Source organism: Siniperca chuatsi, linkage group LG12 (assembly GCF_020085105.1).
Source record: "Siniperca chuatsi isolate FFG_IHB_CAS linkage group LG12, ASM2008510v1, whole genome shotgun sequence".
NCBI lineage: Eukaryota > Metazoa > Chordata > Actinopteri > Centrarchiformes > Sinipercidae > Siniperca > Siniperca chuatsi.
The window spans coordinates 19,605,047-19,676,806 of NC_058053.1; the positions used below are offsets into that span (position 1 = coordinate 19,605,047).

General features: G+C 40.4%; 3 protein-coding genes and 1 long non-coding RNA gene across 8 annotated transcripts; 3 read left to right on the plus strand and 1 right to left on the minus strand.

The window, feature by feature from the left end:
- Positions 1-203: 203 nt before the first annotated feature.
- On the plus strand, positions 204-2,355 carry jagn1a (jagunal homolog 1a). The gene is made up of 3 exons (XM_044218085.1): positions 204-343; positions 918-1,018; positions 1,136-2,355. The coding sequence occupies exons 2-3, from the start codon at positions 930-932 to the stop codon at positions 1,596-1,598; spliced, it is 552 nt and encodes a 183-aa protein (XP_044074020.1). The 5' UTR covers positions 204-343; positions 918-929; the 3' UTR covers positions 1,599-2,355.
- An 81-nt stretch (positions 2,356-2,436) lies between these two features.
- tfg (trafficking from ER to golgi regulator) lies at positions 2,437-16,889 on the plus strand. The gene is made up of 8 exons (XM_044218084.1): positions 2,437-2,589; positions 4,162-4,375; positions 4,653-4,736; positions 8,567-8,713; positions 9,553-9,720; positions 9,855-10,001; positions 15,452-15,544; positions 15,660-16,889. Exons 2-8 carry the CDS (start codon positions 4,192-4,194, stop codon positions 16,085-16,087), a joined length of 1,251 nt encoding a protein of 416 aa, XP_044074019.1. The 5' UTR covers positions 2,437-2,589; positions 4,162-4,191; the 3' UTR covers positions 16,088-16,889.
- Positions 16,890-17,764: 875 nt separating this feature from the next.
- Positions 17,765-52,249, minus strand: LOC122886121 (target of Nesh-SH3). 5 transcript variants are annotated; one of them, XM_044218077.1, is made up of 23 exons: positions 51,858-52,249; positions 42,800-42,979; positions 42,574-42,642; positions 42,299-42,431; positions 39,892-40,082; positions 36,180-36,223; positions 35,315-35,363; positions 34,070-34,135; positions 33,769-33,846; positions 29,428-31,269; positions 29,126-29,203; positions 28,528-28,716; positions 27,617-27,682; positions 24,898-24,972; positions 23,322-23,444; positions 22,842-22,931; positions 22,515-22,724; positions 21,754-21,859; positions 21,008-21,087; positions 20,363-20,392; positions 20,071-20,229; positions 18,982-19,104; positions 17,765-18,894 (listed from the first exon to the last, which is right to left on the minus strand). In XM_044218077.1, exons 1-23 carry the CDS (start codon positions 51,967-51,969, stop codon positions 18,779-18,781), a joined length of 4,209 nt encoding a protein of 1,402 aa, XP_044074012.1. In that variant the 5' UTR covers positions 51,970-52,249; the 3' UTR covers positions 17,765-18,778. The 5 variants fall into 5 exon arrangements, with proteins under 5 accessions (XP_044074012.1, XP_044074013.1, XP_044074014.1 ...); XM_044218078.1 differs by lacking the exon at positions 33,769-33,846; XM_044218079.1 differs by lacking the exons at positions 29,126-29,203; positions 29,428-31,269.
- A 5,122-nt stretch (positions 52,250-57,371) lies between these two features.
- LOC122885997 lies at positions 57,372-58,985 on the plus strand. The gene is made up of 3 exons (XR_006380225.1): positions 57,372-57,524; positions 58,140-58,184; positions 58,285-58,985. It is a non-coding gene; the product is annotated as an uncharacterized LOC122885997 (long non-coding RNA).
- The last annotated feature ends 12,775 nt before the right edge of the window (positions 58,986-71,760 follow it).

Genomic DNA, 71,760 nt, shown 5'->3' on the forward strand with positions numbered 1-71,760 from the left:
ATATGTACTTTCATTACTTCATTACTTTTACAGAACAGAGTATTTTCACACTGTGGTATTGCTATTTTTACTTAAGCAAAAGATCTGAATACTTCTTCCACCACTGATAAAGTTATTAATATTATTATTATGATAAAGGTGTCGTTCCAGTTCAAATCGTGAATGGGCGTCATGGTTACAGCTGGCTGTGCGCTGTGAGGAGAGATGCTGATGCTGAGGTAGGAGGTCTTTCAGTCGATATTGTACGCATGCGCAGAGCTGTTCACAACATCCATTTGTCACATCTTTTGTTAGTACAAATTCAAACAAGGAGCGCAGCCAAACGCTAAGGAAATACGCAGCGGTAAGCATCGTTAGCAATCAAAATGTTACATGGTGTAACACTCTATTGTAATTGCTAATGGTAAAACGACGCTAGCCCCAATATACAGTAGGCTACAGTAGCCTACGTATCTGTTTAAAGGTAATGCTGAATTAGGTTAGCTAGCAACAGCAGCTAACGCGCTAGCATGCTTCAAATCGGTACAACAGCCCAACTAATCTGCCCGAAATAAGTTATTTTCAATTAAAATAGTTGTTAGCATCTTGGTATCAGAATTAGACAACGGTCTGTCTTATTATGTTTGATTTCATGTCATTTACTTGATTTTCTCTCCGCTCTGATAGCATCTTTTTTGTGTTGTAAATTAAACATCTTTGAATATCTTGAAAACATTTAGGCTTTGGACTGCTGCCAGACAAGCGCCTTAAAGACATCACCTTGGGGTTCAGGAAATTGTGATGGGCATTTTTTACTATTTCCGGACATATTAACGATATTTAGACCAAACGATTCAATAATTAAAATAATATTAGTTGCAGCACTAGTTCTGTCAAGTTTTGGCTTCTGAAATAGGATTTCTTTTGTTTGTCAGTAGGTTTCCCTCAACATGACATCACGCGTTGGCCCCAGAGCTGCTGGTACCAATGGAAATGACTTTAAACACAGAGAGAGGGTGGCCCCACATTACCAAATGAGGCAAGTAACTTTTTTTTTTAACTATTTCTGATATTAGGCATTAAATATGAATGTTATGTCTGAATAGCAACAAAATCAACAAGGATCACTAATACACCTTGTTTATCTGTTTTACAGTGCTTCCCTGAAGTCAGAGGTGCGAAAATTAAACCTGGTCCACCTTTTCATCTGGCTGCTGGTAGCGGCACAAGTGGCTGTCAGCCACTTGAACCTGGTGTCACATGACACAGTGTCCATGCCGTACCAGTGGGAGTACCCCTACCTGCTCAGCCTCCTCCCTCTGCTCTGCAGCAGTCTGTCACTTCCAAAGAACAATATCAGTTACCTGGTCATATCCATGATCAGCGCAGGGCTGTTCTCTGTGGCACCTCTCATTTATGGTGGGATGGAGATGTTTCCTGTAGCACAACAGCTCTACCGCCATGGAAAGGCCTACCGTTTCATTTTTGGCGTCTCTGCAGTGACTGTTATGTACCTCATCATGGTGGTTGCTGTTCAAGTGCACGCCTGGCAGTTATATTACATGAAAAAGCTGTTAGACTCATGGTTCAATGCCACTCAGGAGAAGAAGAAGAAATAATGCAGTGAAGAAAACTGACTGGGCAAAACTGTGTTTTTATCTTAATTTATACACAAGTTATGAGTCTTATTCATGTCTACTTATTCAGTCATCATTAACATGTAACATCATACCTTTGACACCAGTGTTCCCTGACACATAGTTGTAAAATAGAGTAAGATGTACAATTTATGCAGGAACCTGTATTTTTTGTCACCATTATTTATTTAAAGCAGATAATAAGTTTCTAGCACACACAAACAGGAGTGGCATCAAAGCAACATCCATAAACATGGCATTCAATTACTTTGCACCCTCTTCATCACTCAGTCTAGACTGCAAGTTTTCTCCAAACAGAGAAATAGGTCATTTAGGACCAAGACATCATTGGCATCTCTCTAAAAATGTTGTCATGATTTGAACAGAATAGATGTAGAGGTGTTCATACTTGTTCATTCAAGTACAAAAGTGAAGGCATGAATGTTCCAACATGTACATTTTGCTTAGAAATTGCTACTGTATGTGTTAAAAGAAGAAGGTTTGCCTTTGCTGCAGACGTGCTGATGTTGTCACTTTCAGTAAGTCTACCTCTTATAATAGTATTTTTTCAGAATGCATCTAAACCATTAAAAGGGAAGGGTGGTAATCACAATAGCTCCCTGTACTGTTATGTTTTAAGGTATTCACATTTAGCATCCAAAAGCCAGTTTATTAAGCCTATGTACATGAATAAAATATGCATTGTAAACCAATTAAAAATAAAATGAATGCTCTTCAACTTGTTAAAATTGATGTTTGATAATCTTTACAATTAGATGAGTCAATCACAACGCACTTTGTTCCAGATGGTCTGCGGCTGCGTGCAATGAATGCCACGTACTGGTTGACGTTGACAGTTTGGAGGACACTTCCTGATGCTGGCACCCGGGTCTAGCTAGGCTAGCTAACAGATTTGATTTTCACGGTTTGCGGAAACCTGTGAAATACAGCGTGGTCAAGTCGTCTGATTCAGGTAAAAGACTGTCTTTTGTTTGGGGTCCAGCTTAAATATGATTTAGTTTTAACCACACGGCAGATTCTATGCTGTCCCTGCTTGAGTGGTGTGTTGCTAGCTAGCAAGCTAACCACTTAGGTTGCTAGCTAGCAACTGATATTACTTTCGCTACTCATGGAGCTAACGCTATGCTAGTTCGCCCAAACAGGTGTTGAGACTGATTCGAAAGAAGTTACTTACAAAAAGATCCGCTACCAATGTATTCTGATTTTAAGGAATTCAAAGTTGAGACATTAAAAAGTTAAGAATATGCTGGTTTACTTAGCTGTGAATGCCTATTAAAAGTAACGTTAGCTATTACAAGATACACGGGACACCGCTTTTGCCGACCGATTGCTATAAAGTGAAATTAAGGCAGGCTATTTTACTGCAACTCATGGAACTAACATTACTTATACAGTAAGTTAGGAGATTAACTATATTACTGCTTTTTACCCCGCATCTATAGTTTGTATTGTTGCCATTGATACGGCAATAAGGAAACGGCCTAGCAAACGTTAGCAGTCACTAGATTGCTGTTTATGGGCCACTGACAGATGACTCTGCGATTGAGCGTCTTTTACAATCAGCGTTAGCTAGACTTGCCATTTGACAATGCCACTTTAAACGTTTAATTCCGATGCACCAAACGTTAATTTGGTAGAGCCAATTTGGTAGAAATCAGTGTATTGTTGTCCCCATTTAACATGACTTTATGCTAAACGTTAGCTACCACACAATCCCTAGCATCTAGCCAATTATTCATCTGGCTTTGGCAGTCAAAGCCGTAGCATTTATGGAATTACATGCACATTTGTGTATAGTCCAGCTTAGAACATCAGCAGGTAAAGTCATAGTTAATCCAACTGGCGTCTACACGCGATCAGAGAGATACGTTAATTCATCACAGACTGTTGAGGCCAACTTATTTGAATGTATATAAGATGTAAATTACAGTTACACTGTAGGTCAAGGAGTTTCACCTCTGTAGCACACAAATGATTATTTTTCTAAAATATCCACTAAACATTGTTGAAAGCTTTGAGTGTCTTATCAAACTGGTTGAGATTTTGGGTCAAAGTCCTGTAAGGAGTTCTATAATAGCATATTCCTTGCCACCTCACTGGGTGATGTTTAACCCTTAGACTCTTCTGTGATATTGTTACTGCATAGGCATAGTCTTGATTGGATTGTTAGTATGATTTTTAGATTATAATCAGTATAAACTGACTTGAGAAATACATTTCAGTACCCTGCAGGGTGATAGCCTCAATGTTAAAGATTGAGGGAGACTGTTAAATCAAATCCTTAGTTAAGAGAAGCTCTGTCCCTCTCTTTGTAATTATCATGGCGCCTTTAAGGAAGACAATAAAGCTTAGTTACAATAAAGAGGAGCTGCTAATTTGAACGAAATCCCATTGACATTTTAATCATAAATAACGACTCACAGCAACCACTTCTCCTGAGAGAAAGAGAGAAGGAAAGCTAGGGCAATAGGCATGTTGCTTAGTTGGTTGTTTTTAAAACTACCTCTCCTCTGACCCTGTTTAGTGGTGGGAGCAGAAGAGGTCGGACGGCACCATGAACGGCCAGCTGGACCTGAGCGGGAAGCTCATCATCAAAGCCCAGTTGGGCGACGACATCAGACGCATCCCTATCCATAATGAAGACATTACTTATGATGAGCTAGTGCTGATGATGCAGCGTGTCTTCAGGGGAAAGCTGCAGAGTAATGACGAGGTTACCATTAAATACAAGGATGAAGGTGAGTCAGTACACAGGCCCTTTGTCCTAATTGGTCTCAGGGGTAAAAGTGTGAATGTTGACAATGAGTTTTTCTCAGGCCAGCTTATTTACTTTAAACTAGCATATAGTTACTGATACTAATTACTTGACCAGGTCACTTGGTTACTTGACCATGTAGTTCTAATACAGGGAATAAAGTCATGTTTTGGTGGGGGTTTCTTAGGTATCTTAAAATATTTTCTTTGGAAGAGATAATTTCCCTTCAATCATCTGGTTTCTGTTTTCCCTTTTGCTAGATGATGACCTCATCACCATCTTTGACAGCTCTGACCTCTCCTTCGCCATCCAGTGCAGTAGAATACTCAAATTGACTTTGTTTGGTAAGATATTACAGCATGTCCTTTCTGTTGCCCCTTCATTGACATACATAGCTATGCCTTGAGGAATCCAAGATGCTTGAAGTCTTAAATCATGTGATATCGTCATCATGATAAACTGTAGACCAAGATGTTTCACATTAGCTGTTACAGCAACCAGTCACTGGAGGGCAGTCCAACTTATGTTTCACACAACAAACCTCAGCTCTTCTCTGTCCAAATGAAAGTTGTCTGCACTCCCTTCTGACTAATTTGGGGTGGAATATCTGTGTTTCTTAGTGCCGGTTCAGCAAGCAAACAAAATGCAGTAGATGTATGTATTAACAAAAGCCCATTCAGTAGCCCTGTAGGTATGTGACCTCAGGTGTAGACTATAGAAAAATTAATTCCATTTCCCAAACAACCAGTTAGCCTCACCTGAACAGGTTGAGGCCTGTTTTTGTCAGTAGTAACAACATGTTGCATAAAGTTGTGTTGAAAATTCAGGGTTTTTATAGAAATTACACACAGTACTTGCACTTAATTAAATATTAATCAATACATTATTGACCAAGAGTATGATTTTGATCATTGCTTGAATAGGAATACTTAAAAAACAAGGCGAGCCTGGTAACTACATGACATATATGCAGCTTTATGGGTAAATGGTGTTTTCTGTCTGGTTTGATCACTAAATCTTAATAGAAACTGGATCTTTCAGCACATTCAGTTTATTTATTTAAGCTATTAGTGCATTTAAAAAAAAGGTGTTAAATATGCTGAGTTTTGGTAACTTACAGTATTTGTAGGCACGAAAGCAAAGAAGGCAGATACACAGGCTAAGTTAATGGTGAAGTAGACTCCATCCATCCAACCATCTATTAGCTATATCTGCTTATCCTTTAAAGGGTCACAGGGGGGCTGGGGCTGATCCCACTGATCTGACATGCCTGGGACAGTTTTCATAGGACAAAATACATGCCCATATAAGGTACACCACATGATCTGAATCTGTAAATGTCAAAATACAACTGATTATATTCCTGGTAGGCTATTTCTACATTACATGTGTTTTTGTTCATGAATTATTCTATTTCCTGTAATTGTTATTAATTTAAAGGCAGGACTATGTCTCAGTGTTTGGCTGTTGGATAGTCGACATTGTGTTTCATAGCTTTCTCCTTCTTGCCAGGAAATATTTGTAGTAGAGATTTACCAGTATGGGAATATAAGCATAAATAAAAGTCAAACTTTAAGATATTGAGTCTACAGAATTTGGCATCTTACAAATTTAATTATCTGATCTAGATTTGAAACTCAAAATGGCTCACACAAATTTAGAAATACCATAACACGCACTCACTTTACTCTAATCTGTAATGACAACAGGATGTTGTTTCCTGTGCTCTGCTCCCAGTCAGTCTGTCCCCCTGTTGCTGCTATTATTAGCCAGGGAACGGTAAGACTTTTCTTTTTCTTAAAAAAAAAATATATATATATATAAAAACTTCCTCCCAATCAAATTTGAGTCCTGGCTTGTTATTACATGTCATGACCTCACGTGGAACTGATATTCTCTAACGTGTCGACATTCAAAACGAGCGAGTAGCTGGAATCTCGTGGCAGCCAGAGTCTCTGCGCAGTGCCTCATGACCCCATGCATCTCTGTTCAGCATTATCCACTCAAACAGAGAAACTTGTGAGAGAAAGGAATGTCCGACGATCTCCATTCTCACATTCATTCTTTTGCAATGTAAATTTCACTCCTCCATCAAGTTGTAGTGGGAAAATAAGGGTTGAAAGAAGGTAGAGTGACCCGTGGGGTGCAAGTCACATAGGGTCGGAGATAGTGAAGAATGTTCTGTGTTTCCTTCAGATTGACAGTGTAATAATGGACCTATTGGTTTGATTGTTTTAATTTGATTTCATTAAGTAAACAGGACGAACCAGTGCCCTTTTGCCCAGCATTCCCCAGCTCCATTGTTAGTTAACTGCATAGCTGGCAGGGTGTGATGATGAAGCTCGCAGTCCCTCTGTCAGCCTGGCTGCTATTGTGAATGGCTTGTGGATTCAACCATGTGATAGAAGGTCTCTGTAATTTCAGGCTTGAGTGTGGAGCCAACAGAATTGGGACAGATCATCATTCATAATGTGCACGTACGTGTAGAATTAACAGCTTTTCCAGACCAATTAACTGCAGAATACAAACATTTTGCTTTTTTTTTTATTCTACATTAGCAGATGTTACTATGTAATACAGGCCTACTTTGTGTGGATGACCTTCTATTTAATTAATTTAATTTACCAGTGAATACCTTTCAGTCTAATAGAGTGAACAACACATAGTGTCCTTGGCTTTCCATGGGTGTATATAACCAACAATCATTTTGCCTCAATAGAAAGTTCACATGCCTCTGTGGTAGCAGTATACTGTATTGTCAGCTTTTAGTCCTCTACAAACACTTACACTTACTTACTGTATTTGATTTTCCTGCCGCTTTTGGTTTTGTTAACTATCTGCTGGGCTATTGACACATTTCTTTACAGTCTGACCCAGATATTCCTAGGAGCTCATGGCTATAACTCAGCTCTAGACTGTGATCTATGTCAATGAGCAGTTCAAGTTCAAGACAACATTGCTCCAAGTGGGAAATGATCGTAATTAATGAGATCCAGATTCAGTGATGTACAAAAATGTCCCATTAATAAAGGTATGGACTAGGGGATTGTTGTCTTCTGTAAAAGCAATCAGGAGTCAAGTTCAATCCGTCACCCTACTTGAGGTCTTACACACAAATTGAGTCGGCTGTGCAGTAGGGGTGTAACGGTACGTGTATTCATCCTGGACCCGTTCGGTATAGGACGTTCGATTCGGTATGCGACTTCCTCGGATCGGTACTCCATGTGACCCAAACTATTACTCTCAAAATAGTCTGTTTATGTCGACTACTCGCACCCGCGGACCAGAAATTCTAGAGCACAAGTTTTACCCGGAGCCTTTTGGCAATGCACCAGTTGCTGTCTGTCAGCTGTAGCAGGCTAGTCGGCTTAGCCCGGTTAATCATGCTCATGTAGTGTCGCTGCCTGCGAATGTTAAACACAAATGAGAGACCAGAGCTGGAGGATCCTCCCGTGACATTTAGATCCACTGTATGAGAGCATTACGGTTTCCCAATTAGTTACGATGGGCAACTATGAGTGTCAAACTGTATGCCGGCATTGTTCAGCTGAAGTTGGTTATGTCTGTGGAAACACTTCAAACATGTCATTTACAACGGTATCACCAGATTGTGTTGATTAGCAGAACGAGACAAAAACAGACTGGAAGCTGAGTCCCTCTCCCAACAGCGTTCAGGCAGCATCTCACTGCAGATTCAGACCATGCCAAATCAATAACTGATGCTATAGGAGTATTTATCACTGCAGATGTGCGAACATAATCGGTCGTAGAGAATTCCAGAATTTAAGCATATGGTCAAAGTGCTTGAGCCCCGCTACAATGTGCCTTCACAGGTGCATTTTAGTCTGTTCAGTGTGCAGTTGTTCAGGAATTGTCAACATCATACAATGGAGCATTACTGACATTTGTGTTATTTATTTGTAATTTATTTTTTCTTATTGACAATATGACAGTATTTGAGTACATTAATTGTTACAGTAAGAATCATGGCCAATGAGCCACTGTTTAATGTTTACATTTTTCAAAAATGGGAATTATGTGTACCATTACACACCCCTACTGTGCAGAGATGACGAAATGTTTGACTATGCTCAATCACATTCCCCAAACAAATAACAGGGATTTGTTTAATTTGTTTAATTTGCCCTCTCTCTTAATCTCTTATTATCTGCAGTGAATGGTCAGCCGCGGCCTTTGGAGTCTAGTCAGGTGAAGTACCTGCGCAGGGAGCTCATTGAGCTCAGAAATAAAGTCAACAACCTCCTGGATAGCCTGGAGCCCCCCACAGAGCCTGGTCTGGCTGCTACAGCACCGGACAGCGGTAAGCACCCCCACACACGTGCACACACACACATACGTGTTAGAGCTAGACTGACAAATCAGCCAATATTAGCTTATTGGAGATATATCTATATCAGTGTATATGTTGGCATGTAACAAGAAATTGCAGAACATTAGGTATCTTAATTCCCACTGATGGGTATTGTACAGCCTCCTTAACAAATAACACTTCCACATGGTCACTGCCAGAATCGCAAGATCTTTATCCCACAGGGACACTGGCACCAGACTGAGACAGTTTATAAGGGTCAGTCATTGTTGGAATAATTCAATAACTTTTTTTAATATGAAGATTTGTCTTCACACTACATTTGTAGCTTTAATAAAATGCTGCATACATACTGGTTCAGTCCAGTTTGATTGTGGTCACTCACACCCACACACATCTCAAGCAGAAACACGCCCTTCACTTGTCATCATAACTATAACCAAAGCATTTATGTGAGGAACATGTGCGGTTATATTACAGTATGATAGTAGGCAGCTGTTTTAAAACTTTGATTTGGCTGGAATCAAGGAATGAAACAAACAGGGGTATTCTGTAGTTTGCAATCTGGCACCATGTTGAGACAAACAGGTGGATTTGTTTTTTAAGTCAAATGCAGTATAATCAAGATCTTTTATGAGGCTTTGGCAGTTTTCATTTTTAAAACCCACAATTAGTAAATTGTATTACATGTTTGTTTTAATAGTGTCATAACAAATCTTTTTTTAGTCGACTCGGACTAGTGCAACATGTTGTATACATGCATTGCATTGTTGCCACGTTTCGTCTTCGTCTCTGCTGGTTCTTAAACATTTCTGTGGCTGTGTTTCCAGAATCAGTGGATGGACGTGAAGGCAAAGTGGTGGCAGCAGACCCCACAGTGAAACAGGCCACTCCAGTCAGTGCAGCCAGCATGTCAGCCTTCGACCCGTTAAAAAACCAGGACGAGGTCAGCAAGAATGTCATCTCTGCTTTTGGCCTCAGCGAGGACCAGGCCCCAGGTATTGCACACTGTCCAACTGCAAAACGTAGAAGACGCTATTTCTAAGTGTTTGTTCTGTTTCAGTGTGTAGCTGTCGTGTAAAGAATTCATATCCCCACTGTATGTCTGTCTCCCTCTGTGCCGTCTGAGTAGCTCCCCAAGCGGTTGCACCAGAGGAGCGCTCAGGAACCCCTGACAGCATTGCCTCCTCCTCGTCTGCAGCCCCTCAGCCAGGAGTGCCCCCCCAACCACAGGGTCCCTATCCTGGAGTACAGCAGGGACCCCCAGCTGGCATGGATGGTTAGACACATGCACACACAGCTACTTTATCACCTAGAAATCCCAAATACACACATGCCATATTTAATACAGTATAATTGGTAAACACACAAACACACACATACTCTGCAGCAGGTACATTCCCAGTTAGAAAGAATGCACAATGGGATAATATCCTAATGACCACACGGAGTTGGAGACCTTGCAGTATGGGTGGTTAAGCAATTACACTTTATTTTACAGTGGTGATGTTAAACAGGATTTTTTTCCAACATAGCTTCATAAAAATGTCACCCCCTGTTGAGTGAGTTTAAATGTGTTGCCATAAACTACCCATCCAAGCTCTTTTGTTTTCCAAAGAGTAGTTCTGCCTGGGATCATATAAACCTAAAGTAGGAAGCCCAAAAATATATCCCCTGGTGAGTTTTAGCTGGTATGATTTGATTTACAGGCCCGGTACTTAATCTTTAAAACATTCTGCATTAGTAGTATTGGTTCTTGCAGTACATGTAACAGTCCATCATACTCCCCTCTTAAGTTTTTGCCATAATTAAATTAAATTCCACTTACCTTCTTTTTAATTCTCATTGGATTACAGACATTATCCCTTTCACACTACCAGCTATTAGATTAGGTGAAATGTTAATGGAGTGGAAGAATATTGTTTTGATACGAGTAGAGCAAACTCAAAGAAACAGAGAAAGTGAAAGCAAATAAATTAAAGGAACAAATTGAGGAGGATGATCGGGTAAATATTCAGAATCTTTCTTTTGGTTGCAATTCACAGATTTACAGTTTACTGTATGTACCGTTCCTTGTTCCTTGCTTTTGGGAATCAGATCCACTCAGTTGTTAGAGTAGTTTCATGGAATGAGGAATGATCCTTGAGTCTCACCACTGTGGAATCTTAATTGACTCTGTGTAAACAAGAGTATCCATTGAACTAGGGTTTATCTTACTCAGCAGAGACCTTATCACAGCTCTCCCCTGTGTGAGACCTTTAACACGCACATGTTGGACCCAAACCCAAGGCCTAAGTAAAGATAAATTAACTAATGATCAGGCAGTGTGTTGGCAAAACAGACAAGACTTATTTTACTTAATTTTCTCAGCACAGTACCACTCTTGGATCCAGCTCAGGGCCAGTCTCGCATGTCCATTTCCTTTATCCAAGTATCTCACTTAACAATAGGGAATTCTCTGGCTTGTTTCTCTTTGTGTCTTTGTTGAGAAGAAAGGCCCAGGCAGGTCCAGCCACAGAAGTGAAGCATATTGTATTGTTTATCACATTGCTATAAGTGGATTGGATTGTTTTCAGCTTGTGGTTTGGCAGCTTAGCTGAATGAGGAGACCACTGGAGTAAAGGAGATGCCTTCTGTTGCACCCTGTGAGAGCTGTAACTTACTCTCAGAGCAGTCACACTGCTGACTCCTGACAACACCTGCACCACTGAAGATCAACACACATATGGTGTGACTACTTCCATTTAACTGGTGGTTTGTGGTTTGGCGTTGCAGAGCCTATCCGTAGGGCTCAATAACAGTTTAGCTGATCCAGAAGGAAGACTTATTCAGTCACTGGGTTAGCCAGTGACACACCAAGTTGCACACAAACAGCCAGCTCAACTGCAAGTTGTTTGTGGTTCTTTCTTTTCCTTCAATAACACGAGGACGAGGAGAAATAACTGACTTTCTTGCCTAATAAGTAACTTGTTCTTGCTGATTTGATGTTTGCTTCTGACTGGTTTTCCAGACTTTAATAGATGCAGTGATGCAGGGACACTTTCATTGAGGTCTGACGATCCGTCCATGCTCTGCATGGGTACACAAATTGTCAGCCTTTGCATTCTCCTAGTTAATCTTTCATTCACATCAATAATTTAAGCTTATATTTTTAACTAGGATGGTCAGTATTTAGATCAAGTAGCTTGTGAAAAATAAGGTGGCTACAGCTGAGTTGATAAGTATTGGATCGGACTCGGTATCGGCAGATATCCAGTATTAAAGGACTCGGTTCAAGGTTGGGCCCAAAAAAACTTGATAGGGACACCTGCAGATAAAAGGTTGAAATGTTCAGCTTCTGCTACTCCAAGTGGTAGCAGTACGAATACAGACTTCACCAAACCTACTGAAAAAAGAAATATAAGAGACCAGGCGTAAATGTTGACAATTGCAGGATCACTGTGTAAAAGTTATTGTAACAGTATCCCTTTTTATATAATTAATAATGTTAAATAACATCCAGTTTAATATCAGTTCAAACAAATGCATTTGGAACATGACGTGATGAAGGGGTACTTGAGCTAATTTGACAGGGTTGTGGTGGTACGTCAGACAAAAAACGTTTGGATGTAGGAGGCTAGATGTGCGGTATTTAATAGGCTGACCGCCCATTTGTGTAGTACTGAGATTCAACTGAAGCCACTGTGTGAGTAAGTATTAACCCTGGTAAAGTTCAGCAAGCCTTTCTTGCAGTTCCAGGGGAAGTTTTCTGTAACCGAAGCTATGGAGGGAGATGAGTTAAAAGATAATTTCCCCACAGAGATCAGTAAAGTATCGTCATTGTACACATTGGCAGCTCTTGCTAGATATCGTCTTGTAATCTTGTAGCAGGTTGTTAGATGCATCTCCAAGCCCAACATGGCAACAGACAGTTCATCCTCTCCTTATCCGTTCCTTACAGTTTCCCTCCTTCATCTCTTTTCTTACTTCCAAGGCTGCAGATGGTTGGCGCACAAAGACATCAAACTAGATCCTGCCCAGCCTCTTCTCCCTCAACCCTTTCCTCACTTTCTGTCCTTGCATTATTCCTGTCTCTGGTTGCAGACTGTTGGTCAGTATGACAGCCTCAAGGCCAATCAGAACAGCCAGTCGATGCACGAGAATTTATAAAAGGTAATACTTGAGATTGCCAAATGAGCATATGTGGCCTTTTAAAGCTAGCCTTAAGCTAACTTTGAATGCAAACTTAGGTTACTTGTTACCATAAGAATGCAGCTAACAAGATCCATAAGAAGATGATAAAGATTTCAACCTGTTGTCTGTCAGATGCTGAAAGACCCTTGGCAATAATTTACATCTGTGCAAAAAAAAAGAAACTGTAAACACGTGTATATAGCAACAGGTCAGACATTTGCGTGAGGCTGTTTATCAGATGGGCAGATGTGTGTTTGGTGTGAAATGTTTATTTAAAACTAGGACCTTGTTCTCACGACTCCTTCTTGAGGCATGCTTAGAGGTCAGCAGAACTACAGCCAAATGCTTCTTTGTTCCAATGAACATTGTTTTCCCAACTTGGGGGGTTTTCTCCTGAAGCAATGCAGCTCTGTCTTCAGTGAGCCCCCAGTCATTTCTTTGTCCCGTGAGCGCTTAGCAGGTTCATAGCTGACCTCTTGGCTGCACTGGAGTGAGATGAACTCCCCAAGCCAAAGGGGTCTAACAGCCGTGCATCCTTCCCATCACACTTACATAACACTCGTGATGGATTACAGACCGAGGAGAAACAGGAGAAGAAGCCAGTTTAACACACATGCCTTCTCATACACTAAAGACCATGGTGCTCATGTTAAAGGTGCTGTCAGTGAGATAACAGATGGTTGCCACATCACTTCAATACTTATAAAAAGACACTATTGAGGTACACTGTTTCTAGCTAAATATTTAGTTGTCAAGTGTCTCCCAGAACAATGCAAAGTAATTTGACTTGTTTTCTGACTGCTGGTTCATGGAGCTTCAGCGGCAAAGTCAATTTCTTTCAGGACAGTAAATTGTATATGTACTGTATGTGTTACTTTGAATGTTTTGACTTATTGGATACAAAATAAGATTAGATTAGATTATTAGATTAGGAGTTATTTCTTAATGCATTTCGGTTCTCTGACAGTACAGAATAATTTAATAGGAGTTTTTTTTTCAGCTTTGCTTTGTTCAGACTCTCAAAAATTGTCGCAGTATCAGCCCTCCCAAAGAGTGGAAAATCAGCAACAGTTTTACCAGCACTTGAAAAACCAATGAACCCTGGTGCAGCCCTCATTTACTATGCCTTCTCTCTTTGTGCTTTTCATGTGTCGTCACTCCAATTTATATGCCAGGCAGGAGATTTGGGAGTAAGATTTAGGCCTTGTTAAGGGAGAACACTAGTTTGCCAAGCCTTTGCATGTTTGCTGAACACTCAGGCATTCACTGGAAAACTTGATGAGCAAATTTAAAATAACAAGGGAAAAAAAGTTTGCATGTTTTTGAAACATAAAAAAGATGTGCAATGGCATCACTGTCAAGAAAGATATTACTGATTTCTCGTCATGCTACATGCAACATGATGCTCCAGGCTACAATTTAAGGCACATCATTGAGATGACTGGAGTTGTACAGATAATGGTGAACATCCTCCACATGTGCACGAATGCAGACTGGTGAAGTCATAGTTAATAAAAGTGCAACAGGAAATCACTGTCTGCAAACATAGACATGTCTGGTGGAGCAGAGGACATCTCCTTGTCCTGATGCAGGGAACTTTGCCTGAGACATTAATGTCTGTGTGCCTAATAGTATCTCGATAGTGGGTACAGCCTCATTTTTTTAATGATTGCATCTTTGTGTGTTTATTGCTACTTGGGCACCTGCATGCAGCTCTCTAGCTCTGAGCCAATTCTTACTGTAATGTCATAGCAAGATGTCTGTGGGTACCAAGCTTTTAGCAACAAATAGTTGTATCAAAGTGGTTGCAGCTGTTTTCATTGAAGCAGTTATGTGGTGTTCTGTCCAGATGCACAGGTGTTTCCATGAAGATACAGAGACCCCATTTATACTTATTTACTTAATGCATCTTGGATAGCTATCTGATATAAAAGCTAAGGGTAAATGCAACCAACAAGCATTTGAGATGAATTTGCTATCCGATTGCATTCTAGCCATATGTTGTCAAAAGGTGTAAATGCATCTGTCTCCAAGATGTACACGTAATCTTTACTTCTCTCAACTGTAACTACATTAGTAAGTGGTCTGTGGAAGAACCTCTACATGATCTGTCCTCTGTGATAATGGCAGCTACAGTTACACTGAAATTACACTAAAATTAGCTGTCAAAAAGCTTCTCGAAAGTTCAACACACACAATCATTTAGAAGGCTCTGTAGTGGATAGTTGTTAGCCAGCTAACTGTTAATTGTTGTAACTAAACTACTTAAATACAGAAGTTCTTCTGGCATTTTTGGCAGTTACCAAACAGCTTCACATGCATTAACGCTACCCCTGGAGTAGGACTGAACTTGATTTGCATGTAGTACAATTAGATTTGTGATCTGGCCAACAGAGACGCATGTATGTGGCTAAGTGTAAATGAAAGTGTATTAAATTGTATCTGGATTTTATCCGGATACGAGACACTTGAAAGTGTAAATGGGACCATAGATGTAATGGATAGTGGCTCATATTGGTTCTTGTGTACTGATAATGCCTGTTCCTGTCGTTTCAGGTCAGGTGTACCAGCAGTACCAGGCTCCAGGTGGATACCCGCCTCAACAACCAGGTGCCCCACCGCAGCAGCAGTACGGTATGCAGTATTCTGGTAAGTAAAAATGGTCAGGAATTAAAAAGACAAAAGGGAGCTGCTGTGTTGTGAAGTAAGGTGGCTCTAGAGTGAATTAAAGACACTACCTCCCTCTTCCTCCTCCTCTCTGCAGGATACAGCCCTCAGCCCGGAGCCCCTCAGCCTGGCCCGCCACAGCAGCAGCCACAGCAGCAGCCACAGCAGCAGCCACAGCCGCAACAGCAGTTTCAGAACTACGCACCTCCTGCCTCCCAGGCTCCAGCCCCTGGTCCGGCTCCAGGGTTCCAGGGTGGCCAGCAGCAGCCCCATCCATCTCAGGGAGCCCAGCAGTATCCACCAGGAGCCTTCCCTCCCCAAAACTATACCTCCCAGGCCTCCCAGCCTGCCAACTACAGTCTGCCGCCCAGCTCCCAGCCCACTTCAGGGTACCAACCCCGCCCAGGATACACCCCGCCTCCAGGCAACACTGTCACCCCTCCACCAGGAGCTGCTAACCCATACGCCCGTAACCGCCCCCCTTATGGCCCGGGCTACGCTCAACCAGGCCCTGGATACCGGTAAAAGAGGATAGCGGATGTTACTGATCCTTACCCCCCCCCCCAAACCCCTACCCTATATGTGGCTCCAACTGTTTGGAGTGGGTGCAGGAAAACCGATTTACTCTGCAGCGCCCTCCCCAGTACAAATATCAAGTCCAAATATGAAACAAGCAACTCCCCCAGTCTGATGGTTAGTGTTTGTATGTCAATCCAACATACCACTCTGTTCTGGCCCTGGTGTATGTTCCCTGTGTTATTTTCCTCTATTCTCCTGTCACCACCACCACCACCACCACCACTGTCTGCTTTGCCCTCTTGTATCTGTTATTGACCAAAACAGGCTGTTGCACAAACTGTTTATTGTTCTTTTCATGGTAACGCTTCATTTTGCGAGTGAGATCAGCATCCGCATTGTGCATTTGTCAATGACAAACATCTCAGCTGTTTGTGTTGCGTTTACTGTGTATAGATGCATTTACAAGACACTGTCTAAATGAAAAGTTACCCCTTTGTCTGTTTGTTTTTTCTTTTATTTGATCAATTTCACCACCATGTCGGTATTAATGATGTATCAATGAACCTGCCCCATGTTGGGAACACTAGCTAAGTGATGGCTTATGGGAGGTGTAGATCCCAGTGTCACGAAAAAGGCTTCTTTCGTTTAACTTGTTAATCACCTCCAGTAAAGCTTGCTATTCCTCTGTCTCTCTTTATCTAATCACTGGTTTTTACTAATAAATTAAATTCCACCTTCAAGTGAAATTAGTTGTTTATGTATAAACTGTAACATTCTTTTCTTGAACCTAATAAATGATTGAGACCCAGTTGGAGTCCTTTTTTATCTTTTTGTTTTGATATTGTGTTGCTCTTGGCCCTACGTTGCCTTGCTGTCTCTCTCAACACTCTCTCTCTTTGTGGTTTCTGAGTTCATGTCTCTGTTAATTTTGGCTTCTCTCTTCCTCTTCTCCCCCACCCAGATTTGGAAAACTGTCGTAATCCTGGTATTCCTATTTTGTTTTCCTGCCTGTGGGTTGTGGTTGGCTGGGGCATGGGAGTATGTGGTTGATCTTTTATGTCGAACTGTCTCACTAAGTGAGAGGAATAGCTCTTCACCCAGTCTGTGCCAAACTGAAATCACTCTTTTTAGATGTTTGTCCACTGTAAATGGTGTGCAATACTGATACAGTTAGCACCATGTTAGGAATTTATTACATCGGGTTAATGTCTACCTCTGGAGTTGAATTCCGTATTACACCCTTCATCCTTATGTTTCATCCATTTCATATCAGAATTAAAACACAGTACCAGTGATGCATCATCCCTTAAAGGAAAAGCTTGGCATTTTGGGAAATATGCTTAGCCTAATAGCTTTTTGCAGAGAGATTGATACCACTCATGTCCATATGCTTAGTATGAGGAACAGCTAGCCTGCCTCTGTCCAAAGGATACAAAATCTGCCTACCAACACCTCTACATCTTGTTTATTTAATCTGTACAAAAGAGGTTTTGTTAACAGAACCAGGCTACCTGCGTCCCCCTGTTCCCAGTCTTTGTGCTAAGCTAAGTTAGCCAGCTGCTGTTTTCCAAACAGACACGAGTGCACAATTGTCTCAGTAAGAAAGCAATTAAGCATGAGAGATTTCCCACAATGTCAAACTTTTAACCTTTTAATAGAAAAGGCACTTAAGTCAAATGGAAATTAATATCAGTAAATATAAAAACAAGATTTATTGCTGAAAACATACATGGTGCATCAAAAACAAGTGCAGTCATGACAGAAAAACCTGGCAATTTCTCTCCAATGATTTATATCTTTATGTACACTTTGAAGTAAGTTTGAACACAAAAACATAAATTATGTCATTTGCTTACATCATTTCCACATTGAATCTCAGTTGTTTATCTATACATTTTTATATATTTTTTATTCTTTTATAAAATAAAGGACAAGACTGCATGAGCGTTAAACATACATAAATCTATTGTTTCCAAGTGACCCCTCAACAATTTGACTAAAGCTGTTTTTATTTTTTACCTGAAATTGTACCAAACTATATGATCCCTGGTATACAAATTGTATTTCACACCATATACATATATGAACAAAAGTTTAATACTGTGCAAACTGCAACTGCTAATAATCCCTTAGGGCCAGCAGAAGGTCAATTCTGCATGTCTGTGTGTACTTGTATTTTACATAGTCCAAATGTACAATGAAAGTATGATTGGCATCTTTCTGTACACAACTTACCAACATGTGTGCTCACTGACATGCAAATATTGGGAACAATTTTTACTTTCTCATCTCAAAAGCCCGAGCACACACAGAGTATTCAATAACGATCCCATTGATAAATAATATCATACAAGTTATTACATTTTGGGAGCCAGCTTCCCAACATTTTCTCTGTGATTACTGTATATTCAACATTTTGGTTCACTCAAACTCCTGCATTCTTACGTCCGTCGTGACATTTTTGATAAATACAGAAATTAAGACCAACGTTACAAATGCACTCAATAGAGTTTTGTGACACCTAATAGTCCTGTACAGGTTCATACCTGGAAGAGTAGGCTGAGTTTAAACAGACAGACCCATCTACAGTGTCCATGGTACATGAAAGAAAGGCCCACTTCCCTTCAGGCCCAGTCAGGCATCTTCTTCTTCTTCACCACCAAGGAAGTCATCATTCCTGGATAGCCCTGTGGGGTCTTACCACTTCCCGGGTATGGGTGTGCCACACTCGTACCAGCCTACATAAGTAACATGTGACTTCCCTCCAATCTCTCCAAAGTTGACAGGTTCCTGCCTCATCGCTCTATAAAACCCTGGTACAAAGACACAGAGGAGGGATAAGAGTCTACATAATTAAGGACTTAAAATGGTCAGTTAATGGTTATGGCTAACCAAAATACCTAGCCTGCTTGGTAGCTGGTCGGCAAACATCTGGGTGCCGGTCCGTCCATCCAGGAAGGAGTCCACAAATTGACAATGGTCCTCACCGTGTCCCGTCTGATCTCCAATGTTGTAGAACTTCCCTACAGAGAAGACAGAGGAAGTAGGTTTTTGGCTATGAAAGTAAATCCGACCACATTATTAATCTAATCTTTTCAAAAAATGGTCATGCTATGTTAAAAAGACACAGTCCAGCTTATTTTTCCTCAGGAAACGTACATCCTTCTCTATCAGAGTTTTGTTTTATGCTGTTGTGGGTTGGTTTAACAGCATTACTGCCAATGACAGGATTAACAAGTTTATGAAAAAGGTTGGTTCTATAATTAGTTTGACTCCCAATTCATTACAAAAGAAAAAGGAAAGAACCAGGAGGAGTGTTTAAAACATACTTCAGTTTGAAGGTCATCCCTTGTTTGGAGTTAAGGACGTCGAGGTGCTTTGCAGAAAGATTTTTAGAAGGTTTTTTGGGCCCACAGCTGTGAAACATTTGACTTATGTGATACTTGTTTTCTGAGATATGGGTTGTATTTTTGACATAATTTTCAAGGTTTCATTTCATATTTATTGCCTGTTTTATTGGTCCCATTTTCAGGTGCATCCCTTATGTTTGGCCTTTCATTTATTTATTGATCCATTATATTAAATACATTGTTAATGTCCTTTTGGAATATGTTACTACTGTTGTGGCAGTATGTTTTTCTTATCAGAATCAGAATCAGAAATACTTTATTGATCCCCGTAGGGAAACTCTTATGTTGTCTGCTGTGACGTGTTTGTTATTTGTCATTGCACATGGGCCAACAAACTAGTTGCCATCTGGGGATGAATAAAGTTATCTAATCTAATCTTCAAATTTAGCATTATTAAGACAACAGCAAATTCATTAATGGACACAGTTACCCTGAACCATCCCAACCATTTTTGGGGTCCTAAGCAAACCCTTTAAAATAAATGAAGAATGTTCTTGGGTTGAGGCCCCTAATGATAATGTAAAAAATGCACAGCCCTAAGCAGCTGCATAGCTCACTAATGTTTCAGTCTGTAATTACCATTGAGAGAGTCACTCAGGTAGATCTTGTATCTCAGGGAGTTGCACAGCTGGATGCCCACAAACTTTCTGTACCAAGTTCTCTTCACGTACTGCTTTCCACTGCATTCAGAGTAGGCATCGGATTTAAATGGGAACTGAGTCCAGATGGCATCTTTGCCTGTTAGGAAATCATCAGAAGACTTAATATACTGTTTGTTATCTGTATAAACAGTATCCAAAATTAGTGAAGGTTAACCATTTCAAAAAAGCACAAGAACATACTGATAAGAAGAGAAAAAAATTATATTCACCTGAAACATGTTCGCTCACTCGTGGATCCGCTGCAAAGTGAGAGAAAGTCGCAATGAATAACATCATCAAAACAACATGAACACACAGTCATGAGACATCTTGGATTATGTGCTAGACAAACCCAGACTTGTATCAGAGCCCATTTGGCATAGTATTTACAATGTTCAACCCCAAAAGGCTGGGCTTTGATTGCACAGGGGCAGGAGGCCAATTAAGCAAAGCATTCCCTCTCTCAGTGTTGTCATTGTGAGTTTAAAAAACACAACATTTGATCAACTCAGCGCTGTACTTCAGCCGATTTACAATTGGTGCAATTTTAGCTTTGTTCAGAGCGCTCTGATCACCAAGTGGATGATATGCCTTCATTAGAAATGAGCCTCAGAGGACATCTGGTGAGCTGACAAGACTCTTGAGTCTTAATCAGTCAGACCCCAGTGCCATGTTGAAATCATTAGACTAACAACCGCCTAATAGCCCACCTTCTGAGATTCAAAGCAATGCTAATCACTGCCTGATAATTAGCAACATATACAGTGGCATCAACATGCAAATAATTAGTCTCTTCTGTCAGCGCAACACATTGTGGTTTATAAGGATTTTCCTCTAGTATGACTTTAGTGGATTAGATGGTTTGTAAAACTTGCCTGATTCTGTGCTAAAAGACACAGGATCACTGGAGGGTCCTGTTCCCAGCTCATTCTTTGGTGTTACTTTGAATTCGTAACTGGAATAAAAGAAAAAAGCGAATAAAAGGCATAATCCAAACTTGAGGAGTTTTCAATCTGAATTCCGCCCAACCCTAGAAACTGGGATGCACAATATTTTTATGCCTTCGCTGGCTAAGAATGGGTCACACACACACACACACACACACACACACACACACTCACACTGATGGTTATTCCACGTGTTGCGTTCAGATGTCCTGGCAATGGTTGGGCCAGCAAACCCAGCCCAGGGGAGGGTTCTGGTGAGTTTTGAGACTCCAGATGCTGAGATCTAATTAAAAACTCAGTGACCCTCTCCACCCAGATTGACTCAGCTTTTGTGTCACTTTGGCCATTTCGTATGAGCAAAACCAAACATATTTCTCTGCAGCGGCTGCAAGAGTACAAGTGAATCTGAAGATACCTTTAAAAGTAGCACACTAATAGCTTTTCTAATTCAATATTTGTTATTCAGTATTTGTTAAAGGTGCCCTGTGGAGTTTTCTTGTAAACAAACAAAAGTAAAAGTACATTCACTGTTACTCACCAAAACACACTGTGTATTACAATTCAATTCAATTCAATAGGCTTTACTGGCATGACATTTGACATAAGAGGACCTGATCACCTGGCCGAAAATGTTAATTTTTAAATTAAATTTTTTACATTTTTTTTGTAAATACCTGCTCTCTGGTTTGAGATTCTCCACGGCTGTGTGTGTCTGGTTGGTTGTCAATATGGACACCTCCTCTCCATTTGGTCCTTTAGCAGTGGATACAACTTCATACTCTGACAAAGGAGCCAGAATATTAGTGTGCTTTTAATGACACAAATTATACACTCCAACTTTTCAGATGAGAGAGATGAACTTGAGGCAGGATATGAGGTTTGGGGTTAAGGTGTGATGTTGAAAGGCCTCCAAAGCATCCAAACATGATTTACCTGTTACCACTTTCTATAATGGTATAAAGAGTTTATATGTTAGCTTTACTAATGGTTAAGAAATCATTTATTAATTATTTACAGATCAGATAATATTAACAAGTTGTAAATTGTTCTGAAGGGACAAACCCGGAGACCCAAACCCTGTAGATATAAGTTTGTTATTAATCTATAAAGCATTAATAAATGATTAACCATAAGTTAAAACCTAGTTACAACCCTTAGTTGCAGTTAGTTAATTACAAACCTTTATCAAGCATGGCTTATAATAAAGTGGCTCTATTTACATCTGTACAACTTGCTGTCATGAATGGAGACACAGCATGACTAAGTGGAGATGGAGTTCTTGTCCAAAGAAGTCCTCATTTTCCAAAACAAAACTAGACTTGCAAGCAAGTATAACGGGGTCCAAGCACCCCAATGCAATGCGATAGAGAAGCAGACAGCATTGCCGAATAAGGCATTATACCCCAGTTCTGTCATTCTTAAAAAATGTCCATACCTCTGGTTTCATTGTCAGATTTCTGCCAGTCAAGAATGACGAAAGACGGGCAGCCCTCCACAGTAACCACAGTAAGGTTGGAGGGAGGTATGCGGGGAGGACCAGTCACATTCTGATCACTGCCCTCCTCATCAGGGAAGTAAGCGAGGGAGGAGGTGATAGAGCACGGCTCATATGGCTTCTTATCTGTCTTGTAGATCACATGGGGAGCTGTAGACAGGTCCAATAAACACATTTATGAATGCCGGCCTTTTCACTCTGATGACGTCAGTGATGAAGCATTTAAACCTGGAGTGGAGATGTAGAACAGCCCTTGTGAAGTCTTACCTACAAAGCGCTTCTTGCCCATGATGTCTACCTCTGATGCAGGCAAGGGCCTGAATATGGAGGAGTTTTCATATATGTCAAAATGGCTACCTGAGAAGGAAACAGGAGAAAAGAGTTGGGGTTAGTTTGATGTGTCAGCAGTCCCTGGCAGTTCTCTCTGTCCTCATTTTTACAACTCTGGCCCAGGTCAATGGCCACTCAGTCCAGCATCTGCTCTGGCCTGCACTCGGGCTTTGTCTGCCTCCTAGTATTTAAAATGCTCTCCTTTCTTTCTTACTACTACACACACCTGCAAGCTGCATCACCAATATCTCCTGATTATTTTCACATGCATGATTGACTCAAAATCAAAAAGAATTTTCAATGACATATTTCTCACATTCATGGAGGTACTCAATTTTGCCTGCAGGTTTGAAAGCAGTTATGATAATGAGTCATAACTTTCCTCCTAAGATACATTAAACATTGTGTTACTCATACTGTTTACTGCCGGGGCGGAGGTGGTTGTCTGCTGTCGGTGCTCTTGCTTGGGCTTGGCTGTGACCAGAGGGAATGGCTTCAAGATGGACTCCTTGTCTCCTTGTTTCAGGTCCATGAGTTTATCTGAGGACAGAGAGGAGGAGGAGGAGGAGGAGAGATCAATTCTTCACCCTCATCATCTGACTCACAGTCATCCACAGTTGTGATCCATCTGCTCTGGCCATCCACACTGAGCAACTCATTGGGCTTTTCTTGGCTGCTGAAAGATCAGAGATTTCTTGTTGAGTAATATCTCTTGTGCTTTTTAAAGGGGAAAAGGGTCTGCCAGAAAACATCTCCTGAGACCAAGGATGCCCAGATGCTCAGAACCATGCACTTACACCAACACACACACACACACATACACAGGCTTTGTGCACATAAGGACAGTTATGTGGAGACAGAGAGGAGCAAGAGAGATAGAAACAAGTGATGGAACAGTGAGTGAAACCCAGAAAGTCCAGAAAAGCACCTTAGCAACAAGACCGCTGAGCTCTGATGTTAATATGAATCCTGTGTTGTTCATTAGTAAACAATATGCACATTTCATTGCAAGCTATTTTGGGAGTTGGAGCACTTTATTTGCAGAATATAGCTTAAGACAGTGGTTTTCAAACTATAAAAAGGAGGGCGGAGAGACATTGCAGCCAAGACTTACTTGACCTTGTGGAAATATGTGTAGTGGAACTAAAGTTGAATAAATCAGATTCATGTGGGCCTAATAAGTAAACATAAGTGCTTTCACACTAGCAAGGCTATAAAGATTGAGTTTAGTTTCAAGCTTCATTTAGACATCAAATCAACATGTACAATACAAAATGAACAGATTTTTAACCAAAAACAAACAGCTAGCCTGGCTCTGTCCGAAGGTAACAAAATCCACCTACAAGCACCATAAAGGTACAAGGTAACTTCTTTATCATTTTACAACACAAGGTTGTATAATGAAATGAAAGCTAACACGCTATATCTCATTGTTTAATCCATACAAAAACGGAGTGTACAAACACTAATGCTGGGCACAGTGACTTCCTGGAGTCTCCACTTGTTGCTTGGCAGATTTTGTTACCTTCGGACAAAGCCAGGCTAGCTGCCTCCCCCCTGTTTTCAGTCTAAGCTAACAGGTACCTGGCCGTAGCTTCATATTTACCATACAGACATGAGAGTGGTGTCAACGTTTTTCCAAAGGTGTCAAACTATTCCTTTAACTTGCATTTTCTATTTTTCATTTCCACAACATATGAGAACCTTTGACAATGTTCTTGATATTATTTCAATAAAATAACAACTTGGCTTGTATGGTATATAATTATGATATGGTAAATGGTTGATAAAAATGTAATTGTTTTACAGCAGGGTGGGAGGCATGAAATACTTTCTGCCTCTAAAAAGAGGGGATGAAAAAAAACTTTGAGAACCACTGGCTTAAGAAGCAGCTTAAGTCAAGCCTTCCCCTAGGCTTGCTGTTGTGTGTATAATTACAGTATACAGGACAAGGTGCAGCAGTGGTCAGTGCGGCCATCACTGTTGCCCTCACCATGGTCCCTAGGTTTCCCCACCAGGTTGGGTCTCTTGTTGACAGGAATAGGAGGATGCATAACTGCAGGGAATTCTGGGAAACAAGAGTCCATTTCAGATTAAGAATCATACTGAAACAAAACAGGTGGTCGGCACTGAAGAAGAGATACAAAACTGAAAACAAGTGTTGTTGGTTATTTTAATAGTGCAATAATGATGAAAGAATGTCAAGTTTATAGATCAAAAAGAGGGAGACATTTAGCAGGGCAGAAGGCCGCAGTAATACTGTGTGCTAAAAAATGGTTGAACAAACACAGGCATTATACAAGCAACAATAAAGCACATAAAAGCAGATTGCATGTGAAATGCTGAAAAGTCACTTTGTGACTTGCTGCCACATAGCGCTGCCATGGTCTATGACTAATGAAAACCATGACAGTATTTAATAACCTTGAAACTATAAACCGGTGCTTTAACCACTCACCCCAAAATCCCCAGAAGAATAACTGAGGAATCCTTAGTGAATCCTAAACAGAGAAGTAAGGTAGCAGGTCCAACAACTTTTTTGTATGATTTTGACTCCCTTCTGTGAAAAATTATTTTGGATCTAATACAGTTTTACCACAAAATTTTCCACAAAATTCCTGCACCACAGAGAAAACAAAATAAAAATCCCGCCAAGCCATGAGTGAATTGAAGACCAGATTAATTTCACTCTAAACTGCTTTAATGAACACAAGGAATGAACTGGCTGTAGTCAGCAGGATATGTAATCACAATGAAGAGCAAGGCTTTGTAATGAAAACACCTTAGCTACAAACTGCCAAACTCAGATTTCTTAACATAATGGTTCTGCCATGATTTAATGTTGTTAAACAAGCATAATATTACTAAATCTTTGTTGTGAAATCTTGGGGGGGAGCTCTGGGAGGCTTGACCCATGAAATTTCCTTTACGTGTTTCATATCTGAGTTGCTTAGAGAAAATCCATTTTAACTGATTCATTTCCTGAGCATCCACTCCCTTCGCCATTTGTCATTTTCTTATCTCAGAAATTCATTAATGGTCATTCTGTTGACAAGATTCTGCAATTGTCCAATTGTTGAGGCCAAAACACCTCCAAAACATTTCTCTTGGATTTGTTTCCTCCCTGGAGCTGACGGCAAGATGTCGGCATAAAATCAGTGATCTCTGGCATCTACTCCAGAGGAAAAAAAGAGTTGAGGCTATCAAGACAAATTGAAACAACATCTACCAACAAGTCTCACTGATTAACACTGAGATACATTATAGGAGTGCCTCTGACTCACACATGGTATAACTGACGGCAAACATATGCTCATACATAAAGTCAAACAATACAATGATGCTGTAATTTAATTTTGTAAATCTCAAGATACACAAAAGACAGGGGTATGTGAAGTAAAGAACTGACAGCTCAAAAGAGTGATGTCATTAACTGGGCAGGAAATGAGAATGATGTGATGTAATGTGATAAGATGTGATGTCAACAATATACATGTCAACAATATGTCTACAATGTATAGAATATGATCTGGTTGGTGTTCTACAGCAGGTGTGTTTAGTTTGTAGTCACACAATAAACCCCTCAAACAACAGGCTGACTCTGATGTACCAAAGGCCTTAGACTCAGATCTGTGATGTAAAACAGCAGCAGTGGTGTGAGCGCTGATTTCTGTCAAATAATGTCCTCTTCAGGGCAAGAACGTGAAAATACATGCAATCAAAACACAGAGATTTACATTCAGTCTAGAAAACTATTCCCACTGAAATACATATCAGTATCTCACATGACTGGGGTTGTTGCTTTTTGCAACACACTCAGATTTCATGGATGGGATTCATGGATGGACACTGTCCATCACACACCTGCAGGCCACTATAAGCAGAGCTTTGAAACAAATTCAATTTGAAAATCAATGTGAAATTGAGCTCTTTGAAACCGAGCTCTATAAAACTGTCGAGGGCACGTTCTAATTCATGCCAAAAGCAAACTCTGCACCAGCTTTTGTGTACAATACAAAGTTGCAGAGTGCTGTTTGGTATGTGGGTTAGGGTTAGGGTGATGGTATTTTGTTGCATATCATTTACTTAATGGGGGCGGGAAGGGGAACTACATGTAGGTGACGTCTTTTTAGAAAGGCACAAACAGTCATTAGGAGCTTTGTGCTTGTGTGTGCAGGGTGGCAGGCAAAATGACTATTCTTTCCTGTAGAGTTGTTTCCAGGGAGCCTTGTGACTCCTTGAAGACCTCTGAAACCATCAAAGTTTCCAGAAATAACACACACCAGCTGTGACATGGGACTGAAGAACAACCTCTCTTCACAACTCCAAACAACAAGGAGTGAGCAGAGCGTCACCATTAATACATGTGGTCCAGACGTGGTTTGCATTACTACTTGAGATGGATTCAATTACTCAAATTAACTGAGTCTGCCTGGCAGAATGGAAACAATGTGATTGTCCAAAAAAAAGGGCAAACCATATGCCAAAAGTAGAATTATATATGGCTTCAATCTCAGTCAACTATACATATTGGACAACACAGACCACGACCAGACACAAAACGTCATGACAGACAAGCTGAAAATCACAAAGCATGAGAGGATTGTGACAAAAGCACAGATCAGTGTGACTGTGTGGGACGGGACATAACAATGCCTCTTAGGTTAGTGAGTGAAGAACGCTGAAAGGTGATTATCTTGGTTTGTCTTTACCAGGTTTCTCTTTGGACCACACCACAGGTTTAGGAAGAGCATTGCCCCTATGATGCGCCCCATCGGCTGTTGGAGGGAGAAAAAGGTCTGTTATAAAATCACTGTGACAAACATACTAATACCAAATAAGAAGAAAGTCAGAAAACAATTTCAACCTGGATTTACAGATGTTCTGGACATACAAATTGAATTGCCATGACTTTAAAACATGAATTCTATCGTTTGAGATTTCTCACTCTCTATTCTTCTGTAACTCTTTGGGGAGTGTGCAGTTATGTTTAAGAGAGGAAGAGATACAGGGAGGGAGGGAGGGAGAGAGAGAGAGAGAGAGAGAGAGAGAGAGAGAGAGAGAGAGAGAGAGAGAGAGAGAGAGAGAGAGAGAGAGAGAGAGAGAGAGAGAGAAGAAAGAAAGAAAGAAAGAAAGAAAGAAAGAAAGAAAGAAAGGCAGGCTGTGGCGGCTGTACTGTCTGCACAGTGCTTGGCTTGGCATGGTTGGTGTAAAATGTGGTGTGTCCTGGCCAGTGCTGTGGCCAGACTTCCCACCCGGCCAGCAAGAGGGACCGTAAATCATGTTAACGATCCTGACCCCAGAGACGCCACTTTTGCTCGTGGGTAAAGCTGTGAAATACACACCAAGCACATGTGGCAGAGCGTGGAGACCATATGGACTGTAGGAGAAGGTGAAGCAGAAGATTGAGTGATAGAAGAAGAAAGGCACAAGCATCCAAATGTCTATTGTATGCATTCAAAATCAGATCATGTGCTAAATCAAGAGCCATGAGTTGGTTTGTCTTCTTCTGTAGATGCACAGCTGCAGACAAGAGTGTGAAAGAGTGCTGACAGGAGAGGATAACCTGAGGTAGCTACTTGGGAAGAGAGAATAAGAAGAAGGGAAATGAGTACTCCATTACCCCCAGGTGTGCTGGAGCTGTGAGAGGAGGTGAATGTCTTGGATGGAGAAAATGGTCTGACACTATTGCGAGTGGCATGAGGAGGAACCCTGGTGCGAGACAGCGTGGTGTTTCTTCCTGCTGGAGGAACTGATGAGCTAATGGGAGAACGAGGAACTTCAGCAACGGATGGTCTGAGGACGCCAGTACCTAGATGAGCAGAAAGGCAATTTGGGGGGGGTTAGGGATTATCCACTTCCGAGCTTGACAGCTTTACCTAGATGGAATAAATGACTGAACACATAAGTGAAAAAGAATGTAGAAGAGAGTGGACAATGAATGAAATGACAGAGAGGCATAAATGAGATCGAAAGCTAGCCAGACTGCTCTGGTTGTGAGTGGGCATGGGTGAGGTGAATGTGCTGGGCTGAAAATGGAGGCACACATTGAGACAGGGATAATGATGGGGTGGGGTGTGTAGGGTGGTAGGATGGAGATGGAGATGGGGAAGCAGTGACATCATCCAATTTTTTTTTTTAAGTACAACTGAAAGCAGTGGGTTTCATGTGACTTGACGAAAGCAGAGATGGTAATGGGACAAAGTTGTCATGGTGTTTACCCTGATTGTAACTACCAGCCTTCTCTGTAGCCAGGGCAGGTCTTGGTAGAGGCTTGCCCTCTTCAGGTGGACTAGGAGCTGTATGAAAGAAAACTTACTATTTATCTAAGATAATATGTATATGAATGTATTTTTGACTTTTAAAGGGGGCATATCCTACCATTTCCACCACATTTTCCTTAAATACTCAATACAAATACAATCAAAATTTCAATCAATATGCCCCTTTTAAAAAGTAATTTTAGATAAGGTCTTAATATGTGATTATGTGGATTGCTGATGGCAAAAAGTAGGGTCTTTACCCGTAGGGACTGCCTGCCTTGGGGTGACCTTGGTGGGATCAGTGTAGGTCTTGGTCTGAGACTGAAACTGAAGCTCATGTTGAGTTTGTGGTTGGGGCCTAGATGAAGGGTGTGGCTTGGGTAGAGGTTCAAGTTGGGACTGAGTCTGGTCCTTTGGTGGAGGTTGTGGTTGGGGAATGGGTTGAGAAGGAGGTACAGATTGGGCCAGAGTCTTTGTTGGAGATAGTGATTGAGGCCATGGCTGAAGTGTTGGGTGAGGTTGTTGTTGGTCCCTTGTTCTGGGCTTTGGTTTACATTGTGGCTGAGGCTTTGGCGGCTTTTTTTGAGGTTGTAGTTGAGGCTTTGGCTGCTTTTTTGGTCGAGGTGGTGGTTGGGGCTTGTGTTGGCTCTTTGGTTGAGGGTGTGTTTTGGGCTTGGGTTGACTCTTGGGTTGAGGTTGTGGCTTGGGTTGGAAAAAAATGGTCTTTGGTTTAGGTGTTGGTTGAGCCTTAGACTGCTGCTTGGTGGTTAGTTGAGGATCTGGGTTGGTTTTTGGTTGAGGTTGTGGCTGATGCTGTGGGTTGGTCTTTGGTTGAGGTGGTATTTGGGTTTGTGTAGATTGTGGTTGAGGTTGGGGCTGGATGTGAATCTGTGGTAATGCTTGTTGGGTCTGAGGTATGTACTGTAGAGTTGGATGAGGTGTTTGAGGATGTGCCACAGGTGTTGCCTGGAGAGTTGGTTGAACTTGATGCTGGGTCTGGGTCTTTAGATGTGGTTGTGTTTGAGGATGGGCCTGGTGTTTGGGCTGGAGTGTTGACTGAGGTTGTGGTTCAGCCTGGAGCTGGGTTGTGGTTTGAGGCTGTGATTGGGGATGTGGCTTTGGCTGAGATTTTAACTGAGGTTGGGTCTGGAGTTTGGGTTGAGGTGTTGGTTGGGGTTTTGATTGAGGTTGGGCCTTGAGTATGGGCTGGGTTGTTGGTTGGGGTTGAGGTTGGGTATGTTTCTGGAGTAAGGACTGGGATGTTGGTTGGGGTTGGGTCTGGGATATGAGCTGGGTTGTTGGTTGGGGTTGAGGTTGGGTATGTTTCTGGAGTATGGGCTGAGATGTTGATTGGGGTTGAGGTTGCCTATGGGTCTGGAGTATGGGCTGGGATGTTGGCGGGGGTCGAGGTTGGGTCTGGGTCTGGAATATGGGCTGGGATGTTGGCGGGGGTCGAGGTTGGGTCTGGGGTATGAGATGGGATTTGGGTTGTGGTTGGCTCTGGGGTATGGGCTGTGATGTTGGTTGGAGTTGAGGTTGGGTCTGGGGTATGAACTGGGATGTTGGTTGGGGTTGTGGTTGGGTCTGGGGTGTGGGCTGTGATGTTGGTTGGAGTTGAGGTTGGGTCTGGGGTATGAACTGGGATGTTGGTTGGGGTTGAGGTTGGGTCTGGGGTTTGGGCTGTGATGTTGGTTGGGGTTGAGGTTGGGTCTGAGGTATGGAATGGGATGTTGGTTGTGGTTGGGTCTGGAGTATGGGCTGTGATGTTGGTTGGGTCGGGGATATGGGTTGTGATGTTGATTGGGGTTGTGGTTGAGTTTGGAAAATCAGTTTTGGTTGAGGTTGTGGATGAGGCTTTGCGTTTGAACAGGGCTTTAGTTGAGGTTTTTGGGTGTGGGGCTTTGGTTGTGGTGGTGGTCGATACTGCAGCTGGGGGTTTGGTTGAGGTTGACTTAGAGGATGCCCTCCATGTTTCTCCACATTTGTCTGGGGGACTGGCACAGATACCGTGGTGGCTGTAATGTGTAGTGGAGGATGGAGCTTTGGAGCTAACGGGACCGCCAGGAAAGGAGGCAAGACAGATCTGGAGAGGTCTCCTCTTCCTGGGTTGTGTGAGAGAGAGAAAATATGGCCATGAAGCCACAATACTGTGCTGTAAAATATCATTTCAAAAATAATATTCTGTAGGTTCTTTTATAAAATGAAATAAAATATAATGTTATTTTATTGTCTAGAAAATTATGAAAGCAAGGACATAAAGGCAGTTAGGGAACAGATGTAATTTAGATCAGCAGAAGTGCCAACAGCTACTGGCCCAAGAACTCACAGAGCTAATCTTGGACTAAAGCACAGGTTATGCAATAACTTCTACCTGGCACTAGTCTGATAGAGGGGGTCCAATTTCAAAGGCAGATAGACCATATGGAGGTATTTGCAATGTAACAGCCGTGTTACTACAGACAGACTCAGCTACCGGGGCCTTGATGCCTGTGAGCGATGGCCATCCAAATCCATTGGCTGTGCCTCTAAGAGGCTATGACATATGAGGGTTTAATAGTTGCTGACTGATCACTGGCTGTGGCATTTTGATGGACCATTTATAATTGACTGTTCAATCTGATCAGATGTTCACCTCAGTGAAGGAGAATGAGAGAGAAAAGTCAGAAAATAAAAAAGAGTGAAAAACAGCAGGAGGGCAAAGCAATAGATAACAAGGCATTCCAGGCCTTTAGTACCTCTACTCAACTTTAAGCCATGTAATGTTTAAAATACCTCTGTTTTTGGGGCTGTTGGCTAATTCAGTGGAATTAACCAACCAACCAAGAACAGGATCACAACACTGACCAAATTATTATTTCCTGGAACTGTCTCCTGTATATTAAAAAGACATGGAAACTATAGCTGTGTCTCAATACAGGGTCTGGATCCTCTGAATCAATGCAGCCCATGACAGTGGATCCTTGAGAGAACCTGTACCTCTTCCCCAAATGACCCTAATTGACACCAAAACTATGGTGTATTCAGCTATTCCTTGTTCATTTTTAAGTCAATCAATCAAATGGCAAACAGTGCATGGGCCTAGTTGTTCATATTATACTTTAACCAGTGATTGATGACTACCTGAATCTAAATGCCTGGTAAATGAGCCTCCATGATATTTTTTTAACATAATGACTTGACGAGGATCACCTGAATGCTACATTGAACAACTGACTGGTGCAAAATTGATTGTGGGATAATGAGGGTGGCAAATAATACAAACAGTTGCCTTGTTCAAATTCAGGCTGCATTTGAAGGCACCTTTAAAATTGAAGAGGTCTGTTTGGTCATATTCAGATGTATCCAGGCCCTAAATTGGGACATAGCATTTGTATGGCAATAATCTAGCTTTATTTAATAACAATTAAGGTTACTTGCAATATAATAAAATATAAATGTTGGAGAAAGGGACACAGTAAGACAGGGTACAACTACAAGAAAAGAAGAAGATAAAAATTCTGCTCGAGTTCCTGCTGGAAAGAGAGGAATGTCTGGTACATGCAGTTTTGTCATGCAGACTTCACACCATCGCCTGCACTGCATTGAAAGCAAAAGCTTCAAGTTTGTAATCAGCAAAAGTGGTGATGAATAATCATACTTTAATTACTGAAAGAAGGAACTGAGTAGTGAAACTGCAAAACATTGTCTCATATAGTGTCATTGACTGATGCAAGATTGAGCTGGTAATGATGGTTTTACCAGTGGTGGAAGAAGTATTCAGATCCTTGCCTAAGTAAAAGTACTAATACCACACTGTGAAAATACTCCACTATAAATAAAAGTCCTGCATTCAAAACCTTACTAAGTAAAGGTATGTAAGTATTAGCAGCAAAATGTATTTAAGTATCAAAAATAAAAGTACTCATTATGCAGAAAACTGGTCCCTGTCACTGTTTTACTGTTATATATGATGTTTTTTGATAATTATATAATATAATATGGTACATTAATGTGTATGTTACATTTTACTGCTGTAGATGTTTAAGGTTATGCTAATTTTAACTACTTTATATACTGTTGGGTAGTTTAATCTACTCTGCAAAAAGTATAATATTGCCCTCTTAGATATGGTGGAGTAGAAGTGTAAAGTTATCACTACTGGCCAAGGGTCACCTTTTTCTCAATGAATGGGAACAGTCCTCTATAGTACTTTTGTCTGGTGGGCTTGTCTAACTGATTTTCAATTATTGTGTAAATTTTACCTGTGACAAAATTGATACATTATATCTTGCATATCAGTCACTGTAAAACTAACTGTCACACACAGCAGAACCTTGAAACAATCATTAAGAATCCCTGCAAGCTTTGTTGTTTTGCTAAAATGCCATGCAGCTGAAACAACCTACCTTACCCTCATTACAACCTAAACAGCTGACACCATCGGTTTCCAAAGGGAGGGTCTACTTACTGTACTCACTCAGAGCATGCCACTCTTGCTCATGCAGCTAATTACAAAGGACACTGTAAAGCATTGACAGCCTCTCAGTTACAATCCGCCAAGTCTATGACTGCATACAGCCGTAATGAAGCTTTTTCAAAAAGAACCATGATTCACTGATTACCGATTGGCTGTTTGGTGACCACAGGCAGTGTGGATCCCGGGGTTGACAGAGATTCCTGTCTAGTAGTTGTGGTTGGAGCTGGGAAATATAGTGTACGTTAGTAGACCTGGGAGAAAAGTTATTACTGCATGTACTGTAGAATGTAAAAAAAATAAATAAATAAATAAAAAACTAGTGTGTGTACAGTAAACAACGAGCTAAGATTTTCAGGATAGTGATGGAGAAGTCAGGTAGAATGGTCAGACGTAAGGCCAAGAGGTTTTTCTGACCACTGAACTCTTAAGGTCAGAAAAGTCATTACCAAGAGTTGTCTTTGGGGTTATGCTCCGGGAGGGGGGCAGTCTACCCTGGGTCTTGTTATCGTGAACTGACAAGGACAAGGGAGGAGAGATTTAAGTCAAGGAGTCACACATAAGATGCCTTCATAGTCCTGAAAAAAAGAGTTAGGTAAAGTAATTATGTTCATGCATCCATTGCACACAAAAACAATGTCCCCTGCATTACAGTTTTGTAATGTACCCGTCAGCAAAATGTTCAATGGCAACGTTTATCAATTGTTTATTCCTACAATATCTGAACCTAGCATCTGAGGTTCTTTGGCCACATGGAGGCAGCAGAAACAAGCTGTAAACTCAACACTGAAATATTATCACTTTTTATATAGATATGGGGAAGATTCGTGTTTCTGGCCACCTGAGGAATGTAAGTCCAATAATATTCATTCTCATTTTAGCTCTTTTTTTGGGCTTCACCAACTCCTGAGGGAAATATCTAGCTCTTTAGCTGCTAAATTCTCCACTATGTTCACCAGCTAGTCGCTAACTCTGTCTGTGTGTCGTTTGGTGCAGGGCAGGTAGTGGCAGCTGCCCGCTGTGGCCCAAACACAACACTGATGAGAACAGTGAGAGTGGATCGAAACACTTAAGTTGTGGGCCTTAAAATTAAAACACTGAGCTGATAGATGCAGAAACTGTAGCGCTGAGAGGAACTGCAGAAACGGTTGTTAATTTTCTGTGGGTTCATCACTAAAAATGACCCTTTTCACATTATACATAGTCATTTGAGCTATTGTTATTAAAACAATATTGATTATAGCCAGCAGGTAAAGAAGGTTGACTCACCAATGAAAAACAGTTAAAAATGAACATAATTTATATAATCTGTATACTGGCCTCCATACAGTAATACTGTGTATAGCAAATCTTGATTTGTGGAACATAATATTTTTTGTGCTAAGGCCGTCATCATGGACATGCAGTTTTAAAACAGCTTTACTGTACTTTGCATCTGCAATAAACCTGCAAAATGAAAACTGTGAATGTTTAAAAAGGGAGACTGGATTTGATGAGGTCCTGTCTGCAAACGATAAATCAAAGTTCCAGTTAAAATTCTTCCAGTGCTGAGTCTTAAAGCAGGGGTCAGTGAGAAGGGCTGCAACAGACATTTCTGAGCAGCAATAAATCATAGGACGATATAAAAATTCTGATGCTGCATTAAAAAGGGTTCAGTGGGTTTGACCAAAAGCATCATGACTCTTTTGGCTTACCATGGCGAGGAGCAAAGGGGAAGGTGTGTGGACCTGGTGTTAAAGGTTTCTGAAGGGTGAAAGACAAAAAGACAAGGGAAAGAATTGGTCATTAGTCTTTGCAATGATCACAACAAGTATTAGCATTTTACCTCAATGCCATCTCATTTCTCTGCCTCTCTCTCTGTGTTTCATAACTCTTAGGCCCTCTACTCCGTGTCGAATCGGTAAAGTCCCTGGTGAGAAGCTTGTTATTCAAAGTTTCCCTCTGGAAGGGCAAGTGTTGAGGCTGATTCTCAACAGCTGTGATGTTTTACAAGTACAGAGCCAGGAGCACGTGACACATCAGTGCTGCACTGTCAGTAAATCAGTGCCACCTTTCTCCTCACAACTCATTTCCACACTGTTATCCTTCCTCCTCTATCCTTCCCTCTCATCTCCTTTTCTTTTCTCTTTTGTTCGACTCCAGAAGTTAGCTAGCTACAGACTGCTCTCTTGGCTTGGCCAGTCCTGGCTGCACTGGTGATGTTTCCATTCGGCAGTTGGATGGAAAATGAATGACGCAAACAACCCTGAGAATAGCATAGGCTCACTAAAGTGCACAACATGGACTCTAAAGCATATTGCCTGTTCCAAATACACACCCTGTTCCCAAAAATATTTATTTTGAGGTGAGGAAGTGTACTTGTGCAGTCTCAATATACTTACTAGTTTATGACACTTACTTCATTTAGTATATTCTGCAACTATTAGCAACTGTATCCACATATTAATACAATAAGACTAATGTCTACAAAATCTACAAAAAAAGCTTCACAATATTAGCTATAATGCTTTATTTATGCTTGACAAGAAATTTAGTGTTTAAAGTGTGTTCAGTACATACCACAGGGTTGACTGGATGTTTAAAGATTTTCCTGATGGTCTTATCTAGAAACATGGCACAAGATAAAAATCAGTAAAAAAAAAAAAAAAGGAAAAAGTGAAGGAACTAAATAAAAACCACATTACAAACATGATTTGCTCAAGATGTATTTCGTCTTGGAAGACTGAATGAGAGAGTTCCTTAGTAGTGGCTTAAGTTAAACTATTTTTATTCAGTAAGGCTGGGTTGTACCAACAAGGATTCATTTAATCTAAGATTAGTTCTAATCAGAGTTTAGCAAAACTAGGTTTAAAATGAATTAATCCAGATTTAAAATTAAGCAGAGCTCTGTTGCACAATTAAAAACAAATCTCCGTGTAGTAAATCCAAGTTTACTGATGTAAACCAAAATTAAATAGAGTTTAATTAATATGGAGATGCTTGCCAACCAAAATTAAAATAAATAATAAATTTGCTCTGTATTCCTTAACAAAACATTACATTGTTTGGTAGCAGGCTAAAAAGTTAGCCTGACATTACTCATGGACCCCCTTTACACCTTGCATTAAAATGCGTCTCATATCCAGATATGATTTTAACCAGATTTACACCTGGTATTAATATGTGTCTCCAGTGTCCACACTGAGATCCAATCGCATGTCCAGCTCAAACAACCAAACGTCACATCCTCCTTGTTTGCTTGGGTCCAAAACAACAACAAAATGAAATAAAAAAAGATTGTAACAATCCGTGAAGCTGTACTACTGTATGGATGTTTGATTGCTTTTCAAAGCGGTGGAAGAGGCCATCTTCCACAACTGGAATGCCGAAGACAAAAGCAGAGGAGGATGCTGTTTATGCAGCTGTAGCGTGAAACTTAACTTCCATCTGGCATCGTTTCCTTGCTGCTACCTTTCATCATAATGTGTACTCCTATTATTTTAGATTAGATTCAACTTTATTGTCATTACACATATACAAGTACAAGGCAACGAAATGCAGTTTAGGTCTAACCAGAAGTGCAATAAGCAAGTGCAGGATATAAAGTGTGTGCAGGAGAGAGCAATATTATGAAAATATTTTTCAAGTGGTACTATGGACATTATATACCGATAGCATTACTATAAACAGAAGTATACACTTGGATATGTACAATAATGAATTGGACTGAGCAGAACAGTAGTGCAATGAATATTAAGTAGTGTATATTATAGACAGAAATAACAGTGCAGTAGAAGAGTTATTGCAGTATTCAGTACATAGTACTGGAGTGTAAATGATGCAGTATATGTATAACTAAATAGTCTGGTAGTGCAAATGAACATGTGGTACATGTAGCAAAAACAATTTAGCAGCAGCAAAAACAATATAGCAGCATTTAAAGTTAAGGTATATGAGGGGACAGTGGAATCAGTAGGGGGCAGAGTTCAGTAGGAAGACAGCACTGGGAAAAAAGCTGTTACTCAGTCTGCTGGTCCTTGTCTGGAGGCACCTGAGGCACCTGCTGGAAGGCAGAGGAGAAAACAGTCTCTGGGCGGGGTTAGAGGAGTCCTTGAGAATGTTGCAGACAGCGTTTCCTCTGGATGTCCTAAATGGCTGGAAGTGGAGTCCCTGTGATGCGCTGGACAGTTTTCACCACCCGCTCCATTCCCTTGCGCTCTGCAGCAGAGCAGTTCCCATACCAGACTATGACACAGTTGGTTAGGATGGTCTCTGCTGTGCAGCGATAGAAGTTCACCAGGATAGCTGAGGACAGTCGGTTCCTCTTCAGTGTCCTCAGGAAGAAGAGGCGCTGGTGAGCCTTCTAAACCAGGCAGGAGGTGTTGGTGGTTCAGGACAGGTGCCATCCCGTTAATGTGGATGGGGTCATGTATGCCTCCTCTCTCCTTCCTGAAGTCCACGATGAGCTCCTTTGTCTTGGAGGTGTTAAGGAGCAAGTTATTGTCTGAGCACCATGTGGCCAGGTGCTGGACCTCCTCCCTGAAGGCAGTCTCATTGTCTCACAACGATGAGATCAATCACCATAGTATCTTCCGCAAACTTGATGATGGCGTTAGATCCATGCACAGGCCTGCAGTTGAGTGTGAAGAAGGACTAGAGGAAGGGGCTCAGCACACAGCCCTGTGGTACGCCAGTGTTGAGTGTGATGGTGGTGGAGCAGTTGTGGCCTGACCTAACAAGCTGAGGTCTGTTTGTCAGGAAGTCCATAATCCAATTGCAAATGGAGGTGTTAATGCCCAGGTTTCCAAGTTTGGTGATTAACTTGGAAGGGATGACAGTGTTGAATGCACAGCTGAAGTCAACAAACAGCATTCGTGCATAAGTGTCTTAAGTCCTTTTGGTGTGCCAGGACCAGCCGCTCAAAGCACTTCACAACAACGGATGTAAGGGGGGCAGGAGGGCAGTAGTCGTTCAGGCACATTGGACTAGAGTGTTTCGGCACTGGCACAATGGAGGTGGATTTAAAGCATACTGGCACAGCTGCTTGGGCGAGGGACAGGTTGAAAATATCCATAAAGACCCCAGTGAGCTGCTCTGCACATGCCTTGAGTACGCGACAAGGGATGCCGTCTGGTCCAGCAGCCTTGTGCGCGTTGATCCGGCTCAGTGCAGAGTAGACATCTGTGGAGGTGAGTGTGATGGTCGGGTGGTCAGCTGAGGGTGTGAGCTTGGTGGCAGTTTCCCTATTGTCTTGAGCATGAAAATCGTTAAACTTGTTCAGGAAGGAGACATCTGTGGCTATGTGGGTGGAGTGTCTGGGTTTGTAATTGCTGATGGCCTGGATGCCCTGTTGGAGTTGGAAAAGTGCTCCTCTAACTTTAGCTTGTAGCAGTGCTTGGCCTTTTTGATGCCCCCCTTCAGATTTGCCCTGGAAGTGCTGTAGGCCTGCGGGTCACCTGATCTGAAGGCAGTGTTGCGTGCCTTCAACAGGAGGCGCACCTCCTTGTTCATCCATGGCTTCTGATTTGGGTATGTGGTGATCTGCTTCTGAGTTGTAACACTGTCTATGGTGATGTTGATGTAGTCCAGTACGGAGGAGGTGTAGCTGTCTATGTCCGTATGAGAGCCACAGGTGGCAAACATACTCCAGTCTGTGTGTTGAAACCTGTCCTGGAGTGTTGAGTCTACCCCCGCAGGGCATACTAGTTTATATTGAGTTTAACTCAACAGTGCTCAATTGGGTCGAGTTTGTCCCTTAACTTTCTTAGTGTTATTTGATTATTTTGCTCAATCCGTCTAAAAAAGGCAGCCATTTTAAAAGTTGAACCTCCTCAAGTGTAAGTTTAAAGTTAATACAGGATCACATTTTAAATTGGAGCTTAAAGTTTTGGTGCAACAGAATTAAATTTAATCTAGGTTTAGAGTAAAAATGAAACTGAGGTTTAATGAGAGGTTTAAATTTAACCTTTCTTAATTTTAAAACTTGTTTTAAAGTTTGGTGCAACATAATTTCAAATTAAATCATGATGTAATTGAGTTTAAAAATGAATCCTTGTTGGTGCAACCCAGCCTAAGACTGGTTAGTATCTCCTGGGAGGAAAGGATTTATATGACACAGTATATGCATATCATGTCATCACGGTCACTCCTACTTAGCTAACTGGCAAAAACTTAGTCAGCATCTGCAATTACCTACTTCTCAAACCTTTGTTTATTTGTAACGGCCATGGTGAGAGTACGGTTTTATTTGGGGTGAGAGGGACGATATGTGAAAAAGTGACATCAAACATACCCTCTATGTTCCCTGTGCTGATGTTGTGAATGACCGGCTTGCTCCACAATCCAGTGCCATCCTTAGAGTTGGGCTGGACACCGAACTCATAGACTGTGTTGGGCTTCAGATTGTCAATGACCGTGTCACTAGTTGGGCAGGTCTGGTAGTTCCACTTCCTGCTCCTCTCACGATAACGCACTGTGTAGTGTCTGAGCCAAAGACAGAGCAAAACAAAACATGAAGATATGAAGATAAACAGTAAATCATGTCTATGAACAAACTCAGACATCCAGATGTACAAGAAGCAAAAGGAACTGCATTTGCTGCTTTAAGACATTTTGTCATTCATTCGAGGCTGCATCAGTTCTGAGTTCCCAGCCATTTAAACCTTTTTAGGAACATTCACACTTAAAAGGGACAGTTCATCCAGTTCTGATTCTGATTCTGATTCTGACCCCAAAATCAAAAATACATATTTTTTCCTCTTACCTGTAGTGCTATTTATCCATCTAGATTGTTTTGGTGTGAGTTGCTGAGTTTTGGAGATATCAGCCGTAGAGATGTCTGCATTTTTTTTAATATAATTGGACTATATGGTTTGTGGTGCTCAAAGCACCAAAAAAAAAAAAAAAAAATACATTTGAAAAACTCAACAGCAATGTCTCTTTCCAGAAATCATGACCCAGTTACTCAAGATCAACAGACCTTGTTGTGAGCGGATTCATGTAGAAACTATCGGCAGAAAGACTACAGGTAAGAGGAAATGTGTATTTTTGATTTTGGGGTGAACTGTCCCCAGATTTCTTTGCGAGAAGGTGTCACGTATGTTGTGTAGGTGGACTCCTCTTCTAAACACCTGTGTGCACAAGCTGTCCTGGATCCACTGCTCAGTAACCTGAGAGACTTCAGGGAATCATTTACTGTTTATGCAGTTATACCAGATATCGTGTGTGTGTGTGTGTGTGTGTGTGTGTGTGATTGTGAGTGTGAGAGAGAGTGTGAGTGATTTATCCTTCCACCATCTATTTCTATGCTCAACAAAACTACAATACAGCCAGCGTACATAAAATGAAAAGGCTGAAAATGGAATCTCCATGCATTAGTGTGCTTCTCTTTTTCAGTACATATGTGCATCTATACCAGCCGTCTCTCTGTCTTTGCTCTGTGGCAGAAGAGGTGTTCAGTACATGTTCAAATCTTAATCAACAAATTTTCAAGGTGAACTGAGTTTACTGAATCACCATTACCACTGACCAAATCAGTAACTTTTAGCAGAGGAGCTCCCCTCACTGGTGACTGAGAACAGTCAGCTCAGCTGGGATCCACTGTACATTACGCCCTCATTAAAAGCTTATTAAAAGACCAGAAAAGCCACAGAAACAATCATAATGTGATAATTCTGTCGTAAACGGGCTGCTGAGTTGTTAACCTTACGTGAAGTGCTTGTGTAGGCTAGTTTTGTACTGAACTAAACATGACAGCTTGGACTACCAACAGACTAAATTAACTGAGTCTTTGAACTGAACGAAGTGATTTGAATCAGCAAAGTGATTCCACCTCTATGTAGCAGAGGTTTCCAATCTGTGGGGAGGCATGGAGGGAGAGATGTGAGGTCAAGATACTGTTGCGTGAGGTAAAAGGAACAGGTGCATGTCGGTGTTCTGAAAACAACGGGAAGTTAGTTATTGTAGTTTGTCTAGCTGATTTGGCCCAATCATCAACATGGTCAGCAGTTGCAGTAGCAGCAGTGGCCGTGACACACAGCTCGTGGGGGCAATGAAAGAATAACTAAACCCCCAAACCACTTTTTTCAGCTGAAAACGTAAAAAGTAGTGTTGTTGATGGATTCAGGTCCAAATCTTGACATTTTAGTGCAATTGTGTTATAAATATGCATAGCAACTGCCCTCTACAAGTTGAAACCCAGCTATTGCAATTGAATTCAGCCAAAACTTCGGGGTTTAGTTACTCTTTAAGGAAAACGCTTAGCGCCCAATTGTCGCAAAACTCATACTCCTTTTTCCGAGTCATAACTCTGTCGAATCTGAACACACAGTGGTTATATACATATTTTTAGATTCAGTGTGATCCATAAATCCGTTTAGAAATCATAGAAAAAAATACGCTCCTGATAACTCCAGAACTTGCCCCAGAATCATCACATTTTTAAGTTTTTCATTGATAGTTGTCTGTACATCCATGTGAACATTGCAAACAGGAATTGCTAATAGCAAATTCATCATACTTTTAATGATGCCAATTTGCAAAAATGTACACAAATAGAGGTAAAAAAAAAAAACAACACTCTTAGTTGTTGCTTACGGCTAACGGTCGTGTTGGTAGGGTGTGTGTGGGGGGGGACACACCTCTGCTCTGTTCTTGAAAAGGATGAATGTGTGTGTGTGTGTGTTAGTGTGCAAGCTCACCCATCCTCAAGACAGTCATTCATGACGTTGCCTTCATAGGGGGTCTTCAGCAGGGTCCCCCAGGACAGGAGGACTGAAGTGGGCGTTACCGACCCAATGACCAAGTGTAGCGGCTTCTGCAACTCCACTTTACCTGAGAACAAATGAACATTTTACTTTTACCTCCATGTTCACCTCGATGCCCAAGCCCTCATGTTTCATGTCTGAAAGCCACTTTCACCCGTGTCACCTTGAAGTTGATTTTTGTTCCTATAAAATTCTTGTTGAAGCATTACCTTTACACTGCTTTTTCACCTCATTGGTTGGGATGGGCTGGACGGCGATAAGGTACTTGGGCTCAGCATCTAAACACAGAAGAAGAACAAACTAGAGGTTATAGATCCTCTGAGCGTCCACAGACAGACTCATCACTTTCTTTTAGCCATGACTGTGCATCGTAGCAGTCTGCTCCTCATCTCTGTGTGGAACTTCACAAACACACATATCAACAGACTTTCTTACCAAACTCAGTCTCATACATCTGTCCGTTCTCAGGCAGCTGAATAAACTGTTTGGAGAACATGCTGCTGCCGTAGCCCAGGATGTAACCCTCAAGCTTGGTGTCAGCGTTGGGGCGCAAAAACTTCATCACGATGGTGTCTCCTGTGGCGCTGATACGGACTTTCATGTTCTGACGTCTCACTGGGGAGGCAGGAGAGGACACAATTGTTCCATTAAACATTCAAGTATTTTCTGTTAGTCTTGTTGATTTTGAGAATATCACTGCATTCATGACTCAGTAAGGTGCAAGGCGGCCAAAAAAGAATTAGATGTAATATGGATAAAAGGAGGGTCTGCACACTTCAGTCCAATGCAAGTATTTAAAGATAAAACCATGCTTTCAGTCATTATAGATCTTCATCATGGCAAATGTTTGATAAAAGGAGTCTCAGAGCTGCTAATGACATCAAATAGAGCACACCTGTGCTTTTTCATGCAAGTAAACAAGGGAAATGCAGTTCAATATTGGATTTCCTGTGTTCTAAATACAAAGGAAATACCACAAATACAACACATCACAAATAGTGAGAATAAATACAGACAGAAACCAGGAAAACAAAATACATATCAGAAGTAATAAAAAGGAAAAAAATACTGCACAAAAATGGAGATGCTGCAGTACCTACAAACCTCATCTTCTTTCCATTTTAGTCTTGTTTTGTAAAAGCAGAATGAAAAGCTTGTGAGGAAGAGTTCACAGAGTTACATAAATACTTCTATTTTAACAACCTGTACTTCCCAGATTCAACACTGTTCTCCATCACTTCACAGGCACATTCAAGGAGTACATGCAGCCAAAGCAGACTTAAATTCTGCTGAGGTGTAAGTTTTACTGAAAGCTAATAATGGTGATTTTATTAAGAGAGTACAACACTAGGAGAAGAACCTAATAACACTTTTTATTGTGCTTTCTAACTGGACAAGAACATTACTTTTATGGAGTACTAATATTAAGGATCTGCCACTGACAAGCATCATAAACCGCATACATTGAAGCTTCTATATGAGGTAATAGTGGGTTAAGAATTGGCTTCTGAAATGAACATACTGTTATTGTAAATCAAAATCTATGAACACGTGTTATTAAAAGTTGAGGTCAGCAAGGTAATGTCGAGCTTGTGTTGATTTGACAAGAAAATAGTATAAGACTGGCACACAGACAATATTTTTGTCTCTCTGTCTCTCTCTCTCTCTCTCTCTCACACACACACACACACATTGACATCACTTTATAAAGTGATTACTTTTCTGCCAGAACTGACTTCTACAGAATACAGTCCTAATCAACAGAGCCTGGGGACAGATATTAGATGATGACAGGCTTCAAAGGGTGAGTCAAAATAAACCAAAGCCATGAGAGGTTGCAGATGAGCTTGTTTTTACTGATCAAGGCAACCATGAAAACTTGACTTGGTCTAATTTCTTGGTCAGAGATCGCAGAGAGCCTGTTGGCAAAATACTAAAAGCAAAAACAGAAAGGGAGTACATCAAAGGTAGGTAAGAGACTGTCAAATATGCATATTTGATTCCACACTTGACCACTTGACCATCACAAAATTGTAACGTTTTCTGTAAGTGACCAACTCTGAGTTGATTACAAATCTAATTGTATTGATGAACTGACCCTGAAGCTCAAACAAGCGTGATTTGCTAAACTTTTTCTACTAAACAAACACAAAGAACAAGAATATCTACACTGGTGACAATGAGGATTTTAAAAAAGGGCAAATTCACTGATAAACTAGTGAAAGAAAAAACTTTATTGAGTGTTTATATTTCTATTAGTGTTTATATTTCTAGTAGTGAGATTGTGTTTCTTTTATATCTTTCACTGTCTTATGTAAATGACTTTGAATTGCCTTGTTGTTGAAAGGTACTATACAAATAAACTTGCCTTGCCTAGTGTATACGTGATGACAGCATGTGCAGTGGTGCATGTGTGCATGTACATACCGACACTGATCGTCAAAATAATATCTGCTGGAAGATGATGATCAGGTATTTGATCTTCTTTCAAAATATGTTACAGTTGGTTCCCAACTTTCCAGAAAGGTGGCTTTGTTGTTGTTATCGAGAGTAAAATTAATTTGCTGGTATATTTGGATGGTTTAAGCTAGCAGAGGTCACCGAAAGTGCAATTTTTGTGACCAAGGGGGACAGTTACATAAAGCATGTACATTATTGTCAGGTACTTGCATGGTGCCATAAAGGCTGATTTTAGTGCCTGTAAATCCCACAAGAAATAATCTGTGTTGGGTATGATGGATGTATTACCTGTGGGGTTGGAAGAAACTTAAAGGAAGGACATAAAGGTCTGACTGCCGGGACATCAGCTGCCCATCTCTTGGGGAGGTGGGGGTGGCACACACAGCATGTTAAGGAGGATTCAGTAAATGTTGGATACAACAATCTTCTTATCCACCAGGTTCTTAAGTATCTCTGCCTTAGAGGGGCAGGGGGATATGATCTATATAATAATCTCAAAACTCTGAGTGCCATTTAAGTGTTGTCACCTTCCAAACAAACTCAAACATTGTTTGCTGTAATTACTGCTAGCTTATTTTAATGTTTAACTTGTGTATGAAGCAAGTTTGAGTACAGTGAAGCATATCATAACTAGTGAACTGACAAGCAACTCTAGGACTCTGCAAGTACAAAGAATGGATGAATTTGCTTATTTTTCTCTCATCACTTGCCTCTGTCATGTGGCCTTCAAAACTAGCCAAGAACCGGGCATGCTAACAATAAGTCAGTTTGTAACAGATATGCTAAGAACATCAGAAAACTCAGATGAGTGCAGCTGTGCCAGAAGTGTGATTTATGACATTTGGCCGATGCAGATTGTAGCAGTTTCTTGTGCAGCAACTTTAGTGATTTGTTCTTTTTTTAATTGGGCACCAGCCAGGGGTTAACCTGATAAAGAAGTCCTTGTGTCGCACAGTCACCCACACAAAGGATGTACATAATACTCCAGGTGACTCCGTCACCATACAACCTCAAAAAATGACACGTTTGGAAAAAGACCTTAATAAAATATCACACACAGAAATCAATTGGCGGTGTCTGTGAATATCTGCCGATTGTACCAATGGTTTAATATGACCTGACTGTGCGCATCTATTGCAGTTAAGCAGGCTATCTGGACAAGCCAACTTTCCTTCTGATAACTCCAGCCACTGGCAGGAAAGTGTTGCTCCGCTGACTCTAACCAACGTCGCATAAATTATGACCTGGAGGCCGGCAGTAGCAATCACGGCTCTGATAAAATGTAGTTTTTCCCAGTATGGACAGATGACGGGACGTCAGATCGTCACAACGTGTAAAACAATAAATAACCACACCAGTGCAGACTTGGATGATAAATGGTGAACAGTGGTAACAGAAAGATATATAGGTTTGTCCAATTAAGCCTGTTTTTAATAAATTGTGGTTCTGTTTTTATCATGTTAAGTGGATTTTAATTCAATGATTCATGTCCTCCTTGATATATTTCCCTCAACTCTATCATTTCAACTTTTATCATTTTATTTCACAGTGGAAATCATAAATGAGTCATTGAGGGTTCAAACCTCCGCCTCTCATAGTCTACAAGGCTTAGAACAATGGACTTTCTGCTTGGATTATGGCTCGTACTATACTCTCCACAGCACATGTCCTTGGCTCATATTTCGGCATTAAATGAAATAGTGGAACTTTGCATGAGGAATAATGCCAGCAGCTGCCAGATGCCAAAACAGACACTGACAGTGAAAGAGGGGGAAGCCCTGGATTTGAAAAATACCCTCATGCTTTTCTAGCTATGTGTTTCCTATCAAAACTGCATTTGTTTTTATTCTCCCATCAATATTTCCGATAAAACACGGGTGAGATTGGCTTACAATGGAAGGAAAGGGGCTCAGAGTGTATGAAACATTTGGAAACTTCTGGCAGCGCGTTTTAAATTCCAGTACAAGCAAACACTGGCTCAGTTCCACAACAACCCGTCCAAAGCCCGGCCATTTGGCCCACACACCGCTTAGGGACTGTTAAGACTTATCAGTATTTCCAGAGTAAAATGAATAAAGCTTTAGGAACTGATCCAGTCACAGTCCTGATAATCAATCAACTACAGTACAAAGGAAAACTATTGACATGTAGCTAGCCAGAAAAGAAAACTGTTAAGCCACAAAGTCATGTTGTGTGTGTTTGTGTGGATGAATTGATTGAAGGAAAATAATGATTGATTACTTGAATTTAAATTCTTCCTGCTCTGCTGGTGACTTTGACCCTGTTAAACACATGAGATCATTGAAGATTTACAACCTCACCAAAAGACATGTAACTAAAGTATAATTAAATCTATAATATTACCCTTGATAACCATGGATGATTGCTGAACAGTCCTACCAGGCAGAAACATAGCCTCAGATTGAAGTGACTATTAATATTTCTTGTTAGAAAGTCAAAGAGACACAAAACAGGACGCAAAAGGAGATGCAAAAAGACTACAAACAGATGCAAAACGCCCACTAAGAGACGTAAAGCGACCACAAAGAGACACAAAACAACTACAAAGAGACACAAACTGACCACAAAGATGCAAAACGACCACAAAAAGACAAAACAACCACGAAGAGACATAAAATGACCAGAGAGACGAAAGCGACCACAAAGAGATGCAGCTTCGTCGTTTGTAGTCGTTTTGTGTCTCTTTCAATCTGTGGGACTTGTTGTTTTGTAGGAGGGGTGGGGGCCTTTTACATGGGGCCCATTGTTTCTAGCAAAAAGAAATGCTACTATGCCATGATTTAACCAACAATAGATCTGTGTTTTAATAAATATCAGCTGTATGTAATGAAGAGTTGGTCACAGATTTTGGAGACCGTTTCACGAATGTCATTCCCAGTCTAGATGTGGGTGACATTCCATTATATATTATACTGTAAATCTTATAGTGACGACAAATCTCTTCAGTTGAAACATCGTGACATAAGCAGTCTCTACCCTTCATGCAGTGAACATAACCAATTCATCAACGATTATTGTACAAGCAAATCCATCAGAACACTGGGAGTCAGCCAATAAACATGTCAGATTATGCAATAAACAATGCCATATCATTCAATAAACATTTCACCATTGTATTCATCCTATTTTGGACTACTAGCCAGAGGATGTAATCCTGCTGGCCTGAAAAGAAAAAACACCATCAAACTGGAAACTCAACCTTGGCTTAGCAGAGCAGCTATCTTGGATCATCAGCAGTGATGGATGATCCTCTGGGAAAGGGAGTATGTTAATGGGGTTGTCAGCATAACACGCTCTCTTCCCTTTCAACCGCTGTGCAACATGATATGTGTATGTTTGGTGTTTGAAAATAAATATTAAAACGTGCATCTGTACAGTATGTGCAGTTTTGGCATCAGCACATCCTGATTTACTGTCTCACATTACTGCGGATTTCCACCATTGGCAGTTTTACTCCACTGTCAGAAGAAGAGGACTGCGTTAAAGTAAACACTCTTAGAATAAATACACTGAGATCATCACAAGACTTTTCCACTCATGCTGATGTGTGAACTAATGAACTATAAATATCTGAAGCAAAGCCTAAAAAAAAAACAACACTTGAAACAAAACTACAAGGCTTGTTTGGTTTTCAAAATATGCAGTGGAAAATAACTTTTCCACTCTTTGTTGAAATGAATGTAGTAGTTTTGGTGGATGGAAGTGACAGAATAATGAAGTCATGTCAGTTTGTCTTGAGCAGCTGAATATCACAGCTGAGCTCTACAGACTGTAAATTCCACTGACTAAATGAGGGTATAAACTCTTAATATTGGTGCAATACATTGCTCTACAACCTCCATGTATCACACTCTTTTCTATAAAATCAATTATACACACTGTAGATGACACCCTTCCTGCCACACACACATAATATGCTGCCTTTGCATGCATGGTACCCTGAGTGATTTTACGCAGCTCTGGCATACACTATTTCAGCCTCTCAGGTTTCTGCCCTGGAAGAGCAGAGGTGGAGAAGAGACTTGGCTTCCTGTGCTGTGGAGACAGAGACAGATGTTTTATGGCCCCTTGTTAAAACAGTCACCTTCATTTAAAGCAATGAAGTGCGAAAATCTCTCTGAGCCTCGTGCCAGCCAGAGCACAGAGGGTTTGAAATAATTTAGCTGGTGAGCAAACGACAGCTGAACTGACCTATATTAGCTCTAATGGGAATATCCAGAGCCTGCAGACCGGGGTAACTCAGCCCTCTGAATATCTACTCTAATCCAGCAGGACCCTCTTTGATCTGGTCCTTCTCTGGAACAATCTCATCTCTTAGGTTCACAAGAGGCCTCACCTCGCAGCCCAGCGTGAGAGAGCTGTGCCTGGGATTATACTCTCACATTTTCCCCCCATTTTGGCGGCTTCCATGCAGGTCCCTCCGCTCTCACACTATATATTCCCCCTGTCAGATTTGACAGAGCAACAGCTGTTTTCCCTTCCCCTGTGGCGCTACTCCATCCCATCCTTCTCCTCCTTCACTCAATCTCTGCCGTCCTATATGTGTCGCGGCCATCTTTCCATCAACCTGATCCATTTTCAACTTCCTAAGTTGCTTTGAATTCATCTGTCTTGTCCTCTAATCTCCTCTTCTTTCCTCTCTTCTTCCATATTTCCCTCTCATTAATCTGTAAATGACATGTGGCCATATTTTGTCTGGCTCAGCAGCAGTTTCCAGGCCATATATTGTCCTTAAGTAGGGTATTGGTAAATAATTTCCTGTATTACAAAGGATTGAACTCATTCAGATACAGATACAGATCGTCTCATATACACTTACTCGGTTTATTCTTAGTGGGAAAAAAATGTTTTAGGGCATGAACACATGTAAATGGGAATTAAAAGCCTTGGGAAGTACAGATCATCTAACAGTGTATAGACCTGTCAACTCTGACACCTGTGTATTATGCTATAATATCTATGACACAAGAAAGCAAACACACGTCATTGCATAACATGTTTCATTCTAAAACCAGGGGCTTGATCCAAGAAGAACAGCGATACAGACGTTTAACTCTCCTCTCAAAGCAAAAACACACACACAGCCCCTTTCATCTAGCTCCAAAAGCTGCACATTGAGATTTGTCTGCAAGCCAAGTTCAGCCAGCAAGTTCCGCACCGGAAGCAGCCTTTTCCACTATGCTTACCTCTTCACACCGACTTAGTCTGCTCACCTCAAATCACTTTTACTTTCAAAATCTTCAAAGGGCACCCAAGTTTAACTTGCAAAATAGAGTCAGAAATGGAAAGCCAGAGTGCAAGCGTGTGTGTGTGTGTGTGTGTGTGTGTGTGCGCGTTTGTGCACTGCAGTGAGATAATGAGAAAATATGGAAAACGTTTGTGGAAAATTAGCTGTTTTCCAAGTATATCATGAGAATCCTAATCAGACAGAATGGGCTCAATATGCTATAATCTACTTATCTACTTATTAAAGTGAGTCTGTTTTATGGTTTCTTTTATGGCATCTAGGAAAAGAAAATATAATGTAAAGATGCTGCGATAATGTCCATGCTGTTTTTGATATTATGGAAACATTTTGGACATATGTGGTTTGCACTGGCCAGAAATTCTATGTCTGCTGCACTGTCTGTGTTTAATTTTAAAGACTCTTCAGGTGGTTTGATAAAATACCTTAATAAGAGTTGTAATATGTTTGAAACAAATGAAACAATAAAAAAATCTTTTACCTGAGGCAATGAATGAAAATAATTAGCCAGTTTATAAACTCATCAGATCGTCTGCTTGGTGGGCACAGTTCCAGGAAAGCCATGCCATCAGGTAGTCTACAAGTCTAACCCCTGACCCCCAACCTGGAAACACTTTCATTAAAACCTGTGAGCTGACCTACTTCACTGTGTCTGCTCACCTCATTTCAGGGAAATGTGGATAAACCACAGGGATCGTAAAAACAGTGCTTCCTAATCAAGGCAGTTTGAAAGCCTGACAGGTGGCTCAAGCTTATTTTACTTTTAGGCTTGGAGTTCAACAGCATTTAACAGAATCAGAAACATAGCCAGGGGAAAAATATGGAGTGGAACTAAGTTGATTAAAAAAACAAGAGTTTGCTGTTGCTATCGTGCTGACCTGAATCATTTCTTTTATTTCAAATTCAACATAGCTCCTTTTTCACCGAATATTGTTTCATGATTGATAAGAATTTGAGGGCATGAACTTGAACTTTTTTCAGCTTCTGAAGGGGGGCATCATGACAGAAAAAGTTTGAGAACCACTGCATTAAGGACACTTGTGTACCACCAATAATAGAGTACAGCTTGCTTTTTCTGGACACAGAAAACAAGTCTGTGAGGAACATGGTGTAGAGCTACATTAAAGACAAATGTGGTAATCATGGTTGCATCTAATAATAATGGTCTGTTTAAACATATAAATATAAAAATAGAAGGAAAGAAGTCTGAGGAAAAGCCATCAGCTTGAAATGTGTTGCCTTTACTTGTCTGCATATTTCAGCCACTTTTGTTCGTCTTTTGCTCTGTATGTGTGTATTTGGAGATTTCTGCACATCCAACTTTCCCCCCATCTTTCTTTATGATATTACAAACAATATGTGTCAAATGGTATCCATCACTTGACATACTTTGCAGTAAATGGTTGTCTCAATATGGTTACAAAACCATTTCTCTTGTTATTTATCCTTCTAACAAATATCCATCTTACTAACTATGACATATGGTCTTTCTAAGCGTATCCCAGCATGCATTTGGCAGAAGGAAGAGAAAGACCACGGAAAAGCCATCAGTGCATCACAGGGCTAACATAGGAAGACAATCACACTGATGTTCACTTTCACTCGCATAGATCTTAGACTGTTGGAGGACACCCACAAGCAGAGAAGACCATAATGACCAAACATTGGTCCATGCAACAAATACATCACTTCACATGCAATCAATAGTGTGTCCTGATGTGGATGTCTCAGTGGAAGACAATAGCACTGATGCAAGTTATCACCTACCTCTGCTCCTGCGGGGAGTTGAGGCGCCAGAGAGAACTATCCCAGCGATGAAGACCATGAGAAGAAGGACCAGAAAGCAGTGTGAGTGTTGCTGCATCCCCGTCATCATCATCTCTGCTGTGGTCGGCTCTGATTCTCAGGTGTAACAAGCTGCTGTGATCTGGATGAGCTCAGTTCAGCACAGATATCTCACAACAGGAGTGAGAAACAAAAATAAGATTCTGTCACTCAGTGTCACTGCTCTGATTGAATAAATGTTTTGGTAACAGGTTGAGATCAGTGTGTGCTGTAGCTGCAGGAGTCAGGCTGGATGTTTCTGGAGTGGCTAGACTACTTCTCTGAGCTGGTGGCTCTCAGGACTAGTGCAGCTCACTGGACTGGACTTCTGGATGCAGCAGGCTGCTCCTGCACCATCTATAACTCTATAATGGAGGGAGGGGAAAGACAGAGCCGGACACACCCACTCCCATTACCCTCCCCCATCTCTCCTCTTCTTTCACTTTCTCTCTCCATCTCACTCTCTTTTTCTCTGGAAAAGGAGTGAAAATTTTCTCCAAGCTTCCCACCCTCTTCAGTCTCTTTTTTTCTCGCCTCAGTCTGGTGTGTCCCCAGCAATCCTGCTTTCCATTTGCAAAGGCCTTTTGAAACTTTTCATTGTTCTTAGTCTCTTTCTCTCTCCCATTTTCTTAGCTTGTCTCACACCAAGTATGTTTACATGCACTCTAAGATCCCAGTTTTGATAATTCTGGATATGACATTTGCATGCAACTTGAGAAATTTGGTTATTCATATCCATGTATACATGATTTTAATAGTATCCAGATTTCTAATCGTCTGTGCACCAACCCTAATACCACACAAAAACGTCAGTATTGGACGATTCTGCAAAACGCTGCATTATGTTCATTGCCAGCATTTTTTAAATTCACACTTTCTACAGTATGGTAACTACAGTATGATTAGGGTTAGGCAACTAAAACAATTGGTTAAGATTTGGGAAAGATCATGGTTACAGCAAATAAAAATATTGTAGTAAAGTAAGTAAAGTAAACTCCGGCCTTCTGCATGAAACTCAGATGTGCAACACACCCATCAATCACCTCCACACTTTCACTTTCTGCCTCGCTGCATGAAGTGCACAATAGTTCCTGTATTGGCACTGAATGTTGACATCAAAAGAGCAGAATTGTTCATTATGAGTGTATTTCCTAGGAAACTTTGCTGTTGGTGTGTCTTTAACTCCACAACATCTCCAACACTTCTTTTCTGAACTGATTGACCTCAGCAGTTGAGGATGAACCCACTTTGGTTTCTGGCTGCCTGGACTCTGCTGTAGTTACCACTCTGCTGGATTTGACTTCTCCATCTGATCACCAGTAATGAAAAATGAGAGTGACAATATAGTTTATTCTCCATGTTACCGGTGTTAGACTTTCCCCTTTATTTGCTTTATTGGCATGACAGACTTTGACTTTCATTTAAATGTAGATCATTACATTGTTTATCATCATATTTTTTTGTTTTGCTGAATATCTACTACCTACCTCAAGGACACATCTGTGCACATGGCACAGAGATCATACAGAAATCAGAAACCTGAATAAGGTGTCTGCATACACATTATCCCGGTATATCCTGGAGTACTCCAGTTAATATGTTCATGTTTCATGCCATAAAGACAAGACTCAAGGATACCATTCACACAGAGGGTAACAAGAGATGCTAAGCTGGAGTAAGGCAATTAATTGCAGACAGTGCTAAAGATGTGCTAAGGTAATAAAATCTTATCCAGGTTTCTGATGCACACACAAACCCTGGGATACTCCAAAATAACAAATGAAACCCAGGATAGTGCACCTGTAAACACACACACTGTAATAGTGTGTGCATGTATAAGGATTTTATAATTGCGTACTTAAATTCACTCTATTATCTCTTTCCCTGTTTTTACACACAAACACACACATATGCACACACACATCCATGTCTTGCATATCTTTAATTTCCCAGCCCCTTAACCTAACTTCAGTTTAAGCCTGATTCTGAACTTAAACCTAAAACCAAGTCATAACCCTAAAATAAGCTGTTAAACTTGGGAGGACTAACTTTTTGGTCCCCAGTAGAGAGGCAAGTCCCTGCAGCATGAGTGGGCTTCCATATTTGGGTCCCCACAATGCCATATGAACAAAAACACACACTTCAAGGATAATTGGAACAGTCATATAAGCTGTGTGTATCCAAAAAGTTATGTGTGTATGGGGTATGGCTGCCATTATATTCCATGGAAACAATGTCTGTCATCATCCTATCTATAAATATATTCTCTGCCAATGACAAAAAACACATTAACATCATGTGCACCACAGACAAGCTGACAAAAACAGACCATTTGCAGCCATGTGTCACACATTCAGACATGACTTTCTGGTGCATCGCAAACACATGGTGACAGCGTTTCATCATGGGCTTTCTTTGAAGTCAGACTCATTGTATATCATTGTTTACAGCCAATGAGTTGTTTTTTTTGTGCAAATGTGTGTGTGTTTCCTACAGCCAGTTTTAGTCCTGGTCAGCCAATCTCAGCCAGAACTGGGCCTCAAGGACAAAGAGTGTGTGCGTTTGTGAAAGGCGCGAACACTTGCACGTGCATGTGTGTACTCCAACATCTCCACCCTCCAATGCAGTTGATTATATCCCACATGTCATCACACGAGACAGGAAATGATGTCGCGAGCCAGAGGAGGTGTGTCTCTCGAGGAAGTCCCTGAACAGACTGTTGCAGTGGAACCCCGGCCTTCGTCACGCCAGAACCCATTAAACACAGATGAATCATAGACTGCACTCTGTGAAAATGAGAAGAGTTGGGATCAGTTTGGGGTGTAACCAGTTTGACCTAACCTGTTTTGATAATAACCTGATTTGTTTGCCTATGAAGTCACAGTATCACTGGGATGAAGGGAAACATGGCAGATAAAGGAAACCACATTAATGACCCAGTATTGTTTTTTTTTATCAGGCACAATTCTCTGCTTTCATTTCATCTTCAACATCTCCTCTTCCCAGTGGTGAAAAGTAAGTGCATTCACTCAAGTACTGTACTTAAGTACAGTGAGGTACTTGTACTTTACTTGAATATTTCCATTTTATGCTACTTTTACATTTCTAATCCACAACATTTCAGAGGGAAATAATGTATTTTTTACTCCACTAGATTTATCTCAGACTTCAACACCAGTTACTTTTTACATGTAATATGCTTCTAAAATGCAAAACATTAAACCAGTGATTCCCAACTTTTTCGGTTTGTGACCCTTCCAGATGTCTGTGAGTTGTTAGCATTTCTAACTAAGAGAGATTTCCCCTTTAAACTTCTCAGATGGTTTCATTTACGTAACTGTTTGAGGCCCAAAGTGGTAAAAGTATTCACATTTTTCACACAAAAGTGGGGGAAAAGAGAAAAGTTAAAAAAAAAACTGAGCACAGATTTGTGCACCAGAACTTTGGTTTTTGTTCTTTCCTACCACATTAATCATCTCAAGACCCTTGTGACCCTTTGGAGGGGCCCAACCCCTAGATTAGGAACCACTGAAATAAACCACGAAACCGCATATAAAAGGAGATAAAACTAACTCCACCTTAAACAGCTACAACAGTAAAATAATGCATGGTGATGAATTGATGCATCAGTATTAACAATCTAATCATGCAATAATATATCACTGACAGGGGCCATTTTTCTGCAGAATAAGTACTTTTGCTGATAATTTTTCTGTACTCTGACTCAAGAAATTTGAATCCAGGACTTTTATTTATGATCGCGTATCTTTACACTGCCGTATTGGTACTTTTACTTAAGTAAAGGATCTAAATACTTGTTCCACCACAGATTAAGTTTTTACATACAAAACAGATGACGAGTTGATTATCTCCGCCAGGTGTAAGCCTGGAGGGTATCATGCGCTTGGCCATGTGTGTGTGTGTGTGTGTGTACTCGTGTGTATCTGTCCACAGCTAATCTCACATACTAGTGGACCCATCAGCCTAATACTTTTACTTTTGATGCTTTATGATATGATGATATTTCTGTGCTTTTACTTAAGAAGGATTTTGAATGCAGGACTTTCACTTCTTCCATCACTGTCTCTTCCTCGTCTTCCTCACTTCTTCCACCTTCTTTTCCTCTTAGTTCTTTCTCCCATATAGAGACCTCCTCCTTCTCCACCATCCTCACCATGTCACTTTCTATACTGCCATCTCTTCCTCTTCACACTTTCATTTCACGTTCTCTCCTTGTGGAATGTAGTCTGGTTTGCATAAACAGTAGAAAATTACACTCTAAGTGTTGGCATCAATCATAATTGGCCTCTAATTCTCTAAATGGCCCAATTTGTTACCAGGTGTGACAGCCTGAAGGGTCTCTCTCTCCCTCCCAGTCTTTCTATGCAGTTAAATTTAAATATTTGTTTTTTTTATCGTGGGAGGAAGTGACAATTCTAGCAGCCAAAAGTTTCCATTTATTTCCGATTTAATGAACAGGATTTTATTGCTGTTTGTCAGGATCACTTATTAACATATTTAGAAAGAATGTTCTCTACTGCTTGTATAGTATGGACAATTTGTGGAAAGTGTATTTCAGTCTTTCAGCTTCCTGCCTCTTTCCTTTTGGCCCTCTTCTACCGCCAGACGACCCATGACTCGGTCTGAACATTGTAACTGTCTGTTTTAGTTTGTGTAAGAAAAGCTTGAAGGTCCTTGACCGAAATGTTGTGTCCCTAATGAACAGTATGCAGGAATTCAACCTTTTCTTTCACATTTCATTTTCCTATGCGCCTGTGTATTAGATAACAGTTTGTTTTAGTTTGTTAAAAGAAAAAAAGATTAAAAACGTACCTGTAGACACAAAATGGTGACCCAGAACACAGTCAACAGCTGAGACAGAAACTCTTGCAGCTTTATTGCATGGTGACTAAGTGCTCAACCAGATTTACAGAAAATTGTCAAAGGAAAATGCAAATTAATGTACATTTCCATTCACTTCTGTCATGCGAATATTAGGAGTTGAGAGCAGTTAGTAATTCTCCATTTGGGTACCATTAAACCATTGTAGAAGAGGGCCCAACAAGATGTAATTAATTATTCAGTCAAATCACAAACACTGGAAAACCATGTGGAAAATGTGATGGAAATATGACATTTCTGTTTAATTCCTGTATTAATTTGAGGAAGATTACAGTGTGTTCATTGCTTCACACAGATCTGATGCTTTCATCTGCTGCCTTTTGCCATCTTTTCAGCGACAAGTGGCATCACATGCATGTACGTCAAGATTAATTTGCTAAGTCTGTTTCCATTCCATTGTCATATTTTCCTTTGAGATGAATGGGCAGTAATGAACACATGCATTGCACCAATGTTCAGAGATTGTTTTATTTTTCTTTAAAAAATCTGCTATAAGACAATTTAAAAGATGCTATAATCACAAAAATTCTACACGAGGTGGTTTTAAAATCCAGCAGAAAATGTTTCAGTCTCTCAGGTTCTCATCGGTGCAGCACTGACGAAAGCAGTACTTTTTTACACCTCAGTACTTTTTATCCATGCAATAAAGCTGCAAGATTCAAGATTTGAGATACATGACTCTCTTTCAGGATCCTTTTTTGAGTGCAGGTGAGATTTTCAGTCCCTTATTTTACTTGTTACCAATTTGCAGCCCTGCTGCTACTGTGAAGGAATACATGTGTGTGTTCATCACCAAGTTTGAATGCAAATTTGTTATTTTCATAACTTTCACTCTACAGTTATTGTCAACACGTTCTCTTGGTTTTAAAAATGATCCTTAATGCCAGGAAAGCATCAAAAGCTTTTCGGAAATCATTAAATGTCTTTCCCTATCACTTTGTATGTAATCACTGTGTCATCCTCCTTTTCTTGCTCTGATATCTTTTATTCCCTGCTTGCAACCATGATCCTTTTCCAGCTCTACTTTCTTCCCTCTGGGTTTGTGAAGGATGCGTAGGATAGAGGAGAATGGGTCAGGCACGCTGTCCTTGCTCTGCTTTTGTCATCACAGATTTGTCATTCCTTTCCTTCATTTTATAGCATTTCAACACATCATCAGCTCCACCTGCCAACATGCGCCACGCAGCCGGAAAACTGTGTCAGGGTTGGGTGCAAAAAAAATGGAGTGGTCTTACACACTCACACATCAGTTTGTGTATGTCACCTTCCATAAGGTTGATGATACTGAAGGTAACAATAGGATTTTTTCCTTCTCATCCACAGGCTAATAGCCACTACGCTCCCTGAAGAAGAATCACCTTTACTCAGGTGGGAAAACACTGACCAAAATCTTTCTCAATATGAAACTGACATGTTAAAATTTTTATGATTTCTTTTTTTCGCATCCTCCTCGATTTCTTCCTTCCAGTAGGTGCAGGGGATTGGAAAATGTTTGCTGCTGTGGCCAAGAGCAGAAGGTCTTTCACAGCTCAGTCGAGTGTGTGCAAGTTTCCTCACTTGGACTGGTTGTAATTTTGAGTATGGAAAAAGACAATAATTTAGATTTTTTTTTCCACTCACTTTTTCCAATCTGCTGATGCCATGAATGGAGTGGCTTATTAAGTTACAGACTTCCATACCAGGTCAGAGCAGTTTGAGGATGAAAATGTTTCAGACATTAAAAGACTCAAACTCATACTCTACTTCATGCCACACCATAGAAATCATGCTCCTCTGTCATCACTATAGCACCACGTTTCTATATTATAACCTCTATTCTGATACATATTTTGAAAGAATGCCTCTGACTTCTGACCCTGCTCCATTTTTGGAAATTTATTATGTGCCTGTCAGGATGTGTGGTAGTGCAGTAAGTCTGGTTTTCCTGCCAGATAAACGGGCTCTGCTCTGCATTCTGTAGCAAAGTGGAAAATATGATGTATGAAATATTCTTCCAAATATTCTCACAGTTTCTCAGAGGTCACAGGCTCATTTAGTTTCACTTATGCATCCATTATGTGCACACACGTTTTCTTTTTCATGTGTAGATAATAGCAGCCTATCAGACACACGCCTATTGTTGCTGATAACAATATTAAGTCACAAATATCAAAATCGCAGCAGTACCTACCACCCGGAGGATGACTTCATTGCTGATTATTGTAACAGTTGTTGTGGTTGTTGCTCAACAACTACACAATGTTAAAACTTCGCATATTCACACAGAACAGGTGAACAACTTATGTGCATCTTTCCACATCTGCTGAAGATGAAGTCAAAAACCTAGATAAAAGACAATTCTTCAAAATAAACGTTTACATTTACACCACAGGCCAGGACCAGTAATTCCTTTGTGAAAATGAGACCCGCAACCACAACATGATGACGTTTGATAGACAGACCAGTGTTATTGCCAACTGCCATGTGGCAATCAGCAAATCTTTCTTTTTGGAAAGCCATGGGGGACAGCAGTGCTGTGGATGATGAAGTAGAAGGATTTAGGAGGACTACAGGACAGAAAAAAGAGACAAATATAATTCATCCACTCTAAATTTGTCTCAGAGAGCAGAAGAGAACGACCAAAAGCTCAATGTGGTTCTCATTTCGTGTGCCTTTGTTTGTGTATATGTGTGTACACGCTCACTGTGTCTGTGCAAGCGTGCATACTTTATGTATGTGAGTGCGCTTGTCAGGATGGATCCTACATCTGAAAGATAAATAACCACATTACATGGGAGGATCAGGCGTGTAGCTTAGAGCTGACAGCAGATAGGATACTAGACAAATCCACAGGCATTAAGTAAGAATCTGGCTCTCATACGCCGATACAAAAACACGCAGATGTCAGTATCATAAAACTCCCACTTTTTACACGCTTTCTGCTCTGCTACTGCACTGTTATTTCACTCCAAATAGTTTTAACAATCCTGCAATACAAATGTGATGTAGATGCAGACTGACCTCTGTACACATGCTCTCTTTCCCTTAAAAAAAACATTTTGGAAAATATGCATTCGCTTTCTTGCTGAGTTAGTTGAGAATATGATACCACTCTCATGTCTGGGCATTAAAGCAGCCATAATCAGTATTTTTAATATCAATAATGGATCACATGACTGCTTCCATATGAAAGGAATCACTCGTAGTCATGAACCCACAGAGAATTATCACCCGACTCTGCAGTTCCCCTCAGGCCTATGGAGCTTTATTGCGAGTTTCAGTTCATTGTTTTTGTTTTACAGGCTGCAAATTCACACTGACCATTCTCATCTGCATCATTTTCAGCAGCAGCAGGCAGCTGTTTTCAGCAAAAAAGCTCTAAAAACCCACTGTACACTACCTGCCCAGCCCCAAACGACAGGCAGACGAAGTTAGCAACTAGCTGGTGAATAAAGTGGATTATTTAGCAGCTAAAGGGCCAGCTATTTTTCTCAGGTTTAGCTAGAAACCAAAAACAAAGATAAAAAGAGAGGGGATATTGGACTGACATTCCACAGGTGGCCAGAAACATGACTCCAAAGGAAGGCTAATGTTGCTCCTTGTATGGTAAATAGGCAACTGTATGCTAGCAAGTTTGACATAAGAGGTGATGATATGTCAGTGTTGTGTTTATAGCTTTTGTCCACTGGCCCCAAGTGCCAAAAATCTGTCAGGTTTAAGTATGGCCAGGAGATGGTTAACTTACCTTAGCATAAAAACTGGAAGCACCTCTAAAGCTAGCCTGGCTCTGTCCAAAGTTATGTAGCAGACTTCTGTAGCACAGTGACTTCCTCCAAAAACTTGTCATTTTGGGTTTTTGTACAGATTGAAACAAACAAGATATAATGTGTTGATTTAGAGGTGCTGGTAGGTGGATTTTCCACCTTTGAACAGAGCCAGGCTAGCTGTTTCTCAGTTTCCAGTCATTATGCTAAGCTAACCGGCTGCTGGCTCTAGCTTGATATTTACAGCACAGACATGAGATTGGTATCAATCATTTCATCAAATTTCCGGCAAGAAAGTGAATAAGCGCATTTCCCAAAATGTTAAACTATTCCTTTAACAGGATCCAAAGGTTAAAGCAGAAAAATGTTTCTGCTATGTGAATAAGAGGAAAAGTATGCATAATGAAAAAACAAACACAACTTGAGGCTCAATGAGGTGTGTTATTAACCACTCAACCATCATATATTACAATATGGACTGCATTCTCCATGATTCCACTAGTCCATTAAGCATCCAAATGCAAAACACAGACCAGTCAAACAGGGAAGAGGGTGCATCCTTGACAATAGTGAAAACAGCAATACTTTACGTAACACATTTATGACTAAAATCACATAGCAGATGCACATCATGCTAAAGTCATTTTCAGTCCCTGACACAGTGAAAACCATTCACCTCTGCCTCCTTTCAAGTAAAAATCCAGCATCATATTTAGTTTTAAGGTTAAGACACATTTATGAAATAATGTTTTATGGTGGAACATTGGCAGGATATGGGAGGGCAGTCTTGTACTGTACACGAGTGCTGCAGAATGGGTCAGTGTACATACAGTGGAGCTAACACAGGAGGCCTTCAGAAGCCAACAGATAAACTGTTTAGATGCGTTTGTACACAGTGCACATCTACTCGCTTCATTCCTTCCCTGCACTTCATCATTTGTGTTATTGTGAAAGTTAACAGCGCACTTTTGTCTCCAGAAATAAAACAAACACTGTGAGATGGCATTAATACAACAGCTACAGTATTTGTTGTCTCACCCGGGAAAAATGACGAGTGAATGCCTGTGGAGGCAAAATGTAAATTTAATGTATTTTTAATGCTTTCTTTCAATCACAGTGACATATCGCCCCATGCTAAGCTAGTTTAGAGCCATCTTGAAATAGTGTAAGGCCTGTCACTCGACAGCAGAAAAACTAATTATTAGAAAAGAGGTTCAGCGACTGGGAGAGAGGTAGACAGAAAGAAAAGAAGGAGACACCTCTGACTGAAGTGAGTTTGTTTTCCTGGCTTGGTAATATGATTGTACTAAAGCCTTCTTTGGTCTCGGCTCTGTCTTTGTTCCTCTGGGTGATTAAGACAAATAAACCATGGGATCAAACTAAGACAGGTTCTGGAAGACAGAATGGAGGAAGACAGGAGAGATATGAACATATTTAGTACAGCTCAGCTCAGTAGGTGAAAGCAAACGGGAAGGCAGTGCACTACACTGTGGAAAATAATCACCCACTCCACATCACATCAACAAATCATTTCACACTTACCGAACAGAATACACCACAGTTTACAGTAAATGATGTAAAAAAATCGGCAGTGTGACACTTTCTAGAGAAACTAATTGCTGCTTCTTTCCATTTTTCAATCCCTTCATTTATCTGTTGAACCATCTGGACTGTGAGGATAAAAAAGGGCTCTTCCAATGAAGAATTTACCTGGATTTGAACCAGAGTAAATCAACATGTGACAGATGATGAAGTAAGAGGCACTATATGGATACACAGCAGTCCTTGTTCGACCTCACAGGCGATACATATAACTCTCAACAGGTGTCTCTGTAGGGTTTCATCTATTTGTCTTATGTCAAACCGTGCAAGGTTTGCGCAGCAGCAGAGCTGGTTAGAGCATCATGTCCTGGCTCAATATTCATAAAATGACAGATTGCTGGAATGAAAGACGAAGAGACAGAAATAATAGGATTGTTTAAGCCATAGAAAACAATAGTTAGAGAAACAATTCTATGCCCAGTGTGAAACAGAAGAAGTAAAGACTGAAGCACATTTTCTTATGAGCTGCCTAAAGAATCAAATATGCAAATTCTTCCAACTTTGCCCCCAAAAATCCTAAAAGCAAGAAAAGAGTATGTCCAGTGGCAGAACTAATAGGGGAATATATAACTTCACCAAACTGAATTGGGAAATTGGGAATTGGGAATTGGGAAATTCAGATTTATTACAATTTGGGGCTTATCTATGTAATTTTCAACTGGAAATAATAATGTTGTACTCACGTTACATAATTGTTTAGATCCGTAAACATGACATCACTTAAAAGAAGTCAGACAGGGCGAGAGCAGTCTGATAATCCACTTTAGCCAGATTATCTACAAACTTTATTTGGAGGTAATACCAAAAGTAAGCACACCAGAAATGTCAGTAGTAATCCCTCATTGCACAAGAAAACTGCTACAGTAAGTACAGAGACAACAGACAATTTGCCGTGATTTCTCTTCCAAAAAAGTTTGGCTAACCAGACATTCTTACTTCTTTTTTAACGATGTGGTCAAGTCCCAGAATTTAGCAATTCATTTTGTCAGTACAATATCAGTCTATTATCCATCCATCACCTTAGTAGTCCCCAATGGGTAATTGGTTCTGCTGCAGTGAAACAGGATAAAACACAAAGCACTTAAATGCATCATATATAAATATACAGAAATAGAAAAAGTAGTAATTAGTGAAAAACTATGTACACTAGTCAAAATAATTTCAAAATAAGTTAAATTACTTATAAAAAATATAAAATCCTAAAACATTAAATCTGCTATAAGAGGAAACAAGTTGTGAACACAACATTGACATATCACCTTCTAAGTTGGTATGGCGAACTTGTTAGCAGACAGTTGCTGATTTACACATCCAGCAGTTACAGCGCAAGATCATCATTCATTTGTTATTGTAAAAATATCAATTATAGCCGCTTTAAGAAATTAGGTCCTGAGTGGGTATACTATATGAGCTCATGTTATCTTTAACTCACAGAGTTTAGCTGAGAGATTGCAGAGGGCATGACAGAGTTTTTATATCTGTTAGTTTTACCCTAAGAAGGGAACGAGAAGATATGATCTGAAACTGGATTGGATGTAGGGGCTGGATTATACTTTCTTTAAGAACTGTTATACAGAACAGACATACTTTTCTGTTACCAGTGATTTACCACCCTATTTAGAACATTTTTCTGTTTTACAGAGAGGGAAACAGATAAGAACATTTGGCAAAAACAGGCAATGAAAAAAAATTCTAAAAACTCATGAATATTCAACAACAACCATACAAACTAAACAAACAGACATTATGGTACTGCTGCACCAATTAAACCACCAATAGGAATGATGGCTAAAATTACAAAGATAAGTGGGATTTGTTCGCAATCACCCTCTGACACTTAGCACTCACTGGATGCAGACTGAGGTCTGGATGTGATGAACCCAATCAGCACAGACACTGCTGCATACTGTTTTAAGTTAAAACTGTCTGTGCGTCCTCAGGAGCAACATATGAAGTGAATCTAAAGGACAGCTGATGATGAGCCAGTAAAGCATAAACGTTGCTTGAAGCAGCATTCCTGTTGCAGAGGGATATCCTTAAAGTGACAGGGAGACTCAAGAGCCAGAGGTCTGTGATTGTTTACTGGATTTTCAATCTCCCCTAATGACAAAAACATTCCATTCTCATACACATGGACTCACATGGAGAGTGGATTTCCTGCTCTGCAGGGGACGATTACAAATGATACAAGCTGGGGAAGAATTGGCTTCCGCACCAAGGCACGGAGACTGTGACTTGATGCATTTGGAAAATATTCAACATGTAATGATAACTTATCAGGACCACCCTGCAGCTTCAAGAGCAGCAACAAATCCTTACACAAAATGCAAATGGATGTGTGGGATGACAGACTGTTTTAGAGTGAGGGCAGCCATTCAGGGTCTACAGATGCTTTTCTTAACTCCCAAGTGATGACTTTGACCAACCATCCTCCAAAGACCTTTAAAGGAGAAAGACTAAATATAAGAGCTATCCTACCTCATGCAGTGGAAACCCAGAGCTGAGGGCAAAGATACTTATGGTATTATTAATTCGTTGGTCCATAGAAACAAATTACATGTCGATGGTTTGTATGTTTTAGCCCATTAACTGCTGTTTTACTTTCCATTTTCCAAAGCACACCATAAGGTTTTTTTAATTGATTTTCCTAACTTCCAGGAAGCCATTTGTTTCCGTTTGCTATAAAAAATCAACTTGCAGAGACTTTCAATTTGCAAGAGATGCAATCCATCACAAGGAACATTTTGTCACATTTACAGTATTTCATCATACTGATTGGGTGCAAATTCATTTGTTTGCAGTGTTTTTTTATGTGTCTTGTTGGCACACTCCAGGACACTCTGACATCGAAGTTTCGAATGTCAGCTGCTGAACAAAAACTTTATACATATACAACAAAATTCCTATTATTCAATTCAAAACACCCACATTTACTATAAGAAAACAAGAGAGGAAGCGCTAATTGGATCTGACAGTGATGTAATACAAAGCAGGTGCTCCTGATGCACAGGTAGGCAACCAGTATCACCAAAAATGGGAACGAATTCCCCAAAAAGTCAAGGCACACTCGATCATACAAAAGTTAAAAAGCCTTTATTATAGTGGCTACATGATATTGACCACACACCGGTCTTTCTCAGGGTAAAAAAAAAAAATCACACACAGAGACAATTAAGTACAAGCTTCAATCACATACATAATTCACATTTACTTATTTTGTTTTCTTGCGGGTGTTGCTTTCCAACAATGTTCTTATAAATGCAAGCACATATATACACATATGCAAGCACATACTCCATCCATTTTCAAGAATAACTGTCAAGAAGAAGGGAACACAACTGAAAACAATCAGAGATTCCTGGAACAAAGCCTAACTTCACCTAAACGTGCACAACCGCTTCTAGCAAAGAGCAGAAAAATGAATGTCACCTGCAAGGCTCCCACAGTAAATGGAAGTAGAATAGGCTGCAGTGAAAGATAACCTGACATCATGTGCAGCATGTGGGAGATATTCTCCATGGCAGCAGTCAGGGCCAGGTCTGTAATGACCATGCTAATGCCTGATTGCGTTTAATTTGATACAAATGAGCACATTATCCACCAATTTACCAGGAGTAGTTATTACATAATACCTCACTTCATTAACAAACAGGGTATTATGACTGGCATGTCACATCAAACACAAGTGTCAACAGTGAGCTGGGAATTTTTTTAATCCTCTCATTTCTCTCAGGGGATCGTATACTCTCCGCTGTGGAGAGGAGATGGTGTAATAAACTATGATTTCCCAAAAAACTGCTGAAAGATTCCTGACAAAAACAGGCCAACATCTAATTGGGCCTGGAGAAGAGGGAAGTTCTAACTCTTAACTCTTTTTTTTATCCATCCCTGTGTTTCCCATTAAAATAGTTTCCAGGCACTGAAAAGAGGATCTGAAACAGCCAGCCTCAGGTAGTACCTGCTGGAGCGTTTGGCAGACAGTTGGGCTGAACTCTAGATCCTGGTTCTGGTGTTGGACTCTTTCCAATGACTCTTCAACCTTTCAGCTAAGTCTATACCATTTATTTATTCCTCTTTTTATTCCTAAAAACACAAGTCACTCTGCATGTAATAGCGCTGTGTTTCAGAAAGTTTCTGGTAATTGTTGTCAAAATCAGAAAGTTGTATCATGTTGTTTGTTTGCTCTATGCGAGGCTGAAAAAGCTAAACATAAGCAACTTAAACCACAGCATAGTCTGCAATACAAGATAAAAAAATAGTATCTTTCACTTGGAGCCAGATACATAAAGACTAATTCTTAGGCTACTGTAAGTCAAATCAAAATCAAACTTGCTAGACTTTGAATTCAACCAATCTAATAGTAACTAAGGTAAGAATGATCCAGATAGCCATATGGACAATGTGTTGTGCGTAAAATAAGACATTTGACTGAAGAAGAAATGTACACCAAAGTAGCTCCACCTGTACGGACACATTATTTTTATCCAGCTGAAAAACTCTTGTCTGTTTGAGGTGAATTATGCTTAGAGGACCATCTTGTTTACAAATTTGAATCAGTGGAATGGCAAAGCAAAGAGACATTAAGTTTGGGAAACAATCAATAAAAAGGTGAGTATAAACCATAACAATAATCTGAATGTCCAAAATGTTTTGAAAATGCATTAAAAAGTAATTTTGAGTTTACACTCATGGTTTGGATAACACATTTACAGAATTTAATTTTTGTCATTTATGGGTTTTTTTAACATATACATTCCTCTGAGCTCAATTTGATCCCATAGAGTTGTTGGAATTACAATTACGACGCTGAAGTGAATGTTTTCTCCCACTTGGTTGCTGATAATTATTATCTATACAAAAAAGCATTAATATAACAATTGTTTAGGGGAGGTTTTTTGCTTTATTTGATAGGAACAGCTGAAGAGAAACAGGAAATGTGGGAGGTATGCAGCAAAGGGCTGCAGGCTGGATTCAAACCTGGGCCACTGTGGTAAGGACAGCCTTGGAAATGGTGCGCCCATGCTACCAGGTGAGCTACTGGGGCTTAACTCGAACTTAGCAGGAGACAGTGGCTAACTTGGTAACTCCAAGTCTTTAGGAAAGGGGATGAAGGATCTCAAACTGCATATGTAGGTTAAGAAGATACTTTGTCTTTTTGAAACTCTATGAAGTGCTGCATGTTTGACAGCAAAGTCATAAAGCCAAATTCACTTGAAAGTGAATTTCTGAGCTGTACTATATTGCTTTGATTCCAGTCCTTGACGTGTGTGAGAGACGACCTGTCTGAACAATGATTGCTGAGGCCGTAAACGGATAGAAGAGCAAAGACATCCAGGTCTGATTGTGAGCAGGTGACCAGCAGGCAAACGGTGGACAGACTGGAAAAACTGCCCTCACGTCCAAATGCCACAGTCACCCTAAATGGCCCTTCTCCCTCACAGGCCTTTTTAATTTTCCATAACATTCCATAATCCACCTGGCCGACACCGCACACACCATACCCAGACACATGCAAACATACACACACAGATGCACAATGCTTTAACATTTTGCCTCAAACCCTCATTATATCACCAGTAGATGGATGTGTGTGGGCAGCTTTCACTGAAGCATGATGCACACAAACCACAGCATGTCAACAAACAATGGAAAAAGATCCACAACAGTGAAAGACAACCAGGACTCAAGTTACATACACACATAGATGCATTGTGTTACACTATGCATAATACAACATACAAGACTGGGTTATTTATCTTCAGTTGACAGGTTGGTGTGTAAGCCACAATCTCTTGATTACACACACTAGTTAAAGCCTTGGAAGATACGTTTGGGCAAAGGACCATGTGGTTTCCATTTGTCTTTCAGAAAAACCTCTTACTATTGGCTGGAAGTCAAAAAATATCAGCATTGCTAAGATCAGGAGTTGGCCGAGGGGTTCGTTGCTTCCCAACTCAAAGATGGATGCTTCATAAAAGTGCTGTTGCGCCCAAGACTATTTAAAACGAGTGTAGCCGAACTTGAAAAATAATCATGTTTTGCACTACACAGCTAACTCCTAGTGCATACTATCTTACTGTGCAACATCAAATACATAGCAAACTACAAAAAATATCAGATTCATGTACTTATTCTATTATTGAGTCTTTTTACCGAGAGTTAGAGGAGAAGATTGATACAACTCTCATATGTGTCCGTCAAATGTGAAGCTACAGCCAGCAGCCGGTTAGCATAGCTTAGCGTAAATACTGGAAACAAGGTTGAAACTGCTAGCCTAGCTCTGATCAAAGATTTTAAAAATCCGCCTACCATCACCTCTAATGCTCATTAACACTAATAAACACATTATATCTCGCTTGAGTAATTCGTACAAAAAACAAAGTGTAAAAACAACACATTGTGGTTTTACGTGCAGTTATGTTATGTTATGCTATGTGAGTCTCCGCTGGTTTCCTGGCAAACCAGGAAGTCACTGTAAACAGCCAAGAACACATAATCTGACACATAATTCCCAGTACAACCACAATGTGTCATTTCTACATTTCAGTAGGTGGATTTGTTACATAATTTCCAAAATAATGTCCAAAAATGTCAAACTACTTTAAATAAGTAAAAAATGATGTTCCTTTATGGTAAGATAATCTGAACTGTTTAAAGCAAATGAAACTGTTTCAAGAATCTGATTGTTTTTAAAGTTGAGAAGCAATCTCAAGTGAAACTTATTTGAAGACATTATTCCTTATTTCCATAAATCTCTTAAAACACAAAGATGTAAAAATCATCAAAGGTTAAGATTAGTTCAGGTACATGTTTTGGATAATATGAGGGTTCCCTCTGATCCCTTGAGGTTTAGCCTGTTTTCTGTCAAAGTTATCACAGAGCCCATCAGGTTCAACAGATTCTTTAAAAGGAGTACTGTAATCGCAGATGATTTAAAACATCCTCTCCTGTCCAGCCCAAAATGTTATTCCTGCTTAGATTGGTCGGTAAGGCACGGTTTCCTCCTGACAGCACCATGTATCTAAAACATTATTGCTGTCGACCACAGATATGATGAGAAATACCTCAACAGAAGGGCCAAGCAAAACAAACCAAGGGACTGAAGCACATCAGGGCTGATATAGAAACAGTTGTACAAAATCTGTTCTCTGCCTTCACGCTCCCTCAGCACTGCACGCCAAGAGACATCAAATCCATTGTCACCCTGTTGGAGAGATTCTTGGTATTGATCAGCTGGAAGTCTAAATGTCTTCTCTTTTTCAGTATGTTAAAGAATATTTGACATTTTGGGAAATACTCTTGTTTGATTTCTGGTCGAGAGTTTATTGAGAAGGTCAGTACCATTCTCATGACTGTACTGTAGCTGGAGCCAGCAGCCAGTTAGCTTAGCTTAGCATAAGGACTGGAAGCAGGGGGGAACAGCTAGCCTGGCTCTGTCCAAAGGTAACAAAATCCACCTGCTAGCACCTCTAAAGCTCATTAAATAGCATATTACATCTCGTTTGTTTAATCCGTAAGTGTACGCGATGAACAAAAATGAGCTTCATATCAATCTCATCTATCTCTTGGCAAAAGTCTATTCCTTCCAAACTATTCCTTTAAAAGAGTTATCTTACCATATACTCCTGGCTAAAGGATTAACATTTAGTGGCTGTATTAGGAGACAAAGGTTTTGATTATTATGATGGTATGAGTTTTGTGACATACACTTTCTTTGTTTTAACTTTTGTGGTAGAGCTAGATCGATAAATTGGCCAGGCCGATATCATCTTATTGCAGATATATTGATGGTCTATTGTTGGTGTATATGTCAATCAATAAGTAACAAGAAATGCCAAACATGGTTTGAGATCATTTAGAAACAGTGTCTCCATTACATAGTATGTTCACCTGGGAGCACTGGGAAGTTCATTTTTTCACAGTAAAATTTCCCACTCAGTATGCATCTTAGTCACAATTAAAAAACAAAAACAAATCAGCCCATATATCGGTATCTGCCTCAAAAATCCTGTGTCAGTTGGGCTACAATTTGTGGACTCTATTCTGTTTTGTAAAGGTTTCATGGCTTCATATTGATATAGGAAAAATGCTTTATTTTTGTAAGAATACTTTGTTGTTAAAACAAATAATGAAGGGGTGGAAAAAAATGCATCCTTTAAGAGATCTCTTGGAATCATCAGTATGTACAGTAAGACATCCCACAATATTTGACTCCAGAAAGTTTCAGGATGGTGCTAGCCAACAAAGATTAAAAACCAAAAACATTAGATAAAAACATTCGCCCAGCATCGCTGCAGTAACCTGTGTTCGTTTTCATATGATCTTTGACAGTGTTTTACAGACGGCACCATGGGTTTTATAGCTGCTGTGAGGCCCAGGAAAGGAGCTTGTCCCAAGAGGAAGAGAGAGGAGCATGATGTGACAGAACTGAACTGTCTGCTACTCATCTGTTACATAACACAGTCTTCCAACCTGCCATATAATGGCTACTCCATTTCACATCTTTTTTGTCCCATAAATAAAAGATTAATCTGTGGCATATATGTTTAACAAAGATAGTAAATTTCACACCGGTTGGCCAACCTTAGTTACATCCCTGTAGTAGGTTGGATAAATGACTCAATAAAGCTGGACGAGCAGTTGTGACGCAGCTAAACACCCTAGAGGATGTGGGTTTGACTTTAGCCACATATTAAAGGTGCAATAAAGAGTGGTTTTGGTGCACTTTTTGTCCTGCTGTTTTAAGCGAACATGAATGTTTTACTTGTTTTAGCCCACTAACTAAAAGTAGTGTATATTTTACTCTGTATCTGACTATCCAAGTTTTTAGATTGACTTCCTGCCTTCAGGCACCCACTGTTGTCCATTAATTTCAGCACGCTGTGAAAAGTGTAGTTGAGATAGCCAATCGATCACAGTGGACATTTAACTGGCTTTAGTTTTCGCCAAAGTTACACTGAGGTATGCTAATACAGTTGCAAGCTAGGAATGTTTTGGAAAATCTTCCTTGAAAGTGCATTCAAGGAAACTCCAGTGTCAGAGCACAAACACCAAACTTTTTAATGCAAAAAAAGCACCAAACTCACATTATCCTTTACCTGACATCCATGTTTGGTTAGTGTTTGTCTTTACTACACACCGCCAAGCGTGGGTTTTCAAATAAATCACTAATGCAAGCTGCAGTATTGTGGTTTAAAAAATTGGAATTCATTTTCACTGTGATGGATTATGTTGTGCAAGTTTCTGGTCTCCCCAAGTTAATTATCATACTGCAGTGAAATTACCAGAAACACATGGCTAACTGTAAGACAGAGGAAATCCGCCTCAGTCTTCTGGTATGCTTTAGAGAATGGTCAGCAGTAGTATTTGACTTTTGCTTAATGAAATTAAACAGGTATGACCCACCAAAGACAGCTTGCACAGTATTAAAATAATGGGCATCACTGATTAACAATTGTGGCAATTTTATTTTTATAGGTCATTGAACAATATTTTGGTCATTTGTGGACTGGCTTTTATTTAGTGCAACTATAAAGTACCTACTCCCTTTCCAACCATACTGTTTGTAAAAACCAAATGAAAATGGTCCGGCTTAGAGC

What these genes read in the sequence shown, in the direction of transcription:
- jagn1a (XM_044218085.1), top strand. Translation starts at nt 930, where the DNA reads ATGACATCACGCGTTGGCCCCAGAGCTGCTGGTACCAATGGAAATGAC. An exon ending in GCCCCACATTACCAAATGAG is followed by an intron (nt 1,019 to 1,135) that starts GCAAGTAACTTT and finishes TCTGTTTTACAG; the next exon opens with TGCTTCCCTGAAGTCAGAGG.
- tfg (XM_044218084.1), top strand. Translation starts at nt 4,192, where the DNA reads ATGAACGGCCAGCTGGACCTGAGCGGGAAGCTCATCATCAAAGCCCAG. An exon ending in CATTAAATACAAGGATGAAG is followed by an intron (nt 4,376 to 4,652) that starts GTGAGTCAGTAC and finishes CCCTTTTGCTAG; the next exon opens with ATGATGACCTCATCACCATC. An exon ending in ACCCCCAGCTGGCATGGATG is followed by an intron (nt 10,002 to 15,451) that starts GTTAGACACATG and finishes CTGTCGTTTCAG; the next exon opens with GTCAGGTGTACCAGCAGTAC.
- LOC122886121 (XM_044218077.1), bottom strand. Translation starts at nt 51,969, where the DNA reads ATGATGATGACGGGGATGCAGCAACACTCACACTGCTTTCTGGTCCTT. An exon ending in AACCCCAAAGACAACTCTTG is followed by an intron (nt 33,847 to 34,069) that starts GTAATGACTTTT and finishes TATATTTCCCAG; the next exon opens with CTCCAACCACAACTACTAGA. An exon ending in GTCTTTTAGCACAGAATCAG is followed by an intron (nt 20,393 to 21,007) that starts GCAAGTTTTACA and finishes CTCACTTTGCAG; the next exon opens with CGGATCCACGAGTGAGCGAA.